The 72,089-nt window shown below is 35.3% G+C and overlaps 4 protein-coding genes and 1 long non-coding RNA gene across 6 annotated transcripts; 1 reads left to right on the plus strand and 4 right to left on the minus strand.

Moving 5' to 3' along the window:
* Window positions 1-458: 458 nt before the first annotated feature.
* On the minus strand, window positions 459-2,179 carry LOC136800425 (LWamide neuropeptides-like). Of its 2 annotated transcripts, none has more exons than XM_067057086.1 (2): window positions 2,100-2,179; window positions 459-1,375 (listed from the first exon to the last, which is right to left on the minus strand). In XM_067057086.1, the coding sequence occupies exon 2, from the start codon at window positions 1,361-1,363 to the stop codon at window positions 623-625; it is 741 nt and encodes a 246-aa protein (XP_066913187.1). In that variant the 5' UTR covers window positions 1,364-1,375; window positions 2,100-2,179; the 3' UTR covers window positions 459-622. The 2 variants fall into 2 exon arrangements, with proteins under 2 accessions (XP_066913187.1, XP_066913194.1); XM_067057093.1 differs by having other exon boundaries at window positions 2,096-2,130.
* Window positions 2,180-11,570: 9,391 nt separating this feature from the next.
* Window positions 11,571-16,348, plus strand: LOC136799297 (uncharacterized). Its single transcript, XM_067056006.1, has 6 exons — window positions 11,571-11,674; window positions 13,590-13,646; window positions 13,883-13,996; window positions 14,649-14,849; window positions 15,448-15,576; window positions 15,936-16,348. The coding sequence occupies exons 1-6, from the start codon at window positions 11,603-11,605 to the stop codon at window positions 16,002-16,004; spliced, it is 642 nt and encodes a 213-aa protein (XP_066912107.1). The 5' UTR covers window positions 11,571-11,602; the 3' UTR covers window positions 16,005-16,348.
* Window positions 16,349-17,433: 1,085 nt separating this feature from the next.
* Window positions 17,434-20,599, minus strand: LOC136799435 (Golgi-associated plant pathogenesis-related protein 1-like). The gene is made up of 6 exons (XM_067056145.1): window positions 20,569-20,599; window positions 19,917-19,982; window positions 19,470-19,598; window positions 19,064-19,117; window positions 18,548-18,779; window positions 17,434-17,702 (listed from the first exon to the last, which is right to left on the minus strand). Exons 1-6 carry the CDS (start codon window positions 20,597-20,599, stop codon window positions 17,447-17,449), a joined length of 768 nt encoding a protein of 255 aa, XP_066912246.1. The 3' UTR covers window positions 17,434-17,446.
* An 8-nt stretch (window positions 20,600-20,607) lies between these two features.
* On the minus strand, window positions 20,608-22,863 carry LOC136800443 (uncharacterized). The gene is made up of 3 exons (XR_010845709.1): window positions 22,622-22,863; window positions 21,208-21,267; window positions 20,608-20,658 (listed from the first exon to the last, which is right to left on the minus strand). It is a non-coding gene; the product is annotated as an uncharacterized lncRNA (long non-coding RNA).
* A 3,592-nt stretch (window positions 22,864-26,455) lies between these two features.
* Window positions 26,456-30,201, minus strand: LOC136800449 (target of rapamycin complex 2 subunit MAPKAP1-like). The gene is made up of 6 exons (XM_067057111.1): window positions 30,098-30,201; window positions 29,403-29,513; window positions 29,063-29,151; window positions 28,786-28,917; window positions 27,736-27,877; window positions 26,456-27,212 (listed from the first exon to the last, which is right to left on the minus strand). Exons 1-6 carry the CDS (start codon window positions 30,162-30,164, stop codon window positions 27,103-27,105), a joined length of 651 nt encoding a protein of 216 aa, XP_066913212.1. The 5' UTR covers window positions 30,165-30,201; the 3' UTR covers window positions 26,456-27,102.
* Between the last annotated feature and the right edge of the window lie 41,888 nt (window positions 30,202-72,089).

Genomic DNA, 72,089 nt, shown 5'->3' on the forward strand with positions numbered 1-72,089 from the left:
TGAAGTTTTGCCTACCCATCCTCTCGGTAACGTAGTACCTTCATAGTTTGATGGTTATCTACTTTCGTTTTTAGCCAAGTCTATTGCAATTCCAAGTGTAGTCCTTTTAAAGAATTTTACATTTAATTTTATCAAAGCTTCTTTCTGGGTCTTGAATGAACAGAATATTTTCACAGCTTAATTCCTATCCCACAATAATAATGTCATGACAAGGGAGCACCATGCTCTATCAAATCTAATACCCCCTTAACTTTTCCAATTTGACAGTTAATTTGTTCAAAAACCATTCCAGGCTTAGGATTGTTCCTAAATTATTCTTATAATTTGGCATTTTGAGCCTCGTTACTCTTATGAAATTATCCTTATAAAAAAGACTTTTCCTCAACCTATAATGATCATTACAGCATGTAAAAACCAAAAAACTACACGCTTTGTATCCAGATTGATTTGACGCTGTGTTAAATTTTTGCATATTTTAATTCTAAAAAAATACACTATATTTAGGCTAAATGCCATTTTTTTCTAAATATTACCATTTGGTTGATTGCAATGATACAAAGTTTATTTTTCAAATCAAACGTCTTTCTTTTGGATAGTTTTCATTTGCCTGGTCAAGTGTTCTTCATGTTTCCTTTGATGGTGGTCTTTGATTTCCTTCTTTCTGCGACCACCCCAACGGTAGTTCACTTCGATTTTTGCCTCCCCAACGGCCCGGTATTTCACTTCGCTTTTTGCCTCCCCAACGGCCCGGTATTTCACTTCGCTTTTTACCTCCCCAATGGCCTGGTAATTCACTTCGCTTTTTGCCTCCCCAATGGCCTGGTAACTCACTTCTCTTTTTGCCTCCCCAACGGCCCGGTAATTCACCTCTCTTTTTGCCTCCCCAACGACCCGGTAATTCACCTCTTTTACGACCACCCCAACGACCAGGGGGTCCTACTCGTCGCATTCCTCTCTTCCGTCCACCCCACCGACCAGGGGGTCCATCAATATCAGCCTCTCTTTTACCACATCCCCAACGACAAGGTGGACCCTCAAATTTACCAACTCCACTGTTTTCGGTACCTTGTTCCTTTTCTTGTCTTCCGTAAAGTGAATTATCCGTACCATCAGCAGCCCGGTCAAAAGTGTCATCGGAATTCGCTATATCTGATCCCCCACCAGTACTTTTTTTCGAAACATCTTTGATTTTCATAGGATGAGCTGATTTCTTTACCAAAGTTTTTCCATGGTCAGCCATTTTCACGGTGTTATCTATCAAATTCTTCTTATTCCTAACATGTTGTTTATTTGGCATCCCATTGGTCAAACAAAGACACGTGATTCCGAGTAGAAAGAGATTTGTCCATGAACAAAATCTCATCTTGAAAGCGACCTAAAAATTCAATCGAAAGCAAACATGATCAGAGATGATCCTGGAAATATTTTTCTCACTCAATATTAATAATCCAATGGTAGATTTATTAACCCTTCGAACATCTTGGGAGGAGCAAAAAGTTCTGACAGGTGACCGAACTAAAATTTTGCAAATCATTTTTGATTATCCATGATCTACCACAGGTCAAAGTTTCAAGGTCATAGCACTTGTCAGTCTTGAGATTTTAAGGGAAGCCTTAGGAAGACCCCCCAAGATGCTTCCCCTACTAAAAAATAGGAAGACCGAAGGGTTAAGTGACCTTGACTTGATTGACCATAAAAAGCTCAATCGTTAGAGATTGAAAAAGAAATTGGAAAGTCTGAATAGTCGTAGAACTTAGAGTGCCCATCAATTGACTTCAACTATTTAATAAGCTATCAAAGGTATAGTTCGACTAAATACAGGGTGTCCCAAAAAAAACTTTTATACAAAGTAAAATCCAATACAAAAGTATACAATATAAGTACACAATATTTCAATCTCCAAAACCTTTCAATTATCTTTGGTAATGGATATGAATATCTATTAATTGAACACAGAATTCTAATCTTTTTACAATTATCATAAGCCCGAGATAAAGTTTTAAAGATTTTATTTTATGTAAAAATTTCTCTACTTCTTTTTGGACACACTGTATGTTGTAAAATAACCAAATGAAGATTATTTAAATCTACTTACATACCTGGAAATGGTTAGACGTGCTTCGCTCTGGTTTTTGAAGTAAACTATAGTGAATGTGATTGGTCTTCACTTCAAGGCTCCCTTTTTATATTAGTCAAAATCTAACATAACTAATTTGATCACATGTATTTGAAAAGTGTTTATTGAGAATTTACGAGACCAAAATTTTCCATATTTGAGAAAAAACAATCTCTGTTGTTGATGCTTTCAGTGTTTCTACATCTCAAAGATTTCCAGCTGGCACATAATGTTCTTTTGACGTTCATTTAACGTTATTTGAACGTTAGAGACGTCTATGGACGCTGTTATAACGTTCGATACCAGCTGGATTGTGTGAATATATCAGGTGTTTCTAGTTAGCATTTCCATGATTGGGGATATAAAATTTCATAATGATTCTAAAAATATACAAAATTTAGCAGATGGGGGAATAAGCTTTTTGAAGTAATACTGTAAACAGATTGTAATATATTTGCTAATTATAACAACTAACAAACAATGGGTCGGTAGATATTACACTTTCTTTAACATTTAATTAGGACCTTATTGTTCGTAAAAATTTTATGATATTATATTTAATGTGTTAAATTAATGAGTTCAATTCTTTAAAAATCAAATAAAATTTTTTTAATTTTCAGTTTAATTTTTTCAATTTCCTAACCCTTTGTTTTTACGAAACTGTAACGCATAATCAGTTATTACCCCAATTATAATATTTCAAAGCAATAATTTACAAATAGGAACGTGAAATTTAATATGAACAAGAAGGAAGTGTGAAAAATCTTTTTCCTAATTTCCTTCCTTTCCTCAGGCTCTGGGTATTCTTGTTTACTAGTCAAAATGGGTTGCTGGTTATGTGTGGGAATAAGGGTCGTTTTTTCACCTTCAAAAAGTCTCAAGATTACAACAATATGAAATATGAAAAAAGTCCTCTAAGACTTCATTTCGGCTGTCCCTTCTAATACCCTCTTCACCACCCAGTCTCCCCCGGGTATGGCAGTTATTAAGGATCGGTTTTTGCCTTCTAAGGGTTCAAAATCCCAATCTTTTGAGACACCTTCGAAATGCAAATATATTACGATCTATTTGTTTGAGCTTGGTCCATTCCGGGGATGGAAAGGAAAAACAACTGGAGCAGATTTTATTACAAGTTGTGCTAGAAAAACTGATAGCAGATTCTGTCTTCTCTGTATACACTACTGGAAAAGATAAAATCAAAAAAGAACCGATCATGTGAAAACAAAGCTTCCCTAGAACATGATGAGAGGACAATTCAATACGCATGCGTTGTTTCCTGAATTTTGAATGCGAACGATAAAGATAAACCGATTAACCAGACAATAGACAAAAATCATGAGAAAACATTAATGTTGCGAAAACAACCCTGGGAAACTGCTGGGAAACACAATGGAATTGTCCCCCCCAGTGACAAGTAGTGCGAAAATGCCGTCCCACCGACTTTTCAATCCTCTCACATTGCACTGGGGGGGAGGGCCGGAAGCTATAATCTTCTTTGTCCACATTTTCGTCCATGATTGTACATCAAAATGATAACATTGACTCGGGTCTACTATATTCACGGCTCTAGATGTCTACACCCCTGTGTCACCAGACAGAAATTTGGAAACATTTCGTCTCGTTTGGAAGAATACCAAGAACTTCACCCCCTCCGAATTTTGACTTTGATTTTCTGCCGTTCTAAATTCAATGTTTGAACATCACTCCAAAACCGACCTATTTGGGTTTTTAACCTGGAAACATAGACTATTTATCCCTTGGGCTTTCAACTAGAATTTTATCTTCCGCTGTGTGGAAAGAGTTTCACGGGCTGTGAGACAGGGCTGCCTTGCTTACTTTTAAGCCATCTCTTTTCGACATTACTGATACTTCAAAATATCTGCTCGGGGACATGCGTTGGCTGGAATTGGGATCTGTTCTAAGTGAATTTTGAAATTTAGTGACCTAACAATGTTTATCTGTTCTTAGGTGAAGCTTTCTTAACTGGAAATTTAAATCTTTGCCGACGGAATTTCCTCATTTTTAAATTTTGTAAATCTTTTAGGAATAAGAGTTTCAGGCTGAAAATCAGGTATCTGTGTTGATGATAATTTCAGCTGGCAAATAAAAACAGATATCATTTTCCAGGAAATTTTTACCCCAGAAAACTTTTTGTTCTCTTAGTTTTTCGTACAAACCTGCTGAAAAAACACAGCTCGTTCTGAACATTGAAATTTTATTGTAATATTTGTGTGAATATTGTGCTAGTGCTTCACTTTCAATAAGAATTTCAAATAAAATTCCACTCGATGAAGGAAATGCATGTTATCCCTAATAAAGGGATGTAAAGGGAAAATAGTATACTGCTTCAGAGTGATCCTACATACAATATAAGAATTTTGAAAATAGGCTTATTTTTAATCGCTGACTAGGTTCTTGGTTGAAGAGTATGTATTCGGTTTTCCACTGAAGTTGTCCAAGACAGAAATTTCCTATAATGAAACATGAAGTCATAAAGTCATTGATCACTTTTTGACATGACCAAAAGCTTATCCACTTAAAATAAACTAATGATTTTAAGAGGGTTTAATCTCTATCGAAAATATTTTGATTTGTCAATATGTCATTACAAAGCTCTTGATGAAACTCTTTTTTGAGTTTCCTCTCCGCTTAAATTTTTATAAAGACCATTCAACAATGGTCACTTTTAGACAAGCTTGATTTGTCTCGAACATAAAATCTCTAACCAACAAACACACTATAAAACACATACACTTTTAGAGATCACCATATCAAGCAGGCATACCTCTCGTTTCTTACCGTCGTTTTGGGGAAGATTCCACTGTCCCTCTCTAGTGGAAACAATTCCATAAAAGACAGCGAGAAAATTATGCAAAAGTCGGCTGATTCTTAATTATTATTTCGGGAAGTAGAGTCTCAGACCCAGAGATGTCTGTTTGAGAGTCACCGCTACTTGCTGAGATTGTTCTTAAATTTGCTCTTTCCAAATTCAACCTCATCATAGTAAATTGTTCTGGGGGTCAGAATAAAACAACTCCGTGTTGGTCTTCTAAAAACTCCACTCTGGCCCCTTTAAGCGTGAACGTGTCTGCATATCGTGATAAAGTGATCCTCATGATTGATTTTTTCTTCAAAACAGAAACTTGTTGAGTGGAAAATAAACCAGTAAGTCGATTGGAAAATGTTTAAGGGTGTATTCACACTGAAAATTTCAAGCTAATGGTCTTGAGAAATGTTTTATTGTTATTGACATACACACTTCAAGACACACTGATAGAAATATTGTTTACCATCAACACAAAATCATGTTGTTTTTTTTGGCTTGAAATTTGCTTGAAACACGATCACGTGATCGTGCAAACTTAGATCAGTAGAGAAAAATGAGAAGATCGTTCTTTGTTCCATGTGTTCAAGCAACTTTCAAGCAACAGTGTGAATATACCCTAAGTGTTTTCAAAGAGGTTTTGGTCATAAAGTTTATTAAACAGGAGAACCGTCCTGTATTTTTTTATAATCTGATGTATACAGGACGGGTAGGTATGACCTGTGGGGTAGATATCTGCCTCAAAAAATTTACAGTGAGAAATTCGAATTTAGCGCTGTTCTCACTCTAAGAAAGTGTGACCAGTAAAAGAATAACAAAATTTGATTGGCTATGTTTTCAACCGTGATTAGGATCTGGCAAATTCAAACTCTCAGGCCATACCATGCTATATATTTCGCCATCAGTATACAAAATAAGAAATCATAGCATAGATCTCCAGGCTCCAAAGTTTATCTGTTTGTAATTAATATAGTTTTATTCTGTAACTTAAGGATTTTTATTGCAGGCAATAAGTTGCTCGAATAGCGGACACGACGATTTGACTTTCAAGGTTTCCTAGTAGGAGAATGTACGTTTACTTCGCATTTGTGTATAAAAATTTTGATAAAGTTTTGGAATTTCAGTCCCTCCACGCAGCTCCATTCCTCGAACCTTAGTGGTACACCCCGTTGGTCGGCAAGGGTAGAACCCCCCTCCCAGGGAAGATTTTTTCGACTTGAGGGAATTCAAGGTGCTTAAAATATTGTTATTTCAAACATTGAGTTTAAAGTCCGAAGGGCAAGAAAAAGTGAAGCCACTTATTTCCAATCTAGAACACGCCTAAAATGCGAAGCAATCATGGCAACGGATTGTATCTAGCGGTTCCTTTGTTTTTGAGGGTAGCATTTTTTGAAATCTAGCGATAGACTTTATTTTCAATCTGGTGTTTGTGTAAGAACCACATACGGGCGTTCTGGAAATAAGTGGCTTCATTTCCCATCCAGGAGTCTCGAGTCTAGCCGTTCGGGCTTGAAAATCAATGGTTTCAAGAATGATTGATTATAGCTACAAGTCATTGAATGTGAGAGGATCTAGTGCTCTTGTTTTAAGTTTCAGTTTCATCTTGAATAACAGTTTAAAAAACCCACTTATAAAATAATCGTCGTTTAGAGATTTGTTAAACAAGTTCAGCAAAACTAATGAGAAGAAGATGACAAGAGCTCCGTTAATGGCAAAGGCCAAAGGTTATAAATAAATTGGATTGAGAAGTTTTTGAAACATGAAACATTGAAGTTTTTTACTTTCTTTCTGGTAAATATGTTCACGGAGTTGTACTTTTCCGTTATTGTTCAGATTTCAGTGCCGTAGGAAGCATTTTCATATTGGGGGGGGGGCTGAAGTTTAGTGACACCGCGAGGGCCAACCATGGTTTGGCCCGAGGGGGGAAATTTTGAAAATTTGAGCTCTAGATTGCTTAAAAATACACTCAAAACATGCACGTAAAGACAATTATGACAAATTAAAAAATAAAAACTTTGCATTTTGCAAAATAACCATTTTTGAAAAAATTATTGGGGGGGGCATAGCCCCCCTTGCCCCCCCCAGTTGCTACGGCACTGGATTTGTTGCTGCCTCAAATTCCAACTCGGTGAATTATTTTTTCATAGTCACCTTGGTAGATGTCATAACTTCACGGGGTCACTGAGACAGAGTTGTAGTGATGTCTAATCTTTTTCCAACACAGTCTCGTGCCAAGTTATTACTCGAGCTTGTTTTGACCAACTTTGTTTACAATTATGCAACTAAAGCTATTAGTGTCAGCTTATAGCATTGGCTAACCAAACTCTAACGATATTTTAGACTATCTCGCAATGAATTTTCCGTATACAGATACCAGGAATTTGGAGACAGGGGGCACTTGATTCAAAAACTACCGTACGTGCGGCCCAAATTTTGGCTTTTGGAATCGTACACTTACAGTGCAGAGAAAACCTAGCCAAATTTGGATAAATTTGGACAAAAAAACAACCCTTACAGTTCATTTTCTTGAAAATTTTTAACCATTTTCAGGGGAACATGGTCATATTTTCGAAAAGTTACACCCTTAGAGTGGAATTTTTCTCATCTTTACTGATTTCGATCCTTACTTTGAGAAGCTTGGAAAACATACCCTTAAGTGCTGCACTTAAGATAGGTCATTTACCTTGAGTGCCCACCCCCCAGGTTTGTAAGGGATAATTTTCAGCTGTTATGGATAAAAGGATTTTTAACGTGGATTCTGAGCACGCAACGACGTTTCAACGTTTGTTTAATGCTCACAACGTCTATATGACGTCACGACGTCAATCCGTGTCCTGGATCAGACCTAACAATATGCAGAGGTATAATTCTATAAAATGACAATACAATTTTGATACCTCCTTAACGAGCTTAGAAGGAGTGTTTGTCATATATCACTTAATTTAATAGGTTTTCATTTAATTAGCAATTAAGGAAATTAAGTACTGTGGAATTTCGATTGTCAAGATCTGTTCTGAAGGTCTTCAGTCAGGTTATGATACAAGCTATGTTATATACATTATGCCATTTATTGAGCTTTTAAAAAATTGTTTGCATTTTTATCTATGAGGGAAGATAGGCGACACAAATCGGGTGTACAGAATTTCGCTGTTTGTAGATTGTGTGTCGGGATCAGTTTATTTTTGGGAAAGGAGTGCATTGTTGCTTAATTTTTAAGATTAGCTCTGGAGATTCAATTACCGATTGAATAACATTCTTAAAAACAAACAAGAAACACAAGATATTGTTTTTATCAGGGATATGTAATAGCGGATAACGCACATTTGTAAAAGCCTTGTTCTATGTCTGTCCCTGACATTAAAATTTGATATGAAATTTAACTTTTTAAATTACAAACTCGTGAAATTTGGATTTCCTCTTAGCCAATGATTCTGCTGCTGCATTTATCTTTCACGATTAAAAACTTTATTTATCAAGAGGGTCTGTAAAACATTCGTGAATGACTATTGAGAAAAATGAAAAATATTGTTTTTATTAGTAAAGTTATATGAAATTTCTTCTGTAAGATTATAAACTTTTTCATTTGAAATATCGCGCTACACCGCGGGGTGCGTCACTTTTTAACTGATATTTTCAGATAGCCAGTAGGTATGTCTGATTATGGAAAACGTTTAAAGTCGCGTAGTCGCGCAGGCACTTTTTTGTCCGCTTTATCCCACTAAAACCGTCCCAGTCCTTTTTTCGCATCAACAGACAATAGAAAAATGTGTCAAAAAAGGATTGGGACGGTTTTAGTGGGATAAAGCGGACAAAAAAATGCCTGCGCGACTACGGTCGAAAAGGTGTATTGAAACAAACAATATTTTTCAAAATATTTCCATCCGAAATTTTTAAAGAGGAATCATGAAAGCTTCTCAAATTCATAACACACGCTGAGAAAATTAGATTTCATTTACAAGGAAGCTTTTGGGGTATCCTCTGCAAATATTATTTTGAAAAGCGGGAACATCATAGCAAAATTTGTGCAGACGTACTGAATGAATACTTTGTCTGCTTCATTTTTCTTATAAAAACAGAACATTCAAGAAGACATAGATGGATTTCTATTATGAACAGTTTACAATAGAAAAGACAAAGAAGCAATCCACTAAGGAATTCTCGTCCTTCATCCAGCTCCGCTAATACATATCCCTGTCTTTATCAAACACTGAGAGAAAAGACACATTTCAGAATCCTAACTTCCTAAAGACAATTCGATGAAATCCAATCAAAGTGAACTGGAAAATTCTGTTTTAGTGGGAAAAGCACCCTGAAATCTCGCTCACATTGGGAGATTAAACTGAATTTTACTCACCACTGGGGGGAATAATTTGAATTTCAGAATTCCCATCTAGCACATTGAAAACAGGTGTGTTCTATCTTGAAAAATTGTTCTATCTTTTAACTTACCAATTTATCCTCACCCTTGTTAAAAGTTTTCCACCGGACTACTTAGACACACACCCTTCTCACAGACCCGATTGGATATTTTCAGCAAGTAGGGGTAAAAGTAACGTACTGAAATTCAATTGGGATTGACTTTCCCGTGTTTTTATGGCTGGGGATTTAAGTACCATTGTTTTAAAGTCAGACAATTCAGTGGGGATGGGAAAATAGCATAATATTTGAATTGAGGATTGCTTTATTTGATTAATTTCAGTGGGGACAAAAATTGGAGTATAATTTTCCACTGCGAGGATATTTCAGCAAATTTTTGTCCCAGTGCCTCTGTGAGAAGGGGTGTTTAGACAGATGCATTCCGCCTAGATTAATTACACCCCTACTCATGAAGGACAAGCCCGAAATAAAATATGTTTCCTTTTGCCCCACCTTTTACGATGTGTATGGCTGCTGCATGCACCCCACCTTTGTGTGTATGAATGAGTCAGGATGTTTTTGTTTTCATTTTTTTTGCTCTGGTTTTTGCGTCATGGAATTTGCTTTTTTTGATGGTTCAGTGTTGTGTGATATTTTAAAAGTGTTATTTTGAAAATTTTAAAAGTTCAAACCTTTTTTTTTATGATCAAATTGGTATTTCCAATGAAAAACTTTTTTTTCAATAAAATATTTTCCGCCTCTTCATTTGATTCCCAATTAATATCAATAAAAAATATTTGGCTATTTATGTTATTCGCTATATAATTTAGATTCATCTATACTATAAAATCTTTATATTTTCAATGAAAATCTTATTCATTAGTAAACTTTACTACGCCTCCCCTCTCTTATTTATTGATTATATAATCATAAGTCAAATGTCACAAATTCAGTGTTTGGATAATTCTTTAAAGTGAAAATAAACTGCAAGAAAAATTAAAAAATTTCGCGTGCTATAATGTGGTAATGGTTTTGGTTTGCTTGACTGTCAGTTCTGAATATCTGTGAATCTCGATCCTTTTCAGGGATATTTGACTAAAATAGTTGTCAATAATTCTAGGTCGGTGTCACGAACGGGGGTCTACATAAGATCACTAAAAAGGGAATAGTTTATGAGGCGGAATAAATTTGAAAACGGAGGTTAGCCCGGGGTGGAGTAAGCACTGTCGGAGGTGTTTACAGTCTAGTTTGTTCCAAATTCTATCTATTCTTTCTAATTCTATTTCCTACTTTTACTGAGCCTGGTCTCGTCATCTCCGATGTAACTGTTTTATATAAATGGACGAGGGCGTACCGACTGAGTTTATAGGATATCGATTTTAGGACCCTAGCAGACGAAACTAAGACCAAATCATGGATAATTTGATATTTATCTGGAAAGCTATCCTGGAAAACGCTGAAAATAATCAATAATCTAAAGTCTTTAAGGACATCTCCATAGCAAAAAAGGTTCAAAATTATGAGAACGATAACTTTGACATCCAAGCCTAAGATCTCACACAAATCTTCCTTCACATTCAGTTTGTTCCGACAAAATTCGACCCACTAACACTTAACTAATAATCCTATAACCTCTGTTATCATAACTCCTGATGTGCACAACTGGCTATAATCCGGATGACATGTATCATTTTGGGATCCGTCCTACTATGAAGCTAGTCTCATCTTGGATGATATTATCAATTACTGGTGGTGTTGAAAAGCTTTTGGGAAAATGTTTCATTAATTAACATAAGGTGATTCATAAAAGCTTATAAACACTTTTAGCCATCTTGAGAAATGATAGATTTTATCGATATAGAAATATGTTTGGGGTTTTTATAATGAAGAAAAACTTTGGTCAAAGTAATGTTAGTTTTGGAATGGTTTTTATTATTAGAGCAGTTACATAATTCATTCATTGGGACCAGAAATAATGTTTGATTCTGACACTGACTTTTATATATTCCTGGACCGAGCTATATCTGCCACCTTTGATCGGAGTTTTTTTTGAATTGGTAACCGAGAAAGTATTCGAGGAAAAGAGATCTATGTCTTTTCGATCTCGATGTCTTTTCACCACTATTGAGTAGAGCCATTAGGGTACCAATTTTCGAAAAAACTCCGATCAAAGATTCTTGGTTGGCCAGGATTGAGTAACTTGGTCCAGGGATATATAAAGGTCAGTGATTTCAGATAACTTTCAATACAACTTCTGTATTTCATTTCAGTTTGAAGATTCGAAAATAAAAACATACGGCTCTATAATGGATTTGACTCAAGTTTTCAATGTTCTTGTAATGTTGTGGATGGCTAAAGCAAGATCAATCATTTCTAAGGTAAGAAGAAAGAAAAACATGTTGTGAAAATATATATCAACCCTCTTTTTACCGTACGGCAATTGAATGGTGATGATGGTGGCGTCATAGATTTCTGTAAAGTCCGAAGGGCTAGATGCCATGCTTTATGGGGGGCGTACGGGGGTCACCAACACCAAAATCTTTCTTTAACAGTCAAACACCGTATGGCATGTTTAACAACGAAAAACAATCTTTTTTCCTTCAAACATCGAAACACCGGTAGAAAATAGGGTCATTTCATGAATCTATTGTTTTCCAAGCTTCGACGGGGCTAGATCCAAAACTCCAGCAGGATAGGAAATGAAGCCTCTTAGCCCCTTTCAGAACACGTGGACCCGTGTTTTTTCCAACAAAATTTCTAAATGCGGGGAAAACCTAAGGCTTCACTTTTTCTTGCTTGAGAAATATTGATGATTCATCTCTAGCCCTTTCGGGGCTTCAAAATCAATGTAAGAATCTTGAAAAAAAGTCAGCTACATTTTTTTATAAAGGCAAGTAAACTTTTGTTAAGGCTCGGTGGTGGTTATTTTATTGATATTTTGAGCCTCATATTGTACCTTGTCCTGTTTTTATTTTTAGGACATTGAGGTATTTTAGGCCTTTTTCCTGATTTCTAATACTTTGCCCTTAAATACACGGGCTGCAAAATTATATCAATACAGTCAAAACATGTGATTACTCGAAAAAGTTCACTTGATTTTAATCCCATGTTATTGCTTTACAACTTACAGCTGATTACTCTATTAGTATCAATAAATTCGAACCAATCAGAAATAAATGTCATGTAACAAACACATAAAAATTTCGAGTAAAAACGTGATTTGTCTCCAGACTTTAATTTTGAAACCTGTATGTTAAAGTCTATTCACGATAAGTGTGCACTCTTTTTTCTTTTACCTATAACTTTTGAAGGAATTCTTCAATCTTTATAAATTTGGTATCATCTGAAAGATATTAGTGAGTGGAACAATTTGAAATAAAAAAATATTTAAAAAAATTCTAAAAATGAAAATGAAAATGAAAAAGAAAAAAAATGAAGATCTAGTAGGAAAGTGCTATAACTACACGTTTTTTTTTATTAGAACCTAGTTTATAAGAACATATAGGCTGAAATTCGTCGAAAAATTAAGAACATCTTAAGAACATGCCCAGCCTCAGTTTGGAAAAAAATGACAAGAAACTACAATTTTTTCCTCTTTTTAAGCAGTTTTAACCGAATTTAGGGGTGGATCTTCAAAAGTCGAGAGTCAAATACTGTACAAATTTTGCCAAATTAAAGTGCTCTTTATTTTGTATCGTATTATCGATTTAGAGTAGTCTGAGAAATTAAGAACGCATTTAAGAACATTTTAGGCTGAAAATTGCTAAAAAAAATAAGCACATCCAGGCTCAGCCAAATTTTAGGTTTAGGCTGATTGACGTCTAAAAACGCTGTTTTCTGCTGTTTTTTGCTGTTTTTTTGGGGTCAATCACTTATCAACTTTATATCATAACTTTATATTGAATAAATATTTTAATGAAACCTTTTCACAGTGATAACCTCCTAAGATCAAAGAATCTCTTGAGTGAAAATGAAAGTTATAGCACTTCTCTACAAGATCTTCATTTTTTTCTTCTTCATTTTCATCTTCATTTTTAGAATTTTTTTAAATATTTTTTTATTTCAAATTGTTCCATTCACTAATATCTTTCAGATGATACCAAATTTATAAAAATTGAAGAATTCCTTCAAAAGTTATAGGTAAAAGAAAAAAGAGTGCACACTTATCGTGAATAGACTTTAATTGATGTAATTCAATGCAAGGCTCAGCATTGGGTTTGATTTTTCTTATTATTTGATGATTTTGAGCCTCGTTGTTCTTATAAAATCTTTATAAAAGTGTTTATTTTTTAGGACTACTCTTTTATTGGCATCGGAGATTCTCAACCAACCATACCAGTTCAAGAAAAGGTATTTCATAATAGTTAAGGAAATTTCGAGTTATCAAGAGTAAGGTGTATAAGGCATTTTTTGGCCAGCGAAGCCTTATGTTCTTATATAGTTTGTTCGTATAAAAAATAACGGTTATAAGGCATTGTTAACTGAAGGGACTGTTCGAGTTGGGGAGACACTCGAGTTATAGAGGTTCGAGTTGAAGAAACTCCATTGTACTAAGATACTAATGCATCTTTTTGTTTCTATTTCAGTTACACGAATTTTGTAAAAATAAACCAAAGATTTGCAAGGACATCATTATGAATAGCAGTCGAAATAAAAAAGAGACAGTTGACACAAACACCCAATTATCAGTTCAAGAAAAGGTATTTCATAATAACACATGGCTCATTTCTGGCTAAAAACTAAGAACACATATGAACACACTATGATCCAGGTCACGAAATTTACAATAAGCTTGAATAATACTGATTTGAGCTTTTAATGGGCTAATCCACTTTAAATCTGTTAAATCTTAATTGATGCAGGCCCATGATATATACGTACATGATTACTAATTAGGGGTGGAATAAATATACTATCCCTGTTTACGCAGGCTTCATTTTTACCGTGAAGATTTTTTTTTTTACCTTTTTTACTCTAATGTCTTCTGAGATAACTCAGATCTTCCTGATAGAAAACTTTTATCACCAATAAAGATTTTCTGAAGCATTCCTTGTGTATGCAAAAAATGACTTCGTTGGAGTCTTCATGAACCGAACATGCATGGGGAACACAATTTTTTTCGAGCTAAGGAACCTCTTCGAGTTAAGGACTAAGGTGTGTCATGGAGAAAGAGTGGCACCATAGGTTAGATATCTATCGAAAGAGAAGCCGCGGTCGCAGATTTACTTATAGGGCATTGTCAAGGCCGATCTCCACTTTCACGCGAACTGAGCGAAAATTCTTTAACGTTTTTGTAAGGTCATTGGTCAGTTTAGCCTATACTTCTATCCTATCTTTTTGTTTCTTTTTCAGTTATACGAATTTTGTAAGAATAAACCAAAGATTTGCAAGGACATCATTATGAACAGCAGTCGAAATAAAAAAGAGACGGATGACACAAACACCCAATTATCGGAGAATGAATTTTTCTCGGACAAATTTCGGACAGTAAAAGATGTCGAAAAAGAAGATCAGCTTTTTACTCAAAATGAGGCAGATGAAATTATTCAAAATGTAAGGATATCTATATAATGACAGCCTTACGTGTCTAAAGCTTTTGTTTTTTTTTTGCAGCTTTTTTTTCGCTAGCGATTTTAGCGAGGCTTTTTATTAGGGGGTATAAAGCAACATGTTTCTGCCTGTTTTATTAAAAATATGAATAGTCGAATCCCCAGCTAATGAAACAGAGAAAGCCGTCTTTGACGGCGTCTATACAATTTTTTCAGCCAGTGGGGGTAAAAATAACGAACTGAAACACAATGAGGATTGATATTCCCACATCTTTTATGGCTGGGGATTTAAATTCTATTGTTTTCAAGTTAGAAACTTCAGTGGGGATTGGAAAAACAGCATAATATTTTGCAGTATGGGTTAGTTTATTTGATTATTTTCACTGGGGACAAAAACTGGGGATGATTTTCCACCGGGGACCATAGTTTGGCCAATTTTTCCAGTGGGGAATAGGGCTTACAGTGGGTCTGTGAAAAGGGGGTGAATAATACTATACAGAGTGCTTCATTGATTATTTTCTTTCAATGATATTATGATCATTTTAAGGCAAAATAAGTAAGGCAAAATTGGACTAAAAAGATATTTTGAACATTTTTAACAGGTCTTTGAGATATTGGGTTATTGCATACATAATCGGAGTGAATGCCCTTTATTGGCTAGCCATGAACCCATATATAACGACCAAGAGTTTAAAAGAGCGAAAATCAATGAGCAAAGCGTCAAGTCTGTGGTAAGTATCTTTGTTGGGTGACGACTTTTATACATTAGAGTCTCCTTAACTTATTAACTCGATTTTTTCTTTACCTCGGATAAGTGTTTAATCAAAATCCATTAAGTTCCACTGGCTTCATACAAAATAGGTCTTCACCTAGGAACACCTTACCGTCCGAATTTAAAACTAAGTCGGGATTGTCAATTTAGTTGGGGTGCATTTGAAAGAAAAAATTATAATCGAAATGAAAATTTTTCAATTGACCTAGCTATGAAGATTTAACTCTTAATTTCGATTTCTCTGAACTGCTACCATACTGCTAAAACTGTTAATTGATAGCCCCCCTTTTTTATTTATAAATTTTCTATATTTTTTAGCCGGAGATTTTAGGCAAATGGTGCGCAGACCTTCCAAAGGAATGTGCCAAAGCGTTAAAATTCGGCTAAAGATCAACCATGGACAATTACTACTTATATAGTTTTATGTAACAGAAAAATAATATTTGCGCTGACAAGCAATGTTGGATGACAAAGATCCAAACCCAATGATGGGAGACCGTTGATTTAGGATATTCATGACGTAATGTTTTATACGGAAGCATCCAAAAATAGTCTGGCTGTTAGCCTCTAGTTTTCAAAATTCGTGGCAAACACCCGGTGTTTTTTTGGTGTTTCCATATAAAACATTACGTCCTGAATCATCACGTATTATGAAGTTTATGTAAAATTATTTTAGTCATTGTTAATATATAAAAGCAAAGTCTTATTTTCTAAACCTCTCCTCCAAAATATATACATTCCAAACGAAATATTTTATACTTCTAACTCAGTATTTCAATCAACGAAAGGAGCACGTTCCGTTTCTTCTAGAACCCTTTTTTCTTGTGGAATTCAAGGAAATGAAACTTTCACCACTCTTGAGGTAATATTCATTACCCAATTAGACCCCGCCCCTCAAGCAAAGTCTTCGAAACGAGGAGATCTATCATTTACATTTAAATGTTTTATTTTTACATAAGTGTTCGCGCGAAATCCTTTCTAAGGAGTTATAGCCTTAGGTCTGGGAATTGGCAAATTTATATCTGTATACACTTCTCTTGGGTTTGAAGGGTTAATATATAATAAAAAGTAGTGTTGTTAATACGTGTTTCACAATAATATAAGGTGTCATGATAATACAAGAACATTTGCGTATAATTTTAGTTTGTATAACTACAGTCCGTCCGGGAAAAAACGCTGAACAGATTTTAAATGAATATTTGAGGAAATTGAAGAAAAAAAAAGTATTATAAAAAGCGTACCAAAATCTAAGCTGCACGCATCCTCTCTATTATGTTTTGATATTGGGATGCGCAACGTGTATAAAATTCCCGTCCGAGAGTAACCCCCGTCCCTCCCCCGTCATAGCTACTCTCCACTCAGAAATGTCATAAATGCATATAGGAGAGTTCTTATCATTATCAGTCTTATCTTATCGTAGTGGCCACAACTTACTATATATTTAAAAAGGTTACCCAAAATTTAGGGTAACTCTCGGATAGAAATTTTGTACACGATACGCATCCCCTATAATCAATTTCGGGGATGTACCCCCTATGTTGAGGAGGTGTGACGTCCAGGGTGGTCTGGAAAATAAAAAATCCAGGTTGGTCTGGTTTTGTGAATGATAAAATCCAGGGTGGTCAGTAAAATCAGGTTGAAAATCCAGGGTGTTCAGTATAACTAGGTCGAAAATCCAGAGTGGTCCAAAGAAATGGGAGAAATAAAATCCAAGGGAGTCCTGAAAAATTGGAAAAGAATCCACGGAGGTCACTTTTTTTAAAAAGATCTCCTCAACATAGGGGGTACAGTTTTTTTTTTGGAACAGCCCAACCCAAATCTAGTCTTTCTTACAAAATTATCTCATCTTTGTTATCAAAGAAAGCATCACCACTGGTTACTTTCAATGGATGAACATTTGCTTTGTATGCACCTCTAGTGTTACCAGCTGGTTCGTATCGAGCAACTATCCAGGTTCCTTTTGAAGAGGTAGCCACACCACATCCCAAAATATTAGACCTTTGCCATACCAATTGCGTAAAATGACCGATAACGCCACCGTTGGATGCGCTAGTTCTGAAGTTGTAGTTTTTGATTTCATTGTACCTGAAGGAGAAAAACAGTCGAATAAAAGAGTTTGGAGAAATTAATGTAATGATTTTTTTCCTTAGCAAGTAGTTCTTCATTTAAAATATCCAAAAATCTTAGAAAGAGAATCCGATAAGTTTTTATTAAAAGGTTTGGTTTGGTTTGGTTTGAATCACATCTCAAAGCTGAGACTTCGCCCATATTTGATTAACTTGTCTTCTCAAATCAAGAAAATGTTGGGAAAAAGTTTAAAAACTTGACCGTGACATATCGGTAGCTCAATTAAACTATCCAACGATCTTAGAAAGAGAATTCAGTAAGTTTTTATTAAAAGACAATCAAGAAACTTTAGGGGAAAAACTTGACCGTGACATATCAGATGAATCACGGTAGAAAATGCTAAAACAACTCAGTCTTTCATCGGCAAAAACTGTTCATCGGTAAAAAAAAGTGATGAAATTATTTACCAACGGATTTTCTAAGAATTTTCTACCAATAAAATATCTAAATTATATTCCACTTTATGCTGGTCCTTCAAAGGTAAGTGAGGATAAAAATTGTTGTTTTACTAGGTTTTTAAGACGCACAGAAAACCATTACACGAAAAAAGTCCCGGGGGGGAGTACTTAGGTAAAATGGGTGCCAGCGCCATAAGGGTCCCTTTTTCACACCCTCGAAAGCCTCTCAAAGGGGTACAAAAACCATTCAAAAGAAAATTTTGAGAAAGATCTCTTTAAGGGTCACAAAAACGCCAATTTTCCATCTCTCTAAGGGTCAATTTTCGATTTTTGGACCCATCACCTCGCAAACCTAGTACCCCCCCCCCCCTCGGGAAAAAAGTATTTCGTTTTATCTTAACATACCAAGAAGCAACAGCGTCTTCAGGTGTTCTAATTCTGGATGATGACCAATAGAGATTTTCTCCGATACTTTTGTCAAATCCATATCCTCTAAAGTCATCGTGATCAAACTTATCTGTATCCCTCAAATATTCAGCATATGTTTGGGCTCGATCAGCCAGCTTCTGACTGTATATCATACTTGGTGTATGTTGGTGAAGTCTTCGTTTAGCATTGTGTGCATCCAAACAGGCTTCTATTGATAGAAATTATAACAAAGTTTCTCATCAGAACAGTTTCTGTACGAACTCCCTTTGCTAAACGCCTCCTTCATGGCGGCTGGAACCCCTTCTTCATTCTGTAGACTAGCAAACTAGTCTGCTAATTAATCATGTCACAGGACAGACATAATACATAAAAGTGGTAAGCGTTTGCTTAAATAGGAGCTGCCTAGGAGAACGAGCAAAAGTTGGTGAGAGGGGGCTCTAATGGTCTAGCATCCAAGGTAAATTGTATTATGGAAAAAGTATATATACTTACTCATAATATCTCTTTTTTTAGAAAGTGATATTCCCGGTCGAGCGCTTACGTAAGCTGAAAATGAAAAAGAGAATTGTTTAAGGCCTCGGGGGTGACTTAAGTCTAAGAATGGAAATTTTAACTCTAAGTTTATATATTGCTAACTACAGCGTAATAACGTTTAAAAAATTCTTCAATGGCCCAATAGGTCGCGTAAGTATCTAAGCCGTTATTTCAAACTTTCTTGCAGGGAAACTTCTTTAGAAGCTTTTGGAATTTAAATTATACTCAACCTTGCTTTTTTTCCCGAATAGGGATTGAAGTGCATCTACTCAAAAACATGAAGAATTTAAGACTCCCTGCTGTCCAGGAGTCAAAAGTCATCATGTCCATGTCAAATTCTTTCTGGAAAAGCCCAATAATCTACCTGGTGGCGCGTCAGGTTTGCAAAATCCACATGTCTTTCGACAACCTTGCTGGAAACTTCTGTAACTGGATCCTGTTTTCTTGCAAACCCACGCGTAACTTGCACAGTTGGAGTATCTATCAGCGCATTCTTTAGAATAAGATAAAAGTGAAGAAAAAAAATACAACAAAGCCTCCATAACCAAGGGACCCAAAGTTTGTTCGATTTAAGGATAATAAATAAGGCATTGTTAACTAAAGGGACGGGGAAAACTTGTTCGAATTAAGAAGCATTTGATCTGGGGGGGCACTCTATTCAAAAACGACCCTACGTGCGGCCCACAATTACCCTTACAGTGCAAAGAAAATTTAGCCAAATATGAGTAAATTTGAGCAAAAAAATCAACCCTTAAGGTTTTCAGTTATAATTCAAAATGGAAAAATTTGCTGACCACTGAAAAAGACTTACTCAATTCTCTTTCGTACTCATCAAAGTCGAATGCTTCTTGAATTTGATCACTCTCAATGGCAGAATCTTCAAGAGAGAGAGAGAGAGATGAAAATATCTATTAAAAAACTATTCCCCTTTTTCATAAGATTAGTTTTTTTTAGGCTCAGCTGTTCTCATTATTTTTGGATTTTGAGCCTCCAAATTGTTCTTATCCTGTTCTTATTTCTACGGCAACACTGAAATAAAGACTATCCTTCTGAAAAAGAAGTCTCCTGGCAATATTATTACATGTATTTTTATAAGCATAACGTTTATAAGCATATAAAGGCTCAGATTTGCAGAATTCTTAAGCATATATTCCAGCCTGAAATATTTTTCAAGTTGTCATTTTTTCATCTGTTTTTAAAAGGTCTGGTAATGGTCAAGTAAAAAAAAGACATTCCACGGCTAGTTACATCCCACTGCTCCCAAAATCTGAACAAATTTTTACAACATTTCTGAAATTTTACTAAAAACTTGACTCGGGGTGAATCATAAGTATAGCTATGCCTGGATGCTTTGAAAACTTAAGCATACAGGAGCCTGACCAAGGGGCAAAGACACTTGCTTGGTAAATAAAAACATGTATCTCAACAAAACAGATGGTAGCTAGCTAGATTTAATCCGAAACCCGTGGATCGTATTGAAATATCATTCGACATACTTGACTGCTTGAACTCTTCATAGAATCTGTCATTATCGTTGTGATCCTCAGGGTAGTCTAAGTAAAATAGGAGCATCAACATGACGTTTTGAATTTAGAATACATTTAATGAGCTTCATAAAGCTCAAATTACAGATGTAGAAATAGATAGATAGTCAATCGATACTTCGATTATCAGCCGGATTGAGAGAAAATGATATATGAGTGAAGGTAGAGAGTCTATCGCCATATTTCCCTAACATCCTGTCTGGTTTTTAAGCCAACAGATGTAGAACGATAAACTCGGTATGCACCATAAATATTCATCAATTAAGTTTACAGTCATTAGGGAAATCACCATCACTACACAAAAAAATCTAGCTCTTATATTCCATGTAGAAAGTTAACTTTTATGATGGGATTTCCCTTTCAAATTCCGATATATTCCATAAGTATGCGGCTATCTTTCCAAAAGTCTGGCTCAACATTCATTTTGAAATTCTGATATAATTGACCAATCAACGCGCTCAGAAAAACGATTTAAATGTTGAGTTCGCTTTTGGAAAAATAGCCGTAAGTACGGTTCATTGTCATTTCAAGGAATTATTTTTGTAATCAAAATCTCACCCTTGTTTTGGAAATCATTCTTTTGGTAGTCAGACTCGAACGGTGAGTAACCGCCATATGCTGAAATCAATAAATGAAACATTCTCAGTCAAGTTTATATCTAAATCCTAGAAGAGATCTGAAGTAATTAGCAAACACCCCCTTCTCACAAGTATCACTGGGGCCCCCGGGGGGGAGGAGTTTTTAGGCAAAATGGGTGCCAGGTATGTGCGAGCCATAAGGGTCCCTCTTTCACACCCTCGAAAGTCCTTCCAAGGGGTACAAAAACCATTTAAAACAAATTGAGTTCCTATAAGGGTTCCAAAATCAAAAATCAACACCCGCAAAGGGTGAGTATAATTTTCAACTGGGGACGATATCTTGGACAATTTTTCCAGTGGGAAAGAGGTCCCAGTCTGTGAAGAGGGAGTTTAAATTCTAAAGTGGTTGTTCCTGACTCTTCCGCCGCTAGCTTTTCCGTAAACACATATATATTTTAGAATCGTCCGTTAAGATCCTTTAGTTACCAAGACACCTAAACATTCTAATAAATACTATACACTTTCATATTTAAGAAAATCGTATACAATATTAGCGAACGATCCCTCTTTTAATTCGAAAATAAACCCCTGTGTCACATACCCGCTGGGCCAAAATTTTGTCCCCGATGGACAGAACACTACAATTTCAGCCCCAATGGGAAATTGACTTTGGCATATACCATCCCCATTCGAAATTCAATGCAAGAAATTGCTGTCCAAAACCATCCCTACTGGATATTTTAAGCTCGGGAACAATATAATTTCTACTCCCATTGGGATTTCGATAAAAAAATTTATCCCTACTACTGTGGGAAAAAATTCCACCGGGGCTGTAAGACCGGGGTGTGAAAATTCGCGAGTTTATGTATTTGCAATTTTGAGGACGGCGGAGTGACTGAAGCGATTTGGAATAACCCGCAGTTTTGACTCGCAAAATCGAGGACGGTAAAAGTGATGATTTACCTTCGTCCTCAGCTGGTCAGGATCTAGTCAAATTAGAACCTCACCGTCTCCGTCGCAGAAAAACACTTATACATAAACTCGGTATTATATCAACGCCGGCGATAAAATCGCTTAAGCCCAATCACAAACAAAAATTGAATAAGTTACCTTTGGCAGTAGTAGCATGAATGAGAGCTAGTAACAAAAAAATGATCTGCATTTTTGCCATTCTGTGCAGCAAAACAACCTCCTCCTTGAACAGTTGAGTAAGAGGTGATTTCGACTTTGATAAACACTCCGTTTTTATAACTATACATAGCTGGCACACAACGTTGTATTCTAACGTTATATGGACGTTGTGGACATTAGATTGACGTTGAAACAACGTTGTGTGTCAGCTGATAATCAAGTAAATCAACTAATGAATCTAATAATAACTTAATTATGCTTACCGAAGAAGGAGGGTGTCCGGAGGCTTTTTAGCCTTATATGGAAGATAAAGCTCTCAACCGCAGTTGTTAAAACATAAATAACGTGTTTCTGCATCTTAAACTTGTATTCTTTCTGCATCACCGCAATAGCTCTGTGGATCATTTATTTTTCGTTTTGTAAAGAGTTTCCTGTATCCATTCAAGTATCCTTGATCCGCTCTTAATCTCCAGACATTGTTAAAACTCTCCTGTAAAGCATCAACATAAAGATTTAACACATTAAAGTCTGATAATTTTTCTTTGTATATAATTTGATTTTAATCAGTTGATTGAGTTCACGATTTTCCGCTTCGATCGATAATAACATCTTGTTTAGATATCATTCATCAGGTCACTTAAAAGAGATGAAATAGATAGCTTATCAACTTGTAAAAATACTCCTTCTTTATATTTTACTAGTGGCTCAATCTCTCATTCAAAAGTTTCAACTCTAGCCTCCTCGGGGCTCTGAACTCCATGATCAACTGGTCCATTGAGTTTGAAGCCCGAAGGGCTAGAGTAGAATCTCTAACCTTTCGCAGGCAAGAAAAAGTGAAGCTACCTATTTCCCATCTAGGACAAGTCTAGAACGCACCGCAGTCATGACGAGGAATTGTATCTAGCGGTTCCTTTGATTTTGAGGACTGCATTTTTTTAAATCTAGCAATAGATTTTATTTTTAATCCGGCGTTCTGGGTAGGGAAATAAGTGGCTTAATTTCCAATCCAGGAGTCTCGAGTCTAGCCATTCGGGCTTGGAACTCAATGACCTGGTCAACTGCAGATTCCTAGATGCTAGATTTTTAGTTTAGAATATATCAAGCCTTGCCAAAAAAGGTCACTACCGGATATAACTGTAGTTATATCATAATAGTTTAAAAGCTTAAGATTATCAAAATAAAAGATCAAAGCACTACGGCAACCCATTCTTATTGAAGAATGAAATGAATACACGGGTTTCGAATTAAATCTGGCGCGAGAGAAAAAATCAAGTAAATAAAAGGAGCGATAAGGGGAAATGCCTTATAAAAGGTTGATAGATTTCATCTCTTCTCTTTTGAAAGCCAGGTGTTCATTCAAAAGATGTTTTTCTATTTTAAATTCAACAAGACGACTTTAAGTCGAAAATTTCGCCTAGAATTTGAACTGCATGGGAAAACAAGAAGTAGAGATTGAAGCTAATCTGAAATCTACTTTACAATTTGGAGCTGAGAGAACATTTTTTTTACAATACAGAGGCTTTTCCGAAAAAATATGCCAATTTACCATTTTGTTTAACCGAATTGTCAAGTGCTATCGAAAGTATCATTCGAGAGTTATTGATTTGATTCTTATAAAGTAAATGCTTATAAGAAAAATGAATATACTTATATTGTGCGCCATCCCTTGTTTACTTTGTAAGAACTAATTACCGAAAGGTATACCACCGTCTATCAAGAGTTATTGATTTGATTCTTATAAAATAAATGCTTATATGAAAAGTGAATATGCTCATATTGTGCACCATCCCTTGTCTATTGTAATAACTAATTACCGAAAGGTATACCACCGCCTATCAAGAGTTATTGATTTGATTCTTATAAAATAAATGCTTATATGAAAAGTGAATATGCTCATATTGTGCGCCATCCCTTGTCTATTGTAAGAACTAATTACTGAAAGGTATACCACCGCCTAACAAGAGTTATTGATTTGATTCTTATAAAATAAATGCTTATATGAAAAGTGAATATGCTCATTTTGTACGCCAACTCTTGTTTACTTTGTAAGAACTAATTACCGAAAGGTATATCACCGTCTATCGAGAGTTATTGATTTGATTCTTATAAACTAAATGCTTATAAGAAAAATGAATATGCTCATATTGTGCACCATCCCTTGTTTACTTTGTAAGAACTAATTACCGAAAGGTATATCACCGTCTATCAAGAGTTATTAATTTGATTCTTATAAAGTAAATGCTTATAAGAAAAATAAATATGCTCATTTTGTACGCCAACCCTTGTTTACTTTGTAAGAACTAATTACCGAAAGGTATATCACCGTCTATAGAGAGTTATTGATTTGATTCTTATAAACTAATGCTTATAAGAAAAGGAATATCCATTGTGCGCCATCCCTTGTTTACTTTGTAAGAACTAATACCGAAAGGTATCACCGTGTTGAAGAGTTATATTTTTCATCTTATAAAGCAAATGCTTATAGAAAAATAAATATCTCGTTTGTACGCCAACCCTTGTTACTTGTAGAACTAATTACCGAAAGGTATATACCGTCTATCAAGAGTTATTGATTTGATTCTTATAAAGTAAATTCTTATAAGAAAAATGAATATGCTCATATTGTGCGCCGTCCTTTGTTTACTTTGTAAGAACTAATTACCGAAAGGTATGTCATTGTCTATCAAGAGTTATTGATTTGATTCTTATAAAGTATATGCTTATAAGAAAATAAAGAAAAAAAACAAAACTGTGAAGGGAAAGAAACAAAGATATATGACGTAATGCAAAGAAAACCTGCGAAAATCGTCCGTGGTTATACAAGCGTGTAATTTGTACATTGATTTTAGTGAGTTCGTCCACCGTATCAAGTACTTTCGTTTTCTAATTTTTTCATTACACCGCCGCGAAAGACGATTGTAATACTTTCGCTATGCGAAATTAATAAAAGAAATATGATTAAACGATTGACTTTTTATTTTAATGTTTTTTGTTTTCATAATGACCCATAAAGTCTGTCAAAATGGAAAAATGAGCTAAAATTGCTTGATACACGGCCAATTTTCGTTCTGTTTACTTGATATTTTTCGTGCAAATTTACATGGGATCAAAGCTAAAGCTAAGCAAAAATTTAATTCGAAACCCGTGTATTGTGCCTTTGTCTTTTATTCAGGGTATTAATGAGTTCTACTATTTCCGTTTGGTAATACCATTCTATTCAGACACACGTTTTTTTTTTAAGAAACACACTTTTAAGAAACACGAGGCTCAGAATGCCTAAAAACTAAGAAACATCTAAAAAACATGCTGAGGCTGAGAATGAAAAAATAACATTTTAAATTCGTTTTTTAAGAACCTTCCAATCAAAACATGAAAAATAGGCTGATTATGTCAAAAAGTTTAGAAACATGTAAGAAACATTTGAGGCTCAAAAGGCTGATTTCTTAAGAAACATTGAGGCTGCTTGGTAAAACTAGTTTCTTAAAAAAAAACGTGTATTCAGATATATCATAAAGCAGCCTTACCTTGTACAATCAATACACCGCTAATAACCAATTATCTCTAAGCTAATGACAATCACCACCTCTGCGGGTCAAACTTTTTTCTTCTTTCAAAGAACGTTTTGCCACTACTAATCTTTGAGGTCAGAGCATTCATGCAATACAATAATCAAAGGTTAGCGAGGGTTTTACTGTGATATATCAAACGAGGTCAACTCAATAAACCATTTTTAGACGATTAGCTGTTGTTTTAATTACTTAAACAATGAAATCAATGCTACATGATTTGATAGGTCAATTTTGAAGTTTTTGAGCAATCTCAGAAAACGTTTTATTTTTCATTTGATCATATTATCATAATATCATTTCTTTTAATCTAGTGAACCAAATTTGAAAAATGTCCCGTCAAAGTCTGCCTTCCCTCTTCATTATAGAAATATTTTAACTCTTTAGAAATTCGAAGATCTCGAGAAATTCCGTTGAAAACCAACAAAATCTTTTTCGAAAAATTTCTCAAAGGTTTACAAAGGTCAAATGTTTAAAATTTAAGTCGTGGATATCATGAATTAAAAGTCTCATTGAAAATCAAGGATTCTAATCGATAAAACATATTTCTGATTCGATTTTCTTCGTTACTGTTCCGTCAATATCCAATAATTTAGATTAAAAGTTATTATACAGTAAAGTGGATGGGTGTGTATACAGAAAAATCCCAAATGTTGCTTAAAAACATCTACATTGTTTCCAAACGTAACCAAGTCATAATGGTTAGAAACAAGGATACTCTTAACATAATACAATCTAGCGTTCATTCAGTTATTGTTTTCACTACAGAAATTGCTCCACGTGTTCTCAAAGCACTGCCAAGATCGAAATGTTTGAAAAACAAATTCCATCTTTCAGAGTTTGAAAAACAAATTCCATCTTTCAGAGTTTGAAAAACAAATTCCATTTTTCAGAGTTTGAAAAATCCATCCATCAAATATGGCCTGAAAGGCTGAATGGGAAAAGAGCGGGCTCGTATTTCCAAGGGACGAGTAATAGTAGTACGCTCAAATAAGCTCGAGTCCAGTCTCCTTGCGGCGTTAGAGTTGATGAGTGTATTGATCGCATTCCGACTTTAACCGCTAGCTCTGCTTCCAGGTATCCTCTTATCATCTTATGCTAGACGAGAAGCCAGACAAGTAATCTCTACAGCCTTTTAGTTATCATCAATATATGAGTAGCAAAAGATTTGATTTCTTTCACCTGCTTTTAGCTTTACCTCCTTTCTTTTCTTTTGTATTCAAGAATTCAGCGCGGACGAGTTGAGAACGTGATTTCAAAATATTGTAAATCTTGCTGACAATCTCGTCTGAAAAGTGGAAAAGAAGTTAAAGTTCATCATTGGGCTCTTCCAGAAAATGTTCGTACATGGGGGGGGTGGATGATATAGTGTCCGGGGGTATTGAAAAATTTACAAAATTTGCCTTGTCCAAATACCTTGGGGGTAATTTTGATCTGTTTGAGGGTAATTTTGAATGTCCAAGAGGTCAACTTATGCTTGTCCAGGGAGTCAAAAGTCACAATGTACGGAGGGTAAATTTCTAAAAAATTATATATCCTCAACCTCCTAAATTCAAATTTTTTTCTGGGTAAGCCCATTACACTAGCATTTTGATATTGATCATAGTAATATCTAGGGGAAACGAAAGAAATCGACGCAAATTTCAAGCACTAAGATAAAAGCCATTTTACATACTGTGATATTCTCCGCGCAAAATGAAAAATCGAAAGTTGTTTTGAGCTGTGACACTGTATTTTCATTATTGTTTTTAAAACCTTTAGAGTTGTAGAAAGAAGCCCAAACTGTTCCCAAAAAATCAAACACTACTTACTAGCCACGTGCCGACTTGCTTCAAACTCGTAATGCTTAAAATCTTCCGACTTTTTAAAATAAATACGGAATAGAGCACGTCCGCCCGTTTTATTATCATCCGTGATTTCACACTCTGCAATGTTACTAACGTCTAATGAAACCTTGGAAAAAGAGAGAAAAAACAATCGTGAAATTGATCTCCGAACAGATTCTTATCACTCTGCGCATGACAAGTATTCACTCTGAGACCATGTTCGCACGTGACGGTGTGGCTTCGCTCTGAAACGAAATGAAGCCGTTCTATTGGTTAAAAGTGACGTAAAACTTGAATGTAACCAATAAAACGGCTTCATTTCGTTTTGGAGCAAAACAGAATCGTAACGTCTGAGCATGATCTAAAGGCCATGGTCCAATGAGGGAATCTGTCCAAGTTGGGGCACCACTTTGATCTTTACACTAGGCTTGGAAAGTGGTAGTATTAGTCTGAATCGCAGACCTCTATAGATATACTTCCTATATAGAAGAATATAAGAAACTCTTTTCGCTAGAGGATGAGCAGAAGCCTATGGTAGTATTCGAGCATTTGTTTTGAAACAATTGATCTTTACCATTAATTGTGTTTGTATATTTTTTCTTGGGATTATTTCTGTTAGTTTTTGGGTTGAATTGTTAAACATTTTATTTTGGAAAGGATGATTTTCGGTCTTCATCAAAATATATGTATTGCTTTTTTATGATCCTTTCTTATAATATAACGGGTGCAAAACGAGAAATTTTAACCCTTTGAATTCAATTTTCTCGAGCTCTATATTCATGATATTCATGACGTAATGTTTTCTACGGTAAGGCCCCGGTTTTTGCTAGTAGAGGCAAAATTTATACAACTTTTGTCTAGTTTAAATTTGCCACTATTGCCTAAAACCGGGGTATTTCCGTAGAAAACATTACGTCATGAATATCATGAATATAGAGCTGATAAATGAATCTTGCTGCATTGGAAAGTAGAAAGATTAACTTGGTCCGAAGGTTGTGCTTCAGAGAAAATAAAAGTCAAAATACACATGTGTACCGGCTTAATTTTGGAGAAGATGTGGGATTTTATTTGAGCCACTGGATCAATTTCAATCTTTTGTCCGTGAATGCCAAGACTGACTTCAGTTGATGATGCAAACAAACCACGGACCAGCAATACGTTATATGACTGGAAAGTAAGAACAGATCGTATTTGATCGAAATTCACAATGTTCACCACTACTTTTCCTATTATATGGGAGTGCCGATCTATAGGTGATAGTATGAGATTTTCCATATAAAGAAGTATCATAAAATGAAGGTAGAAGACATACTTTGTATTGGGTGCTCAAAATCTCATCATTGATCGCTTTCTTGTATTGATTATATTGATCCCTCTCATCTGTTTTCGTCATGGTTCGAACTAAAGGTAGTAGTATACAAAAATAAAATGATTTGGTTCTACAAAAAATACTCTGCTTGAAAATTTGTTTTCCGTCAACTATCCTAATTACTTCATGATCCATCTGGCTTTAGAAGTTTTTAACTAATATCAACGATTGTTGAAGAAAACGTTCGAATTTGTAGAGATCTCTCACGCAATAAATTCCATTATGGCCAACGATAATGAAAGAACAAAAAACAGGTTTTTATATAATAATGAATGTGATATACCTTGAGCATTTTTGACAAGGTGAAAGGTCATTGTTCCAGTACTCTCTAAGGTGGAATCCAAGTCAACAAACTGGTCATGGTCGTCGCTCTCACGACGTAGCTGATACATACCTTTGATAAAGAGAAGGAGACAATGAGTAAAAAATTGACCTCAGCCGAAACTGAGCCGAAATTTCCTAGAAATCGTGAACATTCCGACCCTTAGAGGAACTACTATGAAATTACTGATTTTTGTAACCTTTAGAGAAACTTTGGATGGTGAAAAACCCGATCCTTATCGTCCACACATACCCAGCATCCATTTTTGCCTAAATACCCCCGGGTGGATTTCATAAAATACGAACAGTGTAATAATCATAAAGCCTTCGCTTTCGGAGGGAGTGCAAAAGTCTTGCCGAGAACTATTTGGTCGATATAATTCATACAGTTTACTAATTTCACTACATGAAAGGGAGAAGGTCTTGAAATATTTCTGAATAATCAAACAAGCGTTATAAAATGACCAAAAAATTATGTTTGCAGCATTCTAAACGCGCCGGTCTTCCAATAGTTTTATTGATAACCTGAGGGAATTTTTCAACCTATGCTATGCAAGATGTAAAAAGCAAATGGATAAAGGACAAAAATGGAAAGATAGAAACGATAAGTAAGGGGAGAGAATAAAAAAATGTTAAATAGGTAGAAGAATTTTTTACTAGTTTTTTTAAGTAAACTTCTTTTCTTGAGGATCTTGTTGAGTATGATTCTCATCTTGACATCCATTCGTTCAACTTTCACCAACGAATAACCATTATTCTCCAAAAATCTAGAAAGAAGCAGAAAATTATGATTGCCGAGAAAGCTCAACCAAGATTTAAATATTAGAATATGAATTTAAATATTAAAATACAGATTTAAATATAAAAATACAGATTTAAATATTAGAATATGAATTTAAATATTCAAAATACAGATTTAAATATTAAAATACAGATTTAAATATTAGAATATGAATTTAAATATAAAAATACAGATTTAAATATAAGAACATGAATTTAAGTATTCAAAATACGAATTTAGATATTGGAATATGAATTTAAGTATTCAAAATACGAATTTAAATATTCAACATACAGATTTAAAAATTGGAACATGAATTTAAGTATTCAAAATACGAATTTAAATATTGAATATGAATTTAAGTATCAAAATACGAATTTAATATTGGAATTGAATTTAAAAATACGAATTAAATATTGGAACTATGAATTTAAGTATTCAAAATACGAATTTAAATATTGGAATATGAATTTAAGTATTCAAAATACGAATTTAAATATTGGAATATGAATTTAAGTATTCAAAATACGAATTTAAATATTGGAACATGAATTTAAGTATTCAAAATACGAATTTAAATATTGGAATATGAATTTAAGTATTCAAAATACGAATTTAAGTATTCCAAATATGAATTAAATGAAATTGAAGTTTCAAACGAATTGAAGTATTCCAAATACGAATTTAATATTGGAATATGAATTTAAGTTATTCAAAATTCAAAACGAATTTAAATATTGGAATATTTAAGAAATTTAAGTATTCAAAATACGAATTTAAATATTGGAACATGAATTTAAGTATTCAAAATACGAATTTAAATATTGGAATATGAATTTAAGTATTCAAAATCAAAATAAGTTTCGAATATTAATTATTGGAATATGAATTTAAATATTAGAATATGAATTTAAATATTCAAAATACAGATTTAAATATTAAAATACAGATTTAAATATAAAAATACAGATTTAAATATTAGAATATGAATTTAAATATTCAAAATACAGATTTAAATATTAAAATACAGATTTAAATATAAAAATACAGATTTAAATATTAGAATATGAATAAAAATATAAAAATACAGATTTAAATTTTAGAATATGAATTTAAATATAAAAATACAGATTTAAATATAAGAATATGAATTAAAATATAAAAATACAGATTTAAATATTAGAATATGAATTTAAATATAAAAATACAGATTTAAATATAAGAATATGAATTTAAATATCCAAAATACGAATTTAGATATTGGAATATGAATTTAAGTATTCAAAATACGAATTTAAATATTCCAAATACGAATTTAAATATTGGAATATTAATTTAAGTATTCAAAATACGAATTTAAATATTGGAATATGAATTTAAGTATTCAAAATACGAATTTAGATATTGGAATATTAATTTAAGTATTCAAAATACGAATTTAAATATTGGAATATGAATTTAAGTATTCAAAATACGAATTTAAGTATTGGAATATAAATTTAAGTATTCAAAATATGAATTTAAATATTCAACATACAGATTTAAAAATTACAATATAGATTTGAATATTTGAACTACTAATCTTAAAAATAAATGGCATTTCTTCTCAGAATCTAGGAACAGAGATTTGTTACGTGAAGAAAGATCAGTCCCAGATCAGTACAATGGCGTATTGTACCTCTTGTGGATCAAGATTAAACGATAGACATTTTTTTTGTACTGTTTGTGGAGAAAAGATTGAACAATTATATCAAAGCCAGCCTCCTTCGCATTTACTTGACGAAGAAGAGGCAATCAAGCTTTACTTCGCTCGATATTACTCAAATGAACATATTCTACTTTTTTTGAGTACTTACCATGGTATCTCAATGAGTTTGAGTACATTGAAAAGACGACTAAAGCGCTTTGGTTTGAGCCGGCGATCATCAAACGTTTCATATCAAGAGCTAACAGCTATAATTCAAAGGGAGATAGAAGGCCCAAATTCGTTGGTAGGTTATAGAGGAATGTGGAACCATCTCAGAAGATCATATGGTATAAAGGTAAAAAGAGATACAGTTATGGAAGTTTTACGCCAAGTTGACCCAATAGGTACATCCTTGAGACGCAGAAGGAGACTCAACCGGAGACGTTATTCATCGCCTGGTCCGAACTTTTGTTGGCATTCGGATGGATACGATAAGTTAAAACCTTATGGACTTCCGATACACGGATGTATTGATGGATTTTCAAGGAAAATCTTATGGCTAAAAGTTGTTAGATCAAATAACAATCCAATTATTCCTGCTTTTCATTATTTGAGTATTGTTAGACAAATGGGCTTCTGCCCAAAGTTTTTGAGAACAGATTGTGGTACAGAAAATGGAATTAAAGCGGCACTTCAGTGCTACTTTCACCAAAATGAAAATGCTCACTTCTATGGAACCTCAACAGCAAACCAACGGATTGAATGTTGGTGGTCACACTTGAAGAAATCTTTTACATATTGGATTATCGACTATTTCAAGCAAATGTGTGCGGATGGCATCCTAGAAGTAGGCAACAGAATTCATACAGAATGTGTTTGGTTTGTTTATGCAGAGTTCCTACAAAATCAGCTGGACGAGTTTGTGCATGAATGGAATACACATTACATTAGGAAATCTCGCCATGATACTGTTTCTGGGATACCGGATGTTCTTTTTTACGTACCCGACCCTTTGAATTTTAACAATAAAAAGCTCACAGTCAGTAATGATCTTCTGCAAAGTGCTCTTGATCAAAGAAATATTTTTGTTGAAGCTGCAAATGTTATTGATGACGAGAAAGATGATATTTTATTTGATTTTTTTACTCGTGTTGTAGAAACTGAACGGCTCCCCTATCCTCCTAGAAGTTGGGTAGAGGCGCTTTATGTTTTTGAGAAAATTGTAGAATTATGTTATTAATTTGTATCATAGTAGATATATTTGAAGTGGAATTTCCAGTTGCGTTAACCAGAATAAGTTGAAGAAAACACTCAATGTTATTTTCATATGATTTAAAACTAGAGCTTCTTGAAAGTTATATATTCCACCGGGGGGGGGGCACTAAGTGACCTACCGTATGTGCAGCCCTTAAGGGTACGTTTTTTAGGCACTGTAAGGATCAACGAGAGAGGAGGTGCACTGTAAGGGTTTAAAATTTTGGAAAATACGAATTTTTAGGGTCAATCTTAGAAAATTTCAAAAAATTAGGGCAAAAGATTTCGAAAAATTGCATCATAAGGGTCGATTTTGAGTCATTCTTTTCCTGTACTGTAAGGGTCGATTTTTAAAGGCCTTAATTTCGAACGAACATACGATCGTTTTCAAATCGAGTGCCCCCCCCCACCAGGATTTAACCTTAACGAGTCCAAGGTATCGCAAAAGCAACAAAGTAGAAGAACTATCACTCACAGGGTTTTTGGAAAACTTAGAAATGCGACATTTTGATATTTCAGTCCAATCAGAGTCATCTATCTTTTCAATATTTTGGGAATAAATATAAAAAGATGAGTCCTACGTAGCTTCTATACATTTCCAAGCTAAACAGTAAACCTCCGTCGATCTGCAAGGGTTGACATATGAAAAATCGCATACGCTGGCGAAATTTTAAGGTTAACTACTCAATGAAGGCATTTCACTGATGTTCTAAATAGTCAAGATATTGTGATACTTGGAATTTCTCGAGAGTCGTGAGATTTTCCGCATTTAATGTTGTGACTTTTGAAATATTCACTCAAGGTTTTGATCAACTTCCTTAGAGAAATGAATTGGAATGGAATAGAAAAACTCCCCAACTCGAACCCAGTCTCTTAGGTTTGTCTATCAGTAAAACCAGAAAGTGGTGCACGTGGCCCTCTGGGTACAAGATTGAAAAACTCCTTCTCCGATTACCTAATCTAATAACCAATCATTCATTCTGCCAGCACCACAATCTGCTCTGAAATGTTGTGGCGAATGTGCTGATCTGACAGCGTTAATTCAGCCGATTCTTCTGAAACTGTGTATTATTTTGCCCTACCGGGCCCTAATGTTAATGACGTAATACTTTCGCGTAGTTTCTTTTACTACAGCCAATCACAGCGCTCATCCAGATTCTTGATAAAAAACAGGTAGGGCTTGCGTGGTAGACATGATATGCCTAGGAGATGATTACTGATTACCTGAATTATATACCAGTTTATTAAACAAACTGTGAGAGCAAATCCTGTATCTGTCTATTTTACTTTTGATTTGGACGTTAATAAACTATAGTCGTCCCACCCCTTCGTCACAGACGACTCATCACAATATCATTTTTTGAAAAGAGTAGATAAGTCTATATATTCAAGGGTTTTAGGTTAAAGATGACCTTGCAGTGCTAATTTTTACCACAAATAAATTGCTAACAAAGAGCTTCATGAGAATCAAGCCGGATGCTGCTTGGACCTACCTGATGAAGACAGTCAAAAATAGAAAAATAGGAAAGAAACAAAGGAAAAACGATCAAGTTAACCGTGCAAAATTAAATGGCATATTTTCATCATTTTCGGCCGGAAAAAAAATTTTCCTCTAAATTCAGACTCCGTCATATTTTTGGCATTGCTAATACGCATCTTTGTGGTAGGTCATCTCCAGGTAGGTCCAATAAAGGCTTCCTTAGCCATTGTAGCTAGCCGTTGGGTAAGACATTTGAGTGTGACTTTGAAATGTTTGAGAATGTTTGTTACGAAAAAGGAAAGTGAAGTCTGAGTCTAATTTCGAAAATAATCTTCTCCATTTAAATATCTGACAGTTTTCAAAATAAAGCAAATTTAGAAAAATAACGGATTACTCAAAACTCAATGTGGAGGAATGCGTAAGTTTTCTGCAAGTTTTATATTTATGATTGGTACTAATCAGGGGGTAAGGATTATAAAAAACTTTAGAAAAATTTTAGGCTTAAAATATTGATGCGAATCTAAAACAAACCCCCGGAAAAAGTCATACGGAAATCTAAAATCGCTAGCGAAAGTCTAAACGCTGTAGAAAAAGGCTTCAGATACCTTAAGGGAAGAAATTTTCCCGAGACGAAATTTACTCGGAATCTAAAAGAAGTTCACTTTGGCACTTTTGTGGATTTCACCCTTTTTTGCGAAAGGAAATGTCTTTGAAAATTCTCAACTAGGCAATCGCGAAAGTTTATGCCATTTCGATAAAAGTTGCGAAATATTAAAGCAAAAATCTGGTAATCATATAGCAGTTAGCACAATTTTTAGTCTCCGAGTAGAACACTATAAGAGACATAATGTCATGGATTGTCTGGACATCAATATTGTTTTTTAACGCCTACACGCCGGGAAAAAAAGAAAAAGCTTCTATGCTCGGCCATCTTGAATAGAGTGTCCGGACAACGGGGGGATTCACTAAGGGGGGGTTACTGGGGGAGAATTCACCGGGGGGATTCACCAAGGGGAATTGTCCGGGAATTCTTCAATAGCTCCTCTAGATAAATTAACGCTTTTGAACGTGGATACAATGTTAAGCTGTTTGGAGAATTGACTTAATGTTTTTATGTTTTTTGTGTATTTTCCTCTTGTATACGACCTCTAGGGAATTTCGTGTTTTCGATAGAAAGCAATGTAATTTTCTTGATAACTTTGAGCAATCAGAAAATATAACTGTTTTGAACTGTTGATATACAGACGTTTGACTACATTTTCTGTTTGAGAAGTTTTGCTGTTTCGGTCAGATGTGACAAAGTGATATTTTGCTCCATTGACACTTTCCCTTTTGTAGCGGGAAAACAAACATTATAACATCGTATTCAACATACCTCTTTCCTTGGTAAATAGATTACCCACGTTTATGCTAGTAAAAATTGGTAATTGAATCTAAAGCCAGGAAAGAGATTTCTCAGGGGGGGAAGTGAATTAGAATTAAGTGTCTTTCTAGTGAAATCTAATTGATGTCTAATTGTAAGATTTTACTTAATCCGGTGCTTGTGTGATCAAGGACCAGACGACTTAAGTAAGAAAAAAACATTCCAGTTCCATCCAAGGTCTCGAGTCTAGTGGCACGTGCATAGAAGACTATAGATGATTTGACAGTGTAGGTTCTAATCTTTCAATTTCCCTGGACATACCGTATCATACTGGAAGAATCGATATAACATAAAGAATTCGGCTTTCGGATGAAAAAATGATGGTTAGCTCGGGTTTTGGTTTAATCAAACACTTTGTCATTGATACAATTACAACTCCTACACGTTTTTTTTTTTATTAGAACACCTAAAATTTGGCTGAGCCTGGATGTGCTTATTTTTTTAGCGATTTTCAGCCTAAAATGTTCTTAAATGCGTTCTTAATTTTTCAGACTACTCTAAATCGACAATATCATGCAAAATAAAGAGCACTTAAAATTGGTAAAATTTGGACAATATTTGACTCTCGAATTTAGAAGATCCATCCCTAAGTTCGGTTAAAACTGCTTGAAAAGAAGATAAAAATTGTAGTTTCTTGTCATTTTTTCCCAAACTGAGGCTGGGCATGTTCTTACGGTTCTAGGAAAATTGCCCCCGAGAAAATTGCCCCCCGGAAAACTGCCCCCGGAAAATTGCCCCCCGGAAAATTGCCCCCTAGGAAAACTGCCCCCCTAGGAAAACTGCCCCCCACCCCAGAAAATTGCCCCCTAGGAAAATTGCCCCCCCCCGCCATCTTTTTTTCTACTTTTTTATAAAATCCAATGAAACTTCAAATGGCCATTGTAGCTGTAAAATTAAGTAGTTTTGAATTACTCTTAGGGTACCTAGTAAACGGGGGTCAGCGGGGGTGGATTGGAAAAAAGGCTAAAACAGCATAATCCGTACAAAAAAGAAGTTTCAGATTCCGAAAAATTGATAAGCGGAGGAGGGGTTGGATCAACAATGTCCTGGGTAGAAAATTTTCGAAAAATAGATTATTTTGGTGGGAACTTTTTTTGGGGAATACTGTAATTAATTTTTTAACTGTGGTTGGAATTAATTTTAGCGAATGACAGCGCAAATCTGTTCTATTTCATCTTATTTTGAGCAACTTTGTTGAATTTCAGGGGTTATTTAGCCAAGAAAACTGAAATTTTAATTTTGGTGGGAACTTATTTTGGCGAGTTAGTAAAAATTAGTTCCCTTAGCTTAAGATAGCACGGATAGGGCGCTTAGGGTTAAGAAATGGGGAAAGATTTTTTTGAAAGTGATTTTATTACTCGACTATCTTTCTCCACCTCATACAAAACTTGTAAAAGTCGTTTTTGAGGCGTCTTTTTTCTTTAAGAAAAAACTAAAAACTAAAACATGCAAAGCAGATCAATGGTCACGTAAAATTGCGTAATCCAAAATCTCCCAAATGTTGAAAATTGAGTTAGATTTAGTTTCGAAAAATGGAAAAATAGGGGGCAATTTTCCGGGGGGCAATTTTCCTAGGGGGCAATTTTCCGGGGGGCCGTTTTCCGGGGGGCAATTTTCCGGGGGGCAGTTTTCCGGGGGGGCAGTTTTCTCGGGGGCAATTTTCCTGACACCCTTGAGACTAAGATGTAGTTTACCCGAATCAGCCAATCAGTGCGATTATAAAGTTGAGCGAAAGTACGATAGCAAACAACATCGTCCATAAATTTCATGCTTGGATGGCTAACCTCATCCCCTGGTCCACAGTCAATGGGTAATTTTGAGTGTCTGGGGGTCACGTAGCAGATTTTGTCACCTTTCTCCATCGAAGTTTCTCGAGGGAGTGGAAGGGGTGGGAAAAATAATGTGGAAAATTGGTTAGCGGGAGGAAACGGACCATTTCTCCACCCTATTCAGAAGTTTTGATGACACTTTTTTTTTGTTTAAAGCAAAAATGTTGCATGTATTTTGAACTTTTGGTCGGGAGGTGATGCTAAATTGGGAAGATTTCGGTCCGTAAAAAATTCGTACGTTTTTCAAATAAGAAAACTGTCTGCAAACTCAAAAGTTCTTTGAGTGATCATCATAACTAAGATAAACTGAAAACAAATATCTACTTTAATGGGATAAACTTTCGCGGGGATTAAATTTCGCGCGGATTTGGGTGTCATCCGCGAAAATCCGCGAAATTAAATCCCAATGGAAATTGGAAGGGCCCCATCCGCGAAATATTTCTAATCAAAACTCAAAAAATTATGTCAAATAAATACTTTTTGAATGGTTACTTGCATCAAAAAAGCGCAAATAATGTGTAATTCAACAACCAATATGCATGATTTGACAGTATAAAGATACAAAATTGTGAAAATATTGCCACCAGCGAAATTAAGTCCCGCGAAATTTTTGAATTTCGCGGATAACCCCAACCGCGAAATTTTATCCCCGCGATATTATATCCCATTATAGTATACAGTTGTTAGAGGCTACTCTTGAAAGCCCTCGGGAAAACCCGACATTGTAAACAAACACACCTATACGAGGTTGGCTAACAGTGTACCTTCGAAATGGCGAAAAAATCTAGTGTGATAGAATAAAAGGCTTTTGATTGAAACCGAAATTGATATTTTAAAAGTTCTGAAAAAGGAAGTCGAGAAATTTTTCCATTTACAAAATACTCTCGGGCACGGGTTTAGAATAAGCGGGGGGCGGATGTGGAAACTACAATGCCCAGGTGGAAAAATTGGAGGAGGCTAGTAAGAAGAATTACGACAAAAGAATGAACTTTAAAAGATATGTTTCCAAAGATTAATAAGAGAGGAGAATAAGAATGACCCGCATGGAAAATTTTCGGAAAATTAATTAGCGGGGGAGGGGGTACCTTTATTAGGTACCTGAGACTAGGATAATTCCATAAAGATAAGGTGTGATAAACCATGTAAAGAGATCGGTCAATACAATGACAATGAAAACTGTTTTACGAAATTAACAAAAGGTAATTTTCTATTTACATACAATGAATGGAAAAATAATAGTGTGATAGACCAATGATAAAGCAATGCAGGTCGACAGAGTTGATTCCCGTGAAAAAGAAAATCATCAAAATAAAATTATTTCACTTGAATGTTTGACCAAAACATAAAAAGAAACAGCAAGAAAGGTTGAAATCAGAAGATTCGAATTCATTGACTGGTGCTGGGTTTAGAATTCGAGGCTGTTGAGCTTTAACCAGTGAAAAATAACAGTTCATTTTCTATTTTTATCTGGACGAATTGATATTGGATATTTTGGGTGCTGATTCCGAAAATCGTATTCATTTTTAAGGAAAGCCATTGTTCAACCTGCTACTCATATTGGTCAGAATACCCAGGAATAGGGATTTAATCTGACGCTGACGTTAGTAGTACTACACATCGGTAGTCTTTTTTGAGGCTGTTCGACCAAGAGGAGAGAACACACACATTTTCAGGCATTTTGGCCAACCCGGTGCAGGGGTAGAAGGCTGAATATTCATTATGTCTTTTGGAATCATCAGCATCCAAAAACGCCCAAAATTAAAATCCATGCAAAATATGGGAATTATCTCCTTTACCCTAGTTCATGATTCATCACAATGAAATAAAACTAAATGTACTAAATATATCAACTTTTACGATATCAAAAAATATATTAAAAACTATCCTAATAAAAGTGGAAAAAAGTGATCCATAAAGAAACAATGAGTAAAATAAAATGGAGAGGAGTTGGCATATTTTGACTATTGTCCAGCAACATATCAAAATAAACCAGCCCTCATTTCTCAGAATAGATGTATATACACAATATACAAACACTATCGAAATAAATATATGGGGTTGTCAAATTTGTGTACCCTGATAATTATTGTAAAATTCCAACTTTGGCTTTATTGAAATTCATATTCATTCAGTTCTCATTAAACATTATTCATTTAGGTAGTAGCCACGTGGGTTTATTTTTGTAAAATAAGCCTAAAGGTGACCAAATATGCTAAGGCACACCTGTATGAATAAGAAATGAAAGGGTTAAATCACAAAACATCTTTAAGGTTTTTGGTTATCAAATAAAATATCTAATAAATTTGGGGCTTTTCAGTTCAACCTCAATCATAATAAAATCATGTTAAATACCAGTTCTCATAAAAAGATCCAAGATCCCTCCAAGAAGGATATCAAAAGAAAATCAATTTCACCACATATCAATATCAACGCAAGAAATAAGCAGAAAACACAGCAAAGTCTAGGGTTTACCATATCCTGGCCCTGTGATGACATCATCAGCAAAATTTTTGTCAAATGCTTTGGTTGAGGTGCAATACCTCTCATTTAGAGGTATTCTGACTTCCAAGGTACAAGTTGTAGATTCAATAGATTCACCAAAGTCACATTTATTTTTAAATTTGATGACATGTTTGCCAACCATTGAAGGTAGCACAAATCTTGTACCAGACAAAAATTGTACCAAGTCTCCCAACGAAACCTCCTTGTCGCCTAATGGAACTTCATTACCTTCTTCATCTATATCAATAACACCTTTAACACAATATGGCGCATCTTCCAGATTCTCAATAAAATTGGTAAAATTGTAATATGCATCTTGTTCCTTTTCTAGGATTTCCTTGTTCTCGGAGTGTTTTACTTTTTCAAATAAAGATTTGACATCTTGAGCAGTCAATTGATCGGCAAGTACAAACTCAGATTTGATTTCATCAAAATGTTCAATCAGGGCGGTGTGTAAGCCAAATAGATCCATACCTCTTATAACTTCCAATATTTCTTCAGAACACTTTGAAATACAATAATGCTCACATATGTTTTGAATAAAGCTGTCTTTTTCTTCAAATTTTACATTTGCTTTTGAGATGCAATCAAACCTTTCAGGAAAGTTTACCAAGCATTCATCAAACTCTTGGGATGATTTGCACATTTCAATCTGTAGCACCTTTTTTTGAATTTCAAGATCCGGTATGTCTGATGGAGTCGGACAACTTGTAGAAGGGCATGGTTGAAAAAATAGCTTGGACACCAGAGACGGCATTAAAGACCTTGGCCCTGCACATCCATTAATCAAAGCAAGGGAATAAAGGTTTCCTAAAATGAGGAAGTCCCCATCTTTGAGTTTCTCAATATCATGTAAAAATGTAAAAGTATGACCACCTGAACACATTAAATGTTTTTTAACATCTTCGAAAACAACTGTGTAAAATTCTCTGAGTGGACCTCCCAAATCATCAGCTTCTTCCCCGACAAACTTGACTGTTATGGGACGAACCCCCTTTGAGAAAGCCCGTTTCAATTTTTGGAGAGTGTCCAGCCAAGCCCTCTTTCTTCTTATCTCTAAATCAAAAGTAGGATTACTGGAAACAGCACTTTGAATGGTGTCAAGTTTTTCCTTGAGGGTTGAACGATTGTTAAGATTGTCCTGATCAGTTAGTGGTAGTTCATCAACATCATCAGGAATAACAATAGATGGAATGGTAGGAATGCCACTCGATGCATGTGCTTTAATGGATAATAGTGGGTGGGCTATTATTGGTGGTGGTGTTGGTGGGTTCACGGTTGTAACAGGTGGAGATAGATTTTGGGTAGAACTAGGAAGTGATGTTGACATAAAAGCAAAATGTGATGGACTGGTTGTTAAAGCATTAATGGAATTGGTCGATAGATCTAGAGGCAGCGATGAACTGGTGGTGGTGAAAACGACCAATGCTGGATCATTACCTTCAGTAGTTGTGGTTGAAATCCCTGTAATGATTTGGTGATGGCCACTGTTAGACTCAAGTTCTGAAAAGAGTGGCTCTTCCATTTCAATGTCACTGTTTTTATCATTGTCAATTCCTTTGAAGGTGTTAAAGTCTATTTCCGAGCACAAGTAGAATAATAATTGTGAATAAGATTTACCCAAGTATTCTTTGTATTTGTCAAGGCGAAAGTATTCGATAGAGCCAGGGATTGTGATCATTTCCTTGTAATCAGAGTACAACAATTTGTGGGCTTCCAGACCACAAAAGTCCTGGAAATTATCAGAGTGTTTTTTCATCGATTCTCGCTTTAACTCAAAATAATCAGCATTTTCTTTGACTGTGACTGGAAGGCGTTTTCCTCTTAAAGGTTTGAAATCACCAAATTCATTGTATGCCACTCTACCAACATTGACTGTTCTCAGTCTTGGTGAGGTTGTTGGTTTTGGTTTGGGTTGTTTACATGCTACTACAACAGTGGTGTTCGTCGAAGCAGTTGACTTTTTTGCTGCTGGCTTCTTGAAATGTTGTTGCCTGTTCGCTTCACGTTGATCATAGTATTCCTGGAGGTTTATTCTACTACTACTAGCTGGTAATCCAAGTGCTGCCCCACAAAATCCACAAAATGAACTTCCAGCTTTTAGTTCTTGTAGCTGGCCGCATGCACTACACTGGACCGCCATGTTTGTTGTTGTTGTATTCGTTCGATAAAATCGGATTACAATATTAAGGTCCGCTAAAATCGGATTCCAATATTTAAGTCCGATAGAAAATATTTAAATTCATATTCGAATATTTAAATCCGTATTTAAAATATTTAAAGTCGTATTCTACTAATATCTAAATTCATACTCTAATATTTAAATTCGTATTTCAATAATTAAATTCATATTCTAATATTTAAATCTGTATTTTGAATACTTAAATTCGTATTTTGGATATTTAAATTCATATTCGAATATTTAAATCTGTATTTTGAATATTTAAATTCATATTTCAGATATTTAAATTCATATTCTAATATTTAAATCTGTATTTCAATATTTAAATTCATATTCTAATATTTAAATCTGTATTTCAATATTTAAATTCATATTCTAATATTTAAATTTGTATTTCAATATTTAAATTGATATTCTAATATTTAAATCTGTATTTTGAATATTTAAATTCGTATTTTGAAAATTTAAATCTTGGTTGAGCTTTCTCGGCCACCGTAGATTATGACTTTTCTCTTCTTTCAGGCTTTTTTGTGTACAATGTTATTTCTATTTTGTTTTTGCTTCTGTGATCAGTTTAAAGAAGGAAAAATACTTATTTGAGTATTTCTACATGCCCTCCTTGTGAAAAGAATGATAATATTTTGCATGATTTCTTCTCCAAAAAGTTATGTATTTGAATTTATTCCTTGAAACCTTTTGAAGTTTTTTCTGACCTAAATTTTGTCGGCCATGACACCTTCCCTGTCCAAATTGCACTCGGGCCCATTTTTCTAAAAAATTACGCGTTCAGGCGAAATTCCGTAATGTATTTCTTCCAGATGTTGAAAATTTTCCCGACCTTCAGAGCTTTAGCGTGTCGGAAGAAAATTTCTACATCGGGTGCCAGATAACACCACAAGTCACTGTCTGATTTCCTTCGTAGTTGTTGCAATCCGTGCAAATCCAAGTCCATTCCACTGGCGCTGGGTACAATGTCTTTCGGCCTCATTTGTATGGCACCAAATACAAATACACAAAACCAGTTAGGTGACCGAGTTAGATCTTTTCTCAATTATTTTATCAGTCAACTGTTGTTAAAAATGAAGATTAAAATTATTGTGGAAATTAAAATTTGAAAAACTGATACCTTTTACCAGTCTCTAATACAGTGAATCATCACGTGATTTGGACGTCCATTTGACATCTTTAACGTCTCTTTAATTTTGAAAGATTGTTTGTGTCAAACCTGGGTCAGTAAAGTCGTCTTTGTTGAGTTTCGCAAATTTTAAGCTTCATCGGCATTATTTACACAAAAGACCACTCGAAATACACGTTTTTTTTATTTTAAGAAACACACTTTTAAGAAACATGAGGCTCAGAATGCCTAAAAACTAAGAAACATCTAAGAAACATGCTGAGGCTGAGAATGAGAAAATAACGTTTTTTTAATTCGGCTTTTTTAAGAACCTTCCGTTTTTTGCATGAAAAACAGGCTGATTATGTCAAAAAGTTTAGAAACATGTAAGAAACATTTGAGGCTCAAAAGGCCGATTCCTTAAGAAACATTGAGGCTGCTTGGTAAAACTAGTTTCTTTAAAAAAAAAACGTGTATAGCTTACTGGTTACCAGGTGAAACAATCAACAAAACCAAACCAGCAAACTAACTCTTAAAACATTTCTTGACATACAGTTGACGCTCTCTAACTCGATGTTAAACTACACGATACGCTCCATTATTCGATGAAATTTAAAGTCCCCGTCAACAAGACGCTCTCATAAACGACGCTCTACACGCTTTTTTTTTTCATAAGAATGGTGTAAATCCATTTCATCATGGATATTCTTAACTTTTTTGGGAAAATCATCCTAAGATATTCTTACAACATTCTTAGGTTAGGATCCTAATTGACAATTTATAATTTAAAATGGTCTAAAAATGGCATTCTTAGCTTGAGTAGCAAAATTCTATGATGGTGATATTCTTAGCATATTCTTGATTTTTTGGCCATTTTCATCATGGACATTCTTATAAAGTGTATTCTTATAAAAAAAAGCGTGTATTGATGTATCCTGGTGTATCATAAGCAGTATTCATTTATGTGTCAAAATTGTTTTGACATTCTTCGCTTAGACCCGCTAATCAAGGCTTCAGACAATGTCAAAGCTCAGCCCATAAACTGAATAAACTATAATGAATACTTTAAGCTAAAATAGGAGTTATCCAAATACTGAAAAGATATCGAGAAATAGAAAAATCCAATGAGTGAATAGACAGAAAAGTTTATTATTTAATTATCCCCCAATCCTTTTTTACACTTGTTTCTATTGTCTATAGGTGCGAAATAAAGAATTGGCAATTTACGGCTACGGTCGAAAAGGTGTTTATTTCATGAATAATAAATTTAGGATTAAGCAATGTTTTCTCAGCGAATTGCAATAATTCCAAATATCTTCAAAACCTTTAGTTCCTCAACAATGCACCACATAAGAGAGTTTAGCAAAGGATGGGTCCGAGCCAAGGGAATTCAAGTTAGAGGTTTTGGCACCATTATTACTTGAGCAGATGCATGTAACCGTTTTTAATATCTTTTTTACTGGATCCATTGGGTAAGAAATGTAAAAATAAAAAAATGTTTTTTCGCTATTCGTCAAGTTGCGTTTTTTTAGCAGTGAAAATATTTTATTCAATGTAGCATTGCAATTTCTCCTGACGTTACATCACGGAGCTGAATAACAGCTAAATACTGCTAGTGAGGTATTGACCAACCATATTTTGAATATATGATGTAATGTCTGAAGTCATTGCATATTATGAATACGCCGGGTCAGTTCTGCATAGAATTATTATTCATCAGGGAGGAAAATAACACTCAACGATGCATTCGATTTTTGAGGGGTTTGGTAATAAATTGTCTGTACACAGACCCAGTATCTACAGCTAATTTCGAAATTCATTCCCGTAGAGGCGAAGCGATAAACGTGAGATACACTCTGGTACAGAGCAGGTAATTCATTACATATATCATAAGTGATATATCAATCGGTCCGATCGGCCTTTGAGGGGTCTGGTAATGAATTTTCAAGGAGATGACGTCGAAATTCTTTGCCTGTAATTTGGATGTCAATGAATGTGAAGACATTATGACGTCATTCCTTCCGGGTTAACTCGAACTTAGCCTCCTCACGCTTTAAGCGTTGATAGGTATGTTGTACAGTGGAATCACAATAACTGGAACTAGCACGGGGAACACAAATTTGTTCGAGTTAGGAAATTTCGAGTTATGGAGTAAGGTTTATGAGACATCGTTAACTGAAGGGACTATAAAACTTGTTCGAGTTAAGGAGACATTGGAGTTATAGAGGGTCGAGTTAAAAGAGACTCAAACTGTATTCAGTCTTAATGCTTAAAAATGAACGCATGTTAACAACGACCAGCAAAGACCATACGCTAACTAAGAACAGCGTTCCCAGGGCTGGAAAAAACCATCTGTTATTTTGACTTCTGGTTCCTAAAAAAGCACATCTGTTCGAAAGAGAAAATTTTAGCTCCTGGAAAAAATATCTCTTCGATGAGAATATTCCGGCTCCTGGGAAAAATGCATGTGTTTTATACAAATGATCCTGGAAAAAAGTAATTTTGTTCTGTTTTGGTTTCCCAAAATTTTCTTACTGGAAAAATATATGTGTTCTTTTTCATGATTGCTCCTGAATTTTGCTAACACAACAGAGTACTGCTGGAAAATTTGATGTGTTCTTTTTTCAAACGCTCCTGGATTTTCAGAACAGATATTTTAATGAAATTGGTGCCTGTCCTTTTGATAAAGTTCACATCCTCCTAGATTTTCATGTCTGTTCGCTAAGCAAAATGTTCCTGGATTTTCTCCCTAAAGTTCTCTCTCCTGGAAAAATAGTACAGACTTTTGAAAAATATCTGTCGTTGGCTGCTCTTGAACACATAAACAAAGAACGATCTTTTACCTTTAGAAACTTTTTCTTGTTCTGTGATGATGATAGTATGGTCTGTAAAGTAGAGATAAAAAGAATAATTTTGATAGAATAGCGAGTTTTTGTATCGGAGGATATTGAGGGCGACAGTAAGTGAAGTCGACGCTAAACAAAGTCATTAGTTGATGTACGGCTCTATATCACCTTTGCTCACCCAAACAGACGACCTGTTTCTATTGCCTACCTACGAAAACCGTCGTCTAGCAAACTGGACGGGAGATTCAACTTTGTTTTATACCGTCTCTTTCGATTTATGATTTCGAATAAATAAGCTCGTCAATGAATGAAGAATTACGGAGTCTTGTATAAGTTTTGTGCCGGAGGTGGGTACTTAGAAAATGGTAAGATGCGTGGACGGTAAAGGCCTGCTTGTGACCTAGCAAAGTCTCTCTAAGGGTTACAAAGCCAACACTCTAAGGCTCTAAGGTTAGAAAATTTTTAGAAAATCTTTAACGGTAGGTTTGCGGCCGGTCTGTATATTTTCCAACCCTAATATCCCTAGGCTACGTATAAAATTCAATAGATCAAATTTTGTTCACAAGACATCTTTTACGCTTGATTGGACTGATCACGAATTTCTATAGAATACGGGAACATATATTTTATATAAAATACTAGACAGAGCTATTTCGTGTCTAGCAGAAGGAAAATAATCCGCGCCATCTTTGCTACTCTTAGGTTCCAAATAAACGGGGGGGTTCGAATAAACGGGGGGTTGGAAAATTTTCTCGATTTTAATAAACGGGGGGGCCTAATTGCCGGGGGGGGGGTTGGAAATTGTACTTCTGAAACCCAAAAATAAGGTAAAAATAGGCTAAAATCAGGCTATTTAGAGCAAAATAAGGGCCCTTCTCTTTGACAGCTGAAAATATTCTTAGAGATTAATAAACGGGGGGGTCCTAATAAGGTCCAGGGGGGTTGGAAAATTTTCGAAAAATTAACAAGCGGGGGGGCCTGTTTATTTGGAACCTAAGAGTAAAGTAGACTACAGTTCGGTGCCGGCGATTTAATCGATTACCATTCTCTCGCCTCTCCTCACTTCGCACAATGCAAGTTTTTTGTTTGATTGAACAAATTGCCGGTACCTGGTCTACTTCTAGCAAATATGACGGATTATTTTGCCTCGCCTGCCGTTGCTAAGGAAATACAGAGTAGCTCTATCTAGTGTTTTATATAAGATTTGTTAAACGACGCTTGGCCGGAGGAAAAACTGCCAAAATTAGTATCCGACCTTAAGAACAAATGAAATAAAAACTTACGAACTGTTCTTTAATTCCGTTTCTTGTTTTCCTTTGTTTTCCACTGAAAAGAAATGAGGTGTCCGATAAATTACTCCTGTCCGAAAGTTGATGATGATGTTGTAGAGGCGAATAGATGAGATCTAATCCAAGCATACTGCTATCTGAACAACTTTCCAAAATAGCTACTATTGACACTCAGGCAGGAGAAGCCATTTAAAGCTCATTTTATCAAGAACATAACTTTAACATACATCACGGTTAAAAAGACGATACTACCGCAAAATATCAAAAAAGGTTTCGAATACCTAGGTATCGTTTACTAACATCTCCAAAAAAGGTATGATATTTTTTCCTTATAGTATTTGTCTTGGACATGAAGTTATAGAAAGTTTTTGGTTAAATTCGTTTAAAAGATCTATTGATGAGCGTGTAATACTATCCCTGGTGATACTAAAAGGGTTCCAAGTCCGAGGGAAAGACAAACACACGATAAATAGAAGCTCCCCTATAAATAATAGAATGAAAATTCGTTTCGTGTTTAAAATCGCTATAGAGGTTTATCATATTTTGTTTAGTTACGCATTTTTCACCATTATGGAAGCAAACGTTTGATTTCTGTGAAGGATCGCCTCAGATTCAGATTCAGATTCAGATTCAGACGTTTACTTCCATAATTGCAGAAACCGTGTAACTTAACAAAATATGAATGACCTCCATAACCATTTGACCGAAACTATCTTCAGCTGGCACGTAACGTTGATTTAACGTTCATCTAACGTTATTACGATGTTACGGTCGTTAAATGGACCTTGTTTGGACGTTTGGACCGACAAATCTTTATACCTGAGGAGGTCTTTTTTTCTGGAAAAGATAACAACCTTGAATTTTTTTTCAATTTTTCTTTTTCAATTTTTAAGGACCCCCGGACTTTTATTGCTCAATTTTTGGATAACATGGATTTTTGGCCTGGTTTAATGACAACCCTGCGATTTTCAACCTCATCTTACTGACCAACCTGGATTTTTCACCTCATTTTACTGACCCCTCTGGTTCTTTTTATTTTCCACACCACCCTGGACGTCGCACCTCCTCAATAAAAAAGGCTACAGAGTATTTCTGGAAAAGCCCAATACAATGTAAAAACCTTCTCTGGAATAAAAAAAAAACATTGCAACCAATTCATTATCAATTCCTTAAAGCGTGAAAAGACTATGAAAAGACATGGTAGAGTTTACCAGGGATGATTGAAGTCAAATATCCATAAATACAATGATTCCAGACATTTCAACAAATTTTTTTTTAGTTTCCTCACACGCTTTAAGGGCTGATATGTCTGATAGCATTTACATACGATATGTATTTTCCAAAAGCTGTCAAGAAGTCAAAATTCTCTCACATAACATTATTCAACAGACGAAAATTCAAAATTTTAAGCCATTTTTCTCACGTCATCGGCACAACATTATTTCTCTACAGTTATATACGTTTCATTATAATTATGTTCCTTTTGTTCAAGTCAAAATCAACTGTTTTTTTTAATTTCCAAAATGTACATCTGTCATTTTTATGGATGGGAATACTTTAAAAGGTACAAGGCGTCTCAAAGGAGATTGTAGTATATTTGCTTTGGTATTCAATTAAATTGTTACAAACGTTCCTTTCTGTATTTCAATTAAGGACTTTATGATTCCTTTTTTACTAGAAATCGAAAGAAAATAAACGGTCCTTTGAGAGCATCTAATGAGGTCATTTTCGTTCCTCTAAGAGTTATTGTAATTTATAAGAAAATCTTTGAATAAGAGTATTTTACCTAACGTTACTCCGTTTATGTTAAGTGAGCATTTTACTGACCGAAAAGGGGACTAATTAAGACTGTTTTGAAATATGTTCTTCTAAAAAACTTCATTTTATCTTTTGACACCCTGGATGTTTTAATAGCCTCATATTAAAAGCTTGATTGCTTGAAAGAATTAGGGGGTTTTAGTTGACTTTGTAGTTCCCATTTATTTATAAGAAATTTCCCATCAAGTACCTCCGTTTTAAAAAGCTGAAACTTAGTAATTCAAGCTGGAATTTTCGAAATTCAAGGGGGTCTCCTTTTTAAGAAAACATTTTCGTTCTTATGATTTCTTTCTAAAGAAAGCCCGGGGGTACAACCAACCGACTCGTTTACTGGATAGAGATTGGTTCGAATTTAAATTTTGCTAAATTATGCTAATTCATATTCAAAATTAATAAGCGATTGACTATCCCCGGAATTTCTTTGTTTTGAATACAAATCAGGGTGTTTTTTGCTACGTTTTGAAACTATATGCAACTTTCTTTTCAAACGGGTGGATTCGGTCGACATTGGTTTTAAGTCAAAAGTTGTGACAGTGAATCGTACCAAACACAACGAGGTTGCAGGAAGCATGTTTATCAGAGACATGGGTGGTTTTATTTTTTTGACGCAAAGCCAAATGTAGAGGATGTTTTACCGAAACAGGTTGTGATATCTAGAACCCTAACAAGAACGAAGCGCAGCAGGACTACCGATATACCATATTTTAATCAAGACTGTTCATTTGACATTTCCTTTAAATCCTGGCTGTGTAGTGCCGTCGGTGGCTCAAAAAGCTATAAACAGTCAAGTCAAGTTAGTTGCAGAGTTTTGAAATTCTTGAAATTTTGCTGTCAAGATTGCTACCCTGAGTGGGATATACCACTAACCATCGTAGATTATTGTGTCGGTTCAATTTCTTCTATCTCAGACTTTATTGAATACTCAAAAAAGGATTGGCATGTTGGTTATGCTGGTTTAATAGGATATATGAACTCGTTGTCACATGTTTTAGATTTTAGGAGAATGAACAGCACAGCACTTAACGAAACATATGTGGTATCAGAGATTTATATTGACCGTGTTAAAAAAACGCTGGCTCGAAAAATGCGATGTGAATGGAACATTTTGCTTAGTGTCGATTATTTGTCTAAGATAGATTTCTGGGCAAGCCTAGAAGATATGCAATCAGTTATTCCTCATCATGCCGAAAGATTTACTCAAATTTTACTTAGTACCTCCACTAAAGACTTTAGTCCATCGTCACACGATCTGTCATTTTGTACTGGGTTTCTCACTGCAGTTCTGTTCCTTATGGTAAAAGCTACTAGACCTATGACATTTCAATATCTGACTGTAGAAATGATAGAGAATGTTGACCAAAATGGAATGATCGACCAAACAGTTTTCAAAACTATGGAAAAATACGGATTTGACACTTTAATTTTTAAAAAACAAGTCTTAGATATTGTAAATGGAAACATCAAATGTATTAGACCAAGGATGAATCCGACATGTGACTACCGACTAACTACAAGAAACGGAACGCAACTTTCACGTCTTAGTGACGTCTTTGGAAGGTTAGTTTTTCAAGCTATCGGAAAGTACATCAATCCAACTAGATACCGACAGATCATTGAAACGGAAAGCGCAGCGAAATTAACAGTCGAAGAACAGCATGTTCTTTCCCAGGACCAAAAACATACTTCATTTGTTCCACGGGTCCACTATCAAAAGCTTCAATCTAGAGATGTTGCATCAAAGGAAAACAAGCAACATGCTGAATGGACCTACCTGTCGATCAAAATCAGAAAAAAATTGACAAATAGCAAGGGAATAAGAAAGTGTAGTGAGCAGCTTGAATAGATTACCGTGAGTATCAGAGCTCAAATTAGTCAAAAAAGTATAAAAAAAAAACATTAGGCACTTTTCTACCCAAATTACCACTATACAAAAAATAAGAAAAAAATACCAAGCCAATCTCGAGAAATGCTTATTTTCCCTAATTAGCCTCCGTCTCGGAAGAGGACTGGGCCCGAATTTGCGGACGTTTTCACAGTTTCACTTTCGTTTTCGGCTATACGACAGCGTTTTCAAGCAGAAAGCAGAGGAAATCTGTGAAATTACGGCAGGGAATACTAACCTATTTTTCCAGTGTTTCTCAAGATTGGAGCAAGATTATTGTTCTAGAAGGTTCATAAAGGCCTAATAGTTTCAGATTAGTATGATTTCATCAGAAAAAACATTTACACCAAAGCTCCTTATTGATATGTGAAGGCTACCAAAAATAGCAATGTCCTCCATCAGAAAAACTTTATAATATAAGGGACAAGGACAGTCAAGATGTCTAGTTTGTTGAAAATTTGCACAAAATACTTAGAGAAAATGGTACTATGGAAGCCCATTCTATACTCCTAAATGATAGTTGAAAGATCAGCAGTTGAGAGGGTTGATTAAAATAGAACTCAAAGCACACAATAAAGTATACATATATTTGTCCAGAAAGAACTGGCATTTTTCTGTTGCTTTGTTTTGGTGTTCAAAAATATGTAGTAATCAGTCCTAAAAAAATACAAATCTGAATATAATGAGGGTAATGAGTCTGGTTAAATGTTACTATATTTACAAGAAAGGATTACTGAAAAAATACTACTGTATGTACTACTGATGAACTAAACTCAAAAACTAAAACTTTACCATAAAGTTACATTACGACAATTTAAAAATCCATCTTTGATAGCAACAAAGAAAAAAACATGGCTCAAAATTTTAAAAACAGAGCTAGTAAGAGCTTCAATTCAGTAGGTAATAGAGCTTTCAAAATTTGAAAACAGACACTGCATTGGTTACTACAAGACATACTATCCACACGGTTTTTTTTATTCATGAAAAAAATTAAGTATTTGTCAAAAAAAGGTTCTCTTATTTTTTGGAAATCAATTCCAACAAACAACAATCAATATAAAGTTTTTTGAAAACCATCCCACAGTGTAGACATTATCAACCAACTAAACCCACACCGCCAAAATTGTAAAACTATTATTAGAAAAGAAATCATATCATATCATATCATATAAAAACAAGTCAATAATTTCTATCAACAATTTCTCGTAAAATGTTTTTTTCCAACATTCTGATACCAATCATGGCGGGAGGCATCATGTGTAGAGTGACTGTGTGGCATTTCATTGCTTTTAATGATCACAATACCAAACATCAACCAAACAAAACTGACGCCAAGCCAAATCTGTCGATTAAAAATGTCCATGAAAATTATAATTTAAACTTATCTCGTAAAATGCTTTTTTCAACATTCTGGAGGTGTTCAAAGTTAGAGGTATCATATGTAGAGCCAAGCAATACATGAAAAGTCATATGCTATCCCATTTGCCATGAGATATATGAGTCAACAAATCAAACAAAAACCAACAAATCATGTCTCTTCACTTTCATGTCACATCGTGTTTATATGGGGTATCAGAAAGCCAATCCACAAGAACAGCCATCTTCCTTCATCATGGAGTGTTCCAAAACTATTGGTAGGTTGTTTGGAAGTAAAGAAACCCACACAGTTTGTTTTATTTTGAAGATTCAACTTGAAAACAAACTGTATCTTTCCAGCAGAATCTCATGTTTCAATCTGCTACATAACATTGGTCAGTCGGGTCTGCTACTAACATCTAATAGTTTTATTATAGCCGAGCTTGAGAATCTGTAGGCAGAACCTGTAACATGTATTATGTGTATAATTATGTCAGTCGACTTGAATCATGATACATTACTCACATTTCACTGGATGCATTTTCGCTGTGAAATTATCCGCAAAATTTTCTGACCGCGTTCTGAGACGGAGGCTAATAATGACAAAAGGGAATTTCCCCAAATAAGAAAATCCGATTTTTACGGCCAAAATAAATTTTCCGAAAAAAACTACTTCAGTCACGTTCTAGAGAACCTTGCCCCTCATCTTTGTCCCAAAAATCTGAAAAAACTAATGAAGCAATTTCACACAAAGTCCAAAAATCCCATTTTTAGGCACTTTTTGGCCCAAATTATTAGCCCAAATAAATTATTTTTTGAAAATCAGGCTTCATCAGAGTTTAAATATTACCATTTTACATCAAGGTGAAAAATTCAGAAAAAATATCAATCCAATCGCAAGAAATGCTCTTTTTCCCTAAAAATGATATAAGGGAATTTCCCCGAATAAGAAAATCCGATTTTTACAGCCAAAGAAAATTTTCCGAAAAAAACTGCTTCAGCCACTTTTTAGAGAACCTTGCCCTCCATCTTTATGCATAAAATCATGAAAAACTATAATGAAGCAATTTTGCACCAAATCCAAAAAAAACTTATTTTTAAGTAGTTTTTGGCCCAAACTTGCGAAAATCAGTATTTTACGACGAAAAAAAATTTTCCGAGAAAAATTACTTCAGCCACATTTTAGGGTACCTTGCACTCTATCTTTCTGCCAAAAATCAGTCCAAAAAACCTTATTTTTAGGTAGTTTTTGGCCCAAATTTGCCCCCCAAATTTTTTTTCAAAAATCGGGCTCCGTCACTTTTCAGGCATTGCTATTTTGTATCATTGTGCAAAAAATAAAGAAAAACTAATGAGCCAATCCCGAGAAAAGCTTGTAACAGACGAACGGACAACGATCAAATTAAAGGACCTCCCGGTAGGTCCAAAAAGTAATGGAGAAATTAACGAACGAGACTCCATCAATAAATGCTCTCTCAAAAATTACAGAAACATTGGATATATCGAAGCTCCCAACCCCTATATACCTCAATAACCTTCAATAACACAAAAGACTCAAAAACGCCAGAAAAAAGTTGCATTTTCTTCAGCCGAAGATAACTTTTTAAAACTAGGAATTCAAAAATACGGTTGTGCATGGTCAAAAATTTTGGCTGATCCCGAGTTCAAATTTCATTCCTAAAGACAGGGGGCAACATTATGTCGTAGGGCCCAAACTTGTAAATTGACTTAACTTAAGACAACTTAAATTGTGTTTATTATTTAGAATATATTTTTGGAAATATATGAGAGCATACAGAAAATTTCAAACTGAAGCCATTTCACTTTTTGAATATTTTTGTTTCGAGTACAGACAGAAGAAGACGGGTTTTCCTAAAGGATAAAAACGAGTTCAGGGACAACAAAAACATCCGTTTTGTTTCATTTTAAAGTTTTCTTTTTCTTTTTCTTTGAAAAAATATCTTCAATTTCTATCTTCACTTCGATTATTCTCTTGGAAACCTTTCTTTTAACGAACGTTTCGTCTTTGCCGCTACATCCTTCATCGTCTGAAGAAATGACAATCACCTCAGGTTCTGAAATTTAAAAAAACATTGATATTAGTGAAATGTTGGTCTAAAATTAATGCAGGAACATAACGAAATACTTCTATATCAAAATCGTATCGATAGACCCTGCGTCAAATGCGTCAAATATTCAAAATTACCTTTTTTTCGCTCCGTACAGCTTCTCCATAGTGTACTGACTAAAACATGTGCAGTTTTTGTCGAACATTTCCTCTTCTTTTTGACGTTTCAAATCTGCCATCTCTACCAAAAGGAAAGTTTTCAATAATTCTGGAGAGTGTCCTCCTGCTAAACTGTGACAAAACATTATGGTCCGAATTTACAAAAAATCCATTATATACCAACTAAAACGCTAAAATTCTTAGAAGTCAAAGCAACATGTAATTTTTTTCAAAATTTCCCAGTCTTAATTTCAGGATATTGTGTTCTGAAAGTGAAGACCATACTGTAGACCGTTAGAGCATATAGAAGACCGTTGATTTTATGAGAGTTTCTATAGAGTAGACCGTCAGACCGTCCGATTTGAGATCACAGGGCTAATAGAAAATGAAAAACTTTTCGAAACATCCAAAGTCTCTACTCAGATTCTTTTAACTAATTTCATTCGAAAGTGAAGACCATACTGTAGACCGTTAGACCATATAGAAGACCGTTGATTTTATGAGAGTTTCTATAGAGTAGACCGTCAGACCGTCCGATTTGAGATCACAGGGCTAATAGAAAATGAAAAACTTTTCGAAACATCCAAAGTCTCTACTCAGATTCTTTTAACTAATTTCATTCGAAAGTGAAGACCATACTGTAGACCGTTAGACCATATAGAAGACCGTTGATTTTATGAGAGTTTCTATAGAGTTGACCGTCAGACCGTCCGATTTGAGATTGCAGGGGTAATATAAAATGAAAAACTTTTCGAAACATCCAAAGTCTCTACTCAGATTCTTTTAACTAATTTCATTCGAAAGCGAAGACCATACTGTAGACCGTTAGACCATATAGAAGACCGTTGATTTTATGAGCGTTTCTATAGAGTTGACCGTCAGACCGTCCGATTTGAGATCACAGGGCTAATAGAAAATGAAAAACTTTTCGAAACATCCAAAGTCTCTACTCAGATTCTTTTAACTAATTTCATTCGAAAGTGAAGACCATACTGTAGACCGTTAGACCATATAGAAGACCGTTGATTTTATGAGAGTTTCTATAGAGTAGACCGTCAGACCGTCCGATTTGAGATCGCAGGGGTAATATAAAATGAAAAATTTTTCGAAACATCCAAAGTCTCTACTCAGAATCTTTTAAATCATTTTCATTCGAAAGTGAAGACCATACTGTAGACCGTTAGACAATATAGAAGACCGTTGATTTTATGAGAGTTTCTATAGAGTAGACCGTCAGACCGTCCGATTTGAGATCGCAGGGGTAATATAAAATGAAAAACTTTTCGAAACATCCAAAGTCTCTACTCAGATTCTTTTAACTAATTTCATTCGAAAGCGAAGACCATATTGTAGACCGTTAGACCATATAGAAGACCGTTGATTTTATGAGAGTTTCTATAGAGTTGACCGTCAGACCGTCCGATTTGAGATTGCAGGGGTAATATAAAATGAAAAACTTTTCGAAACATCCAAAGTCTCTACTCAGATTCTTTTAACTAATTTCATTCGAAAGTGAAGACCATACTGTAGACCGTTAGACCATATAGAAGACCGTTGATTTTATGAGAGTTTCTATAGAGTAGACCGTCAGACCGTCCGATTTGAGATCACAGGGCCAATAGAAAATGAAAAACTTTTCGAAACATCCAAAGTCTCTACTCAGATTCTTTTAACTAATTTCATTCGAAAGTGAAGACCATACTGTAGACCGTTAGAACATATAGAAAAACGTTGATTTTATGAGAGTTTCTATAGAGTAGACCGTCAGACCGTCCGATTTGAGATCGCAGGGGTAATATAAAATGAAAAACTTTTCGAAACATCCAAAGTCTCTACTCAGATTCTTTTAACTAATTTCATTCGAAAGCGAAGACCATACTGTAGACCGTTAGACCATATAGAAGACCGTTGATTTTATGAGAGTTTCTATAGAGTTGACCGTCAGACCGTCCGATTTGAGATTGCAGGGGTAATATAAAATGAAAAACTTTTCGAAACATCCAAAGTCTCTACTCAGATTCTTTTAACTAATTTTATTCGAAAGTGAAGACCATACTGTAGACCGTTATACCATATAGAAGACCGTTGATTTTATGAGAGTTTCTATAGAGTAGACCGTCAGACCGTCCGATTTGAGATCACAGGGCTAATAGAAAATGAAAAACTTTTCGAAACATCCAAAGTCTCTACTCAGATTCTTTTAACTAATTTCATTCGAAAGTGAAGACCATACTGTAGACCGTTAGACAATATAGAAGACCGTTGATTTTATGAGAGTTTCTATAGAGTAGACCGTTAGGCCGTCAGATTTGTCAGAGTTGAAAAGGATATGATGAATTTTCAAAGTCTGATATTCTTGAGATATGTTTGAAATTGTCCAGAAGAAAAATATGTGATAAAATTTGTATATCAAAATTTTAAAGATAAAAAGAACTCAAATGAAGACCACCCTAAGGACCATTAGACCATGTAGAAGACCAATAAATTTTTAAGCGTTTTGTACCAAGTAGACCAGTAGACCGTTGAAATCGCAAATACTTATCCAAATTTCATAAAAAAATCATCAAAAACACGTTCAAAACAAGATGGTTCCTACACAAACACACTTTTCGTCACGAAGACAAGTCAAATTCCACGGAGCTCTCAAAATATGTATGGTCTCTACAGAATAAGAACATCGAACCAATTCTGAAGTGGAAAGTTATCGACCACGCCTAACCGTACAAAAATGGAAGCAAATCATGTGATCTATGCCTTACGGAAAAGTACCACATTATTTCGTCAAAGAAAAAACTATTAATAAACGATCTGAATTAATTTCTACGTGTCGTCATGCTGCAAAGTATTTATTAAAAAACTTCAAAGAGGTCCCACCAGACCCTTGAGAATTTTACAGTTTTACTACCTTTGTCTTTTTATCTTTTAGCGATCTTTTAATAATTACCCATCACATGTTTTAATCACTTTTTAATTAATCAGAATTTTTTTCTTGTACATAAATTTCTTTTCAACACTGTTTTTAGTCAAATCTGATGATTGCACGTAAGTGCATGAAACTTTTAGTTATGTTTTTAACATTTTGATTTTTGGAAATTATGAAGCACTACAACTGTATTTTGTGCACTCTTTGGAAGTTTGCTACGCATTATTCATTGATAAAAAAATCATCAGTAAAAAAGGCACAGATTTGATTCTTGTAAGAGCTACTCCAGTGTAGACAGTTAGTGAAAAATATATATGAGAAAATTTACAAAATAGAAGCATTGAATTTGACGCCAATTTTCTTGCGTATTTGTTTGATGGTTTCGACGCATGACGGATACTTTTTCAAGAATCCAGGCAGATCAAAATTTGGACGTAGTTTGTTAACTACAATCAAAGAGGTGTCGATCTTTGGATCGGCCGTCGTTGGTGGTCTCGGGCTGTTCATCGAGGCTTGAAATTTGTCATAGGTTTGAAACAACGAGAAAGCCACGGCGTCGTTCAACGTTCTAAACCCAAGGTTGTATTCAAGATAGGCACGTACCAGTTGCCAATACTGGGCTCCATTGACGAGATCAAGCTGGAAACGCTGTGGATATTTAATTGAAGTCTTCTCCTTGACTGGACTCTCGCTGGCTGAAATAGGGAAAATACCTTATGTCAATTTTCCATACCACAAGTGCTTATGCTTTGCTTTAACTGGTTAATATGACACTCACTATATTCAGAATAGAAAAATGACATGAACTTACCGTGTAGCTTAGAGCATTGACTATCCATTGACTTTGACGTCGACATCATTTCTGATGGCTGGACGTCTCCTAAAAAAGAAATTGATAAGTTTTCGTTTTATTTTGAAATAAACAAGTAGAATAAGCTAAAAACAAGCTGAATTTCCTTATTGCAAAGTCTAATCTGTGTCTTCAAGGAACAATAAATAATTAAGATTGCTGAGAAAATGGAACATAAATAGAGAAAACCATTTTTTTCAATTTCGACAACTCTCTCAACGATTGAATACAACACAGTCTTCGCGACTGTGTATGTACTTGGCATTTGTACAGGGCTTCTGATTGTGTTTCCACGTGCCCGTTTTCGTGGGGGCTCAATATCTGATTCAAAGTCTGTTGTTGATGATACATAACCAATAGGTTTCTCGGCATCAAGTTCGTCTAAATGAAAAAAGAAGTATTTCTGAGACATACATAACCAATACATTTGAAGTATCTTCGAAGATTTTGGTCCAAACTATATTTGAAAACTTGACATGATTCCAAAACAAACTTTAAAAGAAGGCATACCTTTAGAATGATCAGGAGATGTTAAAATTTTTCCGACGAAAAATGAATGAAATCTATTCTTACCATCTTCTAATACCATGTCTTCTTGTTCAACCACACGAAACTCTTTTAACTCGTCGTTCGTTTGATCGGCCAAAGGGACGGACTCATCTGGATCAACGACACATTTCTTAATTCGCTCAAGAGATTCTTCGTCGACGTCATCCTTTGGCACGGTTTTCTCACATTTGACGTCCGTTGGAAGCGTGTAGGTCAGCTCAGTGGGCTAAATCACATTCAAGTTGTTGTTGATCAGATTGATCAAGTAGGTCAAACAATGCATCGCGTTCTCCATTATCCAGGATGGAGCCTCAGGGATTTCTTCTTCAAGTTTGCGACATTTCACTTATGAGATTCGCCGTTTGACAGATTTTCGTTGTTTTCGAGAGAATTTAGGGATGTGATTGCAGGTCACAAACACTCCTGCGTTCATTTCTTGCATAAGAGGGCTGCCATATTTTATGGATTGAGGAAATGAACCACCTTGAAACAACATCTTCACCATGTCTGCTGATGCCATCTCTTTGCTCCATTCGTCAATGAATAGCAGCTCTGTGTCTGGGCGGACCATCTGCAAACCAAAGACACCTTCTTTGGTGATAATGGCAATTTTAGATCTTGGAATCAAAGAACAAGTTGACCACCGAGGTTTTACCACAATCAATGTCACCGGTTAAAACAAGCCTTTTGGTTTTGTAAGGCACCTGATAGGTTAATAAACAAAGGTAGATCTTATGGGTAAGCTCCGCCAGTGATTCAAGTGTAGGGCACCATCGTTCCATTGAAGACGCCAGATACCCACCGTGACAATTTGTTCGATGTGCGTCGAAATCTTGGAAACTTCTCGGAGTTATTTTTCCGAAATCTTCTCCTGTAAAGGGACATTCCACATAGGCTCGACTAATCAATTTTGATGTTCGGGAAATGCTAAAGAAAAACAAATAAACATTCAAAAATTTATATAAAATTTTAAAAATCAACAGTCTAACGATCGCTACACAGTAAAGCTTAAAAAGCTTAAAAAAAGGGACGTAAAGAAGCAGAAAGAAGATTTACAAAAATGAATAAAGTGTCAGTCAAAAACCTAAAAATCTCAAAACTTCAATAAGTCGAAGCGATTTTCCCTAGAATCGACGGGCCAACGGTCTTCTCAGTACAAAAGTCTCATAAAAACGACGGTCTACGTCTTGGGCTACTGGTCTTCAAATGGTCTTCTTTCAAAATGATAGAAATTTCTTTAAAGTCTCAAAATGTCAATAAAATCAAAGCGACTTCCCTTAGTATCGACGGGCCAACGGTCTTCTCAGTACAAAAGTCTCATAAAAACGACGGTCTACGTCTTGGGCTACTGGTCTTCAAATGGTCTTCTTTCAAAATGATAGAAATTTCTTTAAAGTCTCAAAATGTCAATAAAATCAAAGCGACTTCCCTACAAGGCCTCTGGACATCAACTTTTACAAGTTTTATATTTTTATTCATGTACCGCTATCGAGACGTTCAACATCATATGACGTATGCAAACGAGCACACAAACGAATAGATCAAATGTTACAATCACGTCCAAACAACTATGCGATTACGTTCAAACGTCAATTCACGAACATTAATGCGAACAGTTCCAATATATATTTCATCTGCTACATAAATGAACCTGTGTACTTTACTGTTTTACTTTGTTTGTTATCTCACACTCCTTAACCATAGGTCAACAACAAAGTGGCGGTTTTCGGACCATTATTTAAAACTTTTTTAGCATTTTTGGCATTAGGTCCTAAAAATATTCCGCTATTATAACCGGCTGGTATATCTATGAAATTGAGACTTTCTGCCGACAATATGGACGTAATTGGTTGTGTTTTTTTCAAAGTCAATAACGTTATTTTCAAGTACAATTTGTGAAGGCAGGTCAGTAACATACAAAAAGTCATCTACATATCCAAAACTGCCGTAAAGGTCGTTGCCTATCTTTAGAATTACATCTAAATCATTTTGGGTCCAATAATATTGCTTTTACACGCGAATAGACTATCGCCGATAGGGACATGAACATACACTAACAGTATGGCAGTATTTCACGAAAAAATTGATAGTATTGTGTATTTGAGCAAAAGATTGATTAAATCTTAAGTCACTATTATGGGCATTGGAAACAGACTCTGCTATTATTAAAACATAGTCACAAAATAGATATTTTTTCAAAAAGGACGTTCTGTTGAATAATAATGTAGTCCAGCAGAAATTACATAATGAAAAATACCTTACATCAGCTGATCGGCCGCAGTGACGTGAGTTTTTTTCTGTATGGCTGTTAGCTATATAAGTGTCTGCACGGCAAACTAGAAAATGGAGATACATCATCAGGTCTCGAATTCAAAACCTAACGAACGCATATGTACTTTTAAGTTTGCCGCACGGACACTTGTATAAGGTAAACAGTTGTAAAGAAAAAACTCAGCTTGTGTCGCTGCGGCCGATCATCTGATGTAAGGTATTTCTCATTGCTACTCACCTGGAATTAAGATAGTTGAAGGGATTAATATTTCAAAAATTTTCCAACCCCCACATTTTTGAAAAATTATTAAATTTCCAACCCCCACGTTCATTTGTACCCCAATTCTGCCATAGCAACCTTTTCGGGTATTCGGATGTCGATTAGACTGCTTAATATAATATGGTCTGTGGTTTATACAATATAAATAGCCGTGAGAAACTATAGTCCGGCATGAATCCGTGGCGCAGTGGATAAGGCATTGGGTTTCTGATCAACAGAACTTTGCATTTAGTGGGTTCGAATTCCACCGGTGGCGATCTTTCGGTAAGTCATTCAACAAGCATTCAACAAGTTGAAAAACATAGAAAATAGCTCACAAAGTCCCAGAACATCAAAAAAATATCAAATCAGAGACTGGAAAATACGAAACAAGTCAAGATGTGACTTTCGAGGTTATGAAGAAGCCACGACCGCATCACACATCGTTTGGATTATTCGCGTGTGCGTATAGTTACTTTTTAAATGATTAGCACAGCGAGCGCTATCGGATTTATATCGCGGAAATCATGCACCAAGCACCGTGAACGTTCCGGTGCAGCTCGATCCGGAGAATTCTTCCACCGGAAGCACCGGAACGTTCCGGTGCACGAAAAAAACGGCACTTTTTGCACCGGATGTTTCCGGAGCGCCGGGAGGGTCCTTCGATTAGTACCGTCTGGAACAAAGCATCTTATGATCGACTTCGGTCACTTCGATTGACATCCCCTGGGTTTGATAATTTTAAAGTCTCAAGGGCAACATCACTGAAAATTGGCCTATTTTGTCACTTTTTCGGGCTTTTTAAGCTTTTTTGAGTGGGTTCACAGATTTTAGGGGCAGGATTTTAATGTTATAATTTTTCCTTGGGGGCAGCCATGACATGCTCTGAAAACTTGGTGGCAGTGTATCTAGGTAAAAATTGTTTCCTTGCCACACCAAAGCAGTTATACTTTTACAAAGTTACCAGTAAGTAAAAATTAAGTTTTAAATTTACCTTTTGTAATGTCACAGTTGTCAAAATATGTTAGGTTTTTCCTGAGAGCTTCTTCTTTTCTTTTTTAAAGTTCCAACAACCAAGATTTGTGAGGTGGCTAAACCACACAGAACTTCACATGAAAATATCATAGTACAGTAGAGAGATTTTGACCAACGTTTGAGTATACTTTACAAAGATCAAAATTCAATTTCTCCCAACCAAATTTCAGAAGCAAGAAGTTAAAAAGATAGAACGTACGAAGGTGCGCACGAAAATACTAGTTCTTATCCGCTAAGCGAAGATTTTAACTAGCTAGCCTGTAAAATGTGCGAAGTAATCCCGTCTAGTAAACAAATGGTAACAAACACACACCACAGCGCTCTTGAAAGGCCCGTTCGCTTGCGCTGGGCCAATTATAAAATAAATAAAATGTGCGCTACAAAATATGTTGGACTTGAGCCATGAAAAACTAGTCATTACTTCTACTTTCCTCAATCTTTTCGGCTTAAAGTACATAAAATTTTTAAGGGTCTTATTCAACACTAAAAGAGAGAAAAATTGTTAAAACCCAAACAAAAGCGAAATGAAATAAAGATTTTAAACCTTCACGATTTGTTATTCAAGTGAACAGATAGGGTCATTTCTTCAGCACTTTTCTTCTCAGTGTCTTTGTGTTTACTGTTTGATCTTAAAGTTAATTTTGGCGGTGTTATGGAATTGCTGCTTAATTTTGTTCAGATTAAGTTTACTTCCATGGACAATGAAATATGAGATAGATGCTCGGAAATTAGGCTTGACTGGCTGTTCTTCGACTGGTTTCTTTGCATTTGACTCCGTCCCGGAAACACAAGAAATGAAAAATTTGATTTTCATATTTGCCAATGCATCGTCCAACCTATGCCTTATGTCTGTGACCAGAAGCCTGTTAGTATCCGTCAGCATGCAGTAACAGTATCTGTCTTTTTTATCTAAAATGGAGAGAGTATGTTTTAGAATATAGTTTTGAGAACCATCGATAAGATCAGGAATTTATGAAGCGAAAAAGAAAAAAATAAAGCTACTCATAAATTAATTGTTACTCACCAATGGAAGGATATTAAATTATAAAGAACGGGCGATTGTTTGGTCGTTCAGTTGTCGAGCTGGATTTGCCATAATTTTGTCAGTAGAAAAATATATAACCGTGTTCTACAGTTTACACATAAGTTTACTTTATGTGTGTGTGTTTCGGAACAGAAATTTTCACTACCGTTTAGAAGATTTGTCTTATAGATTATTACAGGGAATTTCTCCTATTAAACTACACGTTTTTTATGAGAACAATTTTATAGGAATACGAGGCCAAAATATCAAGAACAAGTTAAGAACATTTTAAGGCTTGTAAACCCTAAAATGTCACCCGATTTTTTTAGGAAAATGGACAAAAATACTTCCAAAATTAAGAGCATCATCCGAAGACTCCATGAAAATTTTTAGATGTTCTCATAGAAACGTGTACCTGTCAAAACTATTATATTTAAAGAGTAGGGATAACCTTTCTTATAAAGGTCAAATCTCTATATTTCTCTCTCTATTTTTTGGTTTCTTAAAATGAGAAGCAGTTCTATCAAAACAATGGTGCAAGCGACTCTGGGTACGAGATTGTAGGGCATTAAAAAGGATAATCAGATGGTTTGAGATAATTAGCTTGTAGATTCCGTCTATAATAGACCTTAGAGTTTTTGATTTTTCTAAAAAAGCGATGCATCTTGGGATTGTTTCGGGTGTATTACAATAGAACTAGCCATATGCGCAGCGTCCCACGCTGCGTGTCCCAATCCAGTGAATCACTACACATCTAAAAAATTCTAACGGAAGAAAGATAGCCGCCGATCGATGATTTGATTTTGATTTTAGGAAATAAAGGAGAAAAAAGATACCATTGCATTGCAATTTTTAACCACAATTAAATGGCATACAAGAAAACTGGGAGCCGGGAGGCGGGAGGCGGGAGGCTGAACCGGGAGCCGGGAGCCGGGAGTCGGGAGTCGGGAGGCTGAAATCGAAAGTGGGTGGCGGGAGGCGGAATGCTGAAAACGAATGTGGGAGGCGGGAGGCTGAAATTGAAAGTGGGAGGCGGGAGATTGAAAACGAAAGTGGGAGGCGGGAGGCTGAAATTAAAAGTGGGAGGCGGGAGGCTGAAATTGAAAGTGGGAGGCAGGAGGCTGAAAACGAAAGTGGGAGGCGGGAGGCTGAAATTTAAAGTGGGAGGCGGGAGGCTGAAAAGGAAAGTGGGAAGGGGAGGCTGAAAACGATAAAGCTGGGAGGCGGGAGGTGGGGTGGGAGTCGGGAGGCTGAAATCGAAGGTGATAGGCTGAAAACGAATAGACGAAAGGCCGAAAGCGAGAACTAAGTTGCAAAGATTAACAAAATCTTGTGAAGATAAACAAAGACAACGGTTTAAAAAGCACTCTCACGAGTTCCGTATCGTTTGTTAGTATACGCTTTTTCAATTATAATAAGGAACCTTACGTAGCCGACGTAGCCTGGACTATGTAATTGATCTAAACAGTTAGCCTAGCCCATGAGGTCAGTTCACCCGTATATGCAGTAGTGTTTTTTATAAGGATTTTTAAATTGCTCAATTTTGTATCGGTACATTGCTAGCGTGCCGGACTCAGAATGAATGCCAAGAGACTTGGTAGTTCGAGCCGGAGTCAAATTTTCAGTTTTGAAAAAAAATTCTATGTCGCAAGGCGTTCTAAGCATTTAGCTACATTTCACTCTTGGTGTTTTCAAGTGTTTCAAGTTAGTCTTTAGTTATTGGAAATATGAATTAAAAAGGAAAATACTTTGATTTGTCTTTTTTTCTACGCTCAATGTCAATTTTCAGGATAGAACTCGAGGTTTGTTTACATCAGAGGAAACCCCGTTCTATTTAATTGTTAAAAAAATTCCATGACACAGCATTCGAAAAAGTAGCGAGATTGCTCACGGAAATATCTAACTTGGGCCTGTCAATCATTTTCTAGACCTGTCAATCATTTTCTAGACCTGTCAATCACTTTTTTGGCAGCATATTCAGTCAGTTTTGCTTTTTTTTTCACTTGTGGTTCTGAAAAAAGTGTTTATAAGATAAAGTCATAACTCTTGACTCTTGACTCTCCACCCGCTAACCAACCTGATCCATCTTGAATCAAACTGCATTGAGCTGAGGTGACACTCCGGGGTAGATTCGGTTGTGGTAACCGGGTCCGAGCAATTGTAGTTAATTACTACAATCATCCATACCGCCTATCGCTCATGATATCGTACAATTGACAATAGACATTAATGCTCACCCAACCCCTGGCTGGATGCCAAGAGTTACCAAAACGTATTTCGTTCGAGATAGCGCAGTACAACTATCAACAGATTTGAATTTGTGAACGAAAAAGTAGTATTAAATCCTTCTTACTCTTTACCTTCAATGCCCCCGAAAACGAACAAAAAAACTAAAAAATCCAAAAAAATTTTCCGCACGAACAATTTTAAAACCTGGAACTTCGCAACCCTTAACATACGAAGTGGAACCGAGAAAGATGATGGGGCAAAGATATATTCCATCGCAAAGGCAGTCGCCAAATCTCAACTCGCATTCTGTTGCCTCCAAGAAGTACGGTGGAGAGACGTTGGTGCGAAAATAATTCGTTTAGACTCCGGTGAAGAATTCGAATTTCACTGGTCAGGATACAAGAAGAAACGTCAAGCAGGTGTCGGTATACTTGTCCGGATACACAAAGATATTATTAGTTACACGGTCTTCTCGAGGTGGGATACGGGATATACAGGGTCAGTAAAACCGTATTGGTGGCGAGGCTTGCCGAGTCCCAATACGGTTTTACTGATCCCTGTATATTCCGTATCCCACCTCGAGACGACCGTGCAACGGATTTATCCCGTTGAAGTCCCTTCATCTTTTCCAAAAGCACGAACAAAATTCAGAACTATCCATCAAGTAGATACTTACATCAAAGAGCTACAAAGTAAATCAAACAGTGAAAGTGGGATCCATGAAAGTTGCATTTTATAACATCGCAATTAAAAGTCGTGCTGTATCCATACAAACCCCGGGGGGGGTACTAGGATTGATGGGTGTCGGGTATGTGCGTGCCAGACCTCTGGACCCTTACCCTTAGAGAGACTGAATTTTGGTGAAAAGGTGACCCTTAGAGAGACTCAGTGTAGAAAACCCCAACCCTTAGAGAGACTTTTTCACAAACAATTTCTATAATGGGCCAAAGAAATTCGATTTTTAAAAGAATTTCTCCAATTTTCGAAAAATTTCTCTAATTTTTGAAAAATTTTCTCACTTTTTTTAAAAATGTTCTCACTTTTTTGACTTTTCACTTTTCTTTGACCCGAGTTTGTGAAAAAACCGACCCTTAGAGAGACTGATTTTGACTTTTGTTGTTTTGGTAACCCTTAGAGAGACTTTGGGAGGATGAAAAACCCTACCCTTAAGGCACGCACATACCCAGCACCCATTTTTGCCTAAGTACCCCCCCCGGGGGTTGAAAATAGTAGTAAAACTCTAAAGTTACCTTGTTTTATTAGATATGTTGATGTTCTAAGTTCAAAACACTGCCACACTTCCACAGAACGATGTAAAAATTAGAAATGACTTGAAAGTCAAAAAAGCGCGCTTTTTTTTCAATAAGAGGGTAAAGTCAGGTAAACTCGGGAAATACCGTAATACGCACGCGCAAGTCGGACAGCAAACCTAGTTTACCCGAGTTTTACATGAGTAATTACGGCAACCACGTGACGGCTTACAGCCAATCAAAGTATTTCGAGACAAGTACATAAATAAATATACATGAATAGCCTCGTGCAGTACAAAAGAAAAATGGATGTCATTCATGTCGGAGGTGTATATTATTGCGCAAACTGTCTGGCACAATTTAAAAGAAAGTACAATGCACAGCGTCATTTCAAGGACTCCCATGTCTCATCAGAAGCGATACCATTTCCAGATAGCCAACAAGAATATATTGCTTCGGGAGAAGATGATTTCGAAGATAACGAGAATGATATTTCATCAGGGATGGACGACACAATGAGGGAGACAATCGAAGCAGTTATTGGACACGAAACCGCGCTCGATGAGCTACTTGCAGATACCCTACGTGCAAATCTATGCCAATTGGCAAACGGAGATAATGGATTAAATGGGCCTGAGTTAGAGGATAATTATGATAGTGACAATGACGTCGATGAAAATGGACTTTCCATAGAAGACGATTGGGTTTTTCCTGGATCCAAGATTTCGATAAAAGAACACGCATCAAGCATACTTGGTAAGTTTATCATTTCCCAGGAGTTATTCATTATTATAACCTATTATAAGGATAAGGATCAAATCAAATAAAATTATCCTTTTGTCAGAATCAGTGTGGACATTAAAAGGATCTTTTATTGATTTGAACAGACCTAGATTTGTACCGTGAGTGTCAAGGTTTGGCTTTCTGTGAAATACCGTTTGCGACGACAGGTACCGTCTAGTTTATCTATATCCATCAGATGGAAATAAGTTGAAAGTAAAGATGAATTCATGAAAACAAAACAGACTTTTTGTGCTACATTCTATCACGGGAATTCAAAAATATCTACTTTACTACTTTAATGGGATAAACTTTCGCGGGGATTAGATTTCGTGGTTGGGCGTATCCGCGCAATTCAAAAATTTCGCAGGGACTTAATTTTGCGGGTGGCACTAAGGTGTCAATATTTTCACGATTTTGTGACTTTCACTGTCAAATCGTACATTGGTTGTTGAAATACACATTATTTGATATATTTTCAGTTTTGTTTAGAAATATTTTGCGGATGAGTTAATTCCAAATTTCGCGGATTTTCGCTGATGTTATCCAAATCCGCGAAATCGGCGAAATTTAATCCCCGCGAAAGTTTATCCCATTAAATTAGTCCCAAAGATTGGACTAGCTGTCATGGTTACCTTTGCTCTCACTTGAATTAAACTGCGATTTGATTTCACACCACAGTGAGTATTTACTAAGTGTGATTATCACGGCGCTTGATTTGAAATAAATTACAATTTTCAGGTTATACTGTGCGTCACCGCCTTTCAGACGAGGCTTTGACAGATTTACTTAAGCTGCTTGAATTGCATATGCCTGAAGAAAATAATGCATTATTGACAAAAAAGGTATTGTAATACATTCATTATAACCCTTTCGATACCACTTGAGTGAGATTCGTTTCATTTGGATAACTTTCTCTCCTCTGCCGTAAATTTTTTCACTACTTAAAATAGCGCTAGAATTGAACTCTCAAGACCAAAAATATTTTTTGAGTTAGAGAAAGTTCGAGATAAAGAGATTTTCCGTAGATTCCCCACCAAGGGACTGGGTAGCTTAGATTGAGAAATCCCACTGTATGCAATGTAATGATTTTTGGAGTCCCCTCCTCCTACAATCAGACCAACAGTTACTATTTTCTAACATTAAATAGGGCATTTTAATGAAACCTATGCAATTAATGTGTACTCCTTTATTTGTTTAGCAAATGGATAAAAAACGGGAGAAATCGATCAACGAGGAAAGTTTTACATTTGTAGAATACTGTGAGAAATGTCATTCGATATGGCCAAATAATGTTATCGTATGTAACACTCCTGGATGTACTGGGTAATAATTATTGGTTACACTTTCAATTGCAGAGACTAATTTTTCCTGTAAGACACCCCTGTCTCAACGACCCGGTGAGAACTTATTAGCCAGTGGTGATATGATAAAGGAGTTTAAAGTCGATGATACGGTGGTGTTTTAATTTAATTTTTGTATTATTTATCTCCTCTTTAGAACAAGGTATTTCGGTGATCCAGCCAAGAAAAGAAAGAAATGCTACTTTACAACGTGTTCTATCGAAGATCAAATAAAGAAAATCCTTATAAGTGTGTGCTATAAAATATTTTATTCAGAAAAGTCCATTCTCTTTTTATCTTGATTACCCTCCCATAATTTGAAAATGAACATTTTGAAAGAATTTCTATTTCTACTTTACTTTAACTTCATTTAATTTTCAGTTCAAGGATTTACTCTTTTCTAAATTTATACATATTATAAATATATACATACTCAGGAGAAGCAATGTGGGATACAGTGTGCAAAACGTTCGTTAAAAGATCACAACTAACAGAACCAGAAAATATTTGTGACATTATTGATGGAGAAAAATACCGAGAGTTGTGTAAGCCAGGCGAGTTCCTGTTCCAAAATCACAATTTAACATTGACCTTCAACACGGATGGAGCCTTGATATTCAAAAGCTCAAGAATTGACATTTGGCCTCTGTACGCTGTCATCAACGAGATTCCACCAGCCCAGAGATTTCAACCAGAAAATGTTATCATTTGGGGGGTTTGGCAAGGAAAAGGAAAACCTCCAACCATGACGTTTCTTGAACCTTTTATCAAAGAAATGAGACATCTCTATTCAAATGGTACGTACTTGTCTTTTCGAAGATTTTCTTTTCGAATTCTTAATTATAGTATATTTTTCATTGAATATGATTTCACATTTCAATTCAAGTTACGTTTAAGTCAAATGCCTAAAGTAGAGTACTAAGTTCGTAAGTTATGAACAACTGAACACTTCAAATGAACTTTATTTATTTGTGTATTCAGGGTTAGTGTTACGTGTGAAAGACCAGGAGCTTACGATAAGAGTTGCAGCTGTCGCAGGATCCCTTGATTTACCAGCTAAGTCCGAATTTCTCTGTATGATTGGACATAATGGTGCTTATGGTTGTAAAGATTGTCTTATCAAGGGTAAGTTAAACTTTTCTATGAAATATAGCTAATCAAAACGAATATTATTGACTTTTCTTTTTGTATCAAAGGATCGCATTTATTAAATATTTTTAACCCTTAGTGCCCCATTAGAACAATTGCAAGTTAGGGAATTATAAACATTCAACCAAGTTTTTGAGCGTTATAAAGAATCTAGTGTTTTTAGCTTCGAAAAATGGAGAATGGTGTCTTTTTTTGATGAGTAAGGTGTAATGAGGACGATTTTTTAATTAGATTAATTCCAAGTAGGTAGGCGGTCCTATTCCTAGTCTGTAACTGAATGATATGCTTCACTTCTCATAGGAGATCATGTTGTAAACAAAAAAGGATATTCTCATTACTTCTCTTACGATGAAACCAAAACGGTCCGAAGTCGATCAGATGAAGATTTATTGTCAGATGCAAGAACCGCTGTTGAAACTGGAAAAGTGGTATTCCTTTTTTGCTTTCTGTGACATCAAAATTTTCTATTTTTATCCTTATTCAAATTTGAAGTTTGAAGCGTCATGATTATTATAAAGCAGTTTTTTTTTATTAATAGTTTATACATGCTCATATATATAATATGAAAAATAAAATGTTTTCTTTTTTTTTAATGATTCAGGTAAATGGTATCAAAGGAGCCTCTTTCTTCATGGCTTTACCGATTTTTAGTGTCAGATACGGTGTTGTTGTTGATTACATGCATGGGATTCTACTGGGAATCGGACGAACACTTTTGAATCTCTGGTTCGAGGTAGCAGATCACAAGAACTACTTCAGGGATAAAAAGTGTTATCCAGGATATTTCATAGGTCATGATGTAAGAAAAATCTTTCTAATTGATTCTATTATGTGTAAATAAGCTATGGTCAGAGCCCTAAGATTAGCCTTAAGATTGAACCACCTAATGTTCTTAGACAGCGCAAACACCTAACTGGTAAGCATTAATCTGAAGAAAAAAAACGGATCCGTTACTGATATCATCTTTTCTTGTGCCAGCTTAGGAAATACAAATATTTTGGCGAGTTAAAACCATTTTGCACAAAAATTACTTAAAGCTATCGAAATTGATGATTGAATCTTTATGCTTCAGATTGAAGATGTCGATAGTAGGTTGCTCAATATGCAACCACCTGACTGTATAAGTCGAAGACCACGTGAGATATCCGGAAATATCAGTCATTTTAAGGGTAAATTTAACTTTTGCCCTACAAAGTCTTAAAGTTTTAACGTCATTCTGATTTCATGTTAGCACAAAAATAACTAAAGCTTTCTGTAGAGGATTTCCTTTTGAAATGGATTTGACCTGTGAATAAACGCTATTTCATAATAATTTTT

This window comes from Clytia hemisphaerica, unplaced genomic scaffold (genome assembly GCF_902728285.1).
Source record: "Clytia hemisphaerica strain Z4C2 unplaced genomic scaffold, Clytia hemisphaerica genome assembly, whole genome shotgun sequence".
Taxonomy (NCBI): domain Eukaryota; kingdom Metazoa; phylum Cnidaria; class Hydrozoa; order Leptothecata; family Clytiidae; genus Clytia; species Clytia hemisphaerica.

Coding starts and splice junctions, on each gene's coding strand:
- LOC136799297 (XM_067056006.1), top strand. CDS start 11,603: ATGGATTTGACTCAAGTTTTCAATGTTCTTGTAATGTTGTGGATGGCT. Junction 13,647..13,882: donor CCATACCAGTTCAAGAAAAG/GTATTTCATAAT, acceptor TTTCTATTTCAG/TTACACGAATTTTGTAAAAA. Junction 13,997..14,648: donor AATTATCAGTTCAAGAAAAG/GTATTTCATAAT, acceptor TTTCTTTTTCAG/TTATACGAATTTTGTAAGAA.
- LOC136799435 (XM_067056145.1), bottom strand. CDS start 20,599: ATGTCGAATGATATTTCAATACGATCCACGG. Junction 19,599..19,916: donor TGAGTACGAAAGAGAATTGA/GTAAGTCTTTTT, acceptor CTTATTCTAAAG/AATGCGCTGATAGATACTCC. Junction 17,703..18,547: donor GAAGACGCTGTTGCTTCTTG/GTATGTTAAGAT, acceptor TTTCTCCTTCAG/GTACAATGAAATCAAAAACT.
- LOC136800449 (XM_067057111.1), bottom strand. CDS start 30,164: ATGGATGTCAAGATGAGAATCATACTCAACAAGATCCTCAAGAAAAGA. Junction 29,514..30,097: donor AAGTTTACTTAAAAAAACTA/GTAAAAAATTCT, acceptor TCTTTATCAAAG/GTATGTATCAGCTACGTCGT. Junction 27,878..28,785: donor TCTTCTCCAAAATTAAGCCG/GTACACATGTGT, acceptor TCTTTTTCCAAG/GTTTCATTAGACGTTAGTAA.
- LOC136800425 (XM_067057086.1), bottom strand. CDS start 1,363: ATGAGATTTTGTTCATGGACAAATCTCTTTCTACTCGGAATCACGTGT.